A 62,187-nucleotide genomic window follows, 5' to 3' on the forward strand; every position below is an offset into this window, starting at 1 on the left:
GTAACCCCCCCCCCCCCCCCCCCCCCCCCCCATCCCCAACCAAATCATCAGAGTGAGTATTACAGTGAGAGCAGAGCGGCTCAGAAAAGATACTTCAATGGGTCCCCGCCTCATTGTCAGGGGCGTAATACAAGGAGACACTCTGGGCTGTCAGTGTTACCAAGTGAGTGGGGACCTGTCCAAATGTGACACAGGCCCGAGGGCTGCGGGTACACACAGTCTTCCATGGGCTGCTGCCTTCTGCCTCCTGCACCAGGTCCGCGTAGAGAAACGCACTGTTTACCTTCCTTTCACTTCCTAAACGCTTGTTTTATTGTTCTGTATTACGTCTTCATTTTTAGGCAGAGGGATAAGGAATTGGAACCGTACCTGTTTAGTCATGGAGTCGATGAGTCGCACATAAAAGTCCTGCTCTGTCCTGATACCTGACAGAGGGAGAGGGGGAGAGGACAAAAGACATGAGTGGAAATGGTTTTAATAGAATTAGGTACCTTGGCCTGAGACACACACAAACACTACAGAGATGCTGACAATGACTATTGTAAGTGGCAAATTATGCATTGAAGCAACATAAAAAAAACTTGACCTTATTGAAAATGTTACGGTTACTCTTTATGCTAACTACATTTATTGTGTAATGTTTGGTACTTACAATCTGTGTTCTTAATCTAAGCAATTAACTTTTGTCCCCAAAGGTGGATCAAAACAAAATAAATGACAGAACTTCAGTCTTCAAACTTTTCGCAAATATATTTTAGTCACAATTTAGTTTCAATAGTGGCAAATAAAATGTGTTTCCCATGGCAATTATCAATGTTAGTGAATATAGTTATTGTCTTTATACAATATTAGCAAAATTGTATTGGCACAATTGTTTTGATGGATTATGCAATAGTTGTTCCCAAACAAAAAACATTTGGCAAATAAAAATACAAAAATTACTCAAATATGCATATAGCCTATTTCCAAGCCAAGAGACAACTGAATAAGCATAAATAATGTCACAATATATTATATATTGTGCAATGGGTTATAGCCTATTCATCAATGAATCTAAAAGATTCAAGGTTTTGCTCGACAAACTGTTAAACCTCGCAATGTGAAGGCAACGATGAGAACGCGACCATTTCAAACTGATCAAGTAAACAAGCATAGCACATAACACCAATAACACATTGCATACATAGAAACACAATGGCTAGACGGGAACCTAAAAACGGTCCGTGTTTTTACAGTGAGACGAATAGCTGCTAACGGGGGGCCAAAATATAAACTAACCAAGCAGGGCCATTATGGACAACGTATTCTATGGCCTACAATACATGCTCGCAGGTATAAGAAATAACAAGCGCAAGACTGCTTATATCCGGAAATATTTAACTATGATAACTGTTAAGAAAAGACAATTCAGGACATGAAATTCAGAAAGGCATAGAGTTTAATTAGGCTACTCCTTCACCGGGCTAGTATTAGTATAGCAAATGTTTACTTTCTGTAACTGACAGTATAGGATACCTATTTCTTCAGGAGCAGTCAATATAGTAATGATTAAAAAATATAGATACAAAATTAAACTTTTGATTAGCCTGATAAAATGCATGACGTGATCTCAAATAAACGCAAATATGACCTCAGTGGAAAGGCGACACTAAATTGCACCTGGTGTTGTTGTTTCTGTAGAATTCCATGCAAATCGTGTTTGTGGTAGCCTATGTGTCCGCTTCCTGCGACTCAGAACATAAGCATTACATTGCCTATGGGAGTGTTGAGCAATGTTTTACACTTACCATTACTGTAGAGAAGTTGCAGTCTGTAGTGTATACCATTGTTGGTCTTTTCTCCAGTGGATTCCTGTAAATGAACAGATTTAAAGTGATTGAACTCACTTGATTCAGATCCGATAAGATGGACATTGGTGCGCTTCTGTTGAAATTAGACTGCGATATCAGAAATAGGCTAGTACATTGAATATGACTCGGTAAAATGTTGCATTGGCAAAATGTAGCATAATTATTCTACACATACATTTTTAATGCTTCAACAATTACTTAATTGAACGGTATATAGAAACGAACGGTGTATAGAAATTAGCCTCTGTTTTCATGGCTGAAAGGGAGCAAAATCTAATAAAGATATTGAAGTAATTACTTAATGTAGGCCTAGTGCTACTAGAGAAATACATGGTGGGTTTATTGGAAATTACATGGATAATTTGTCGAACAAGCGGTTTTATTTATTTGAGCTTTATTATTATTTACTGAAATATACAAAATCCACCATGTATGCCCCCCCCCCCAAAAAAAAAAAACATTAAGCAGTAGTACTTAATACTGAAATGTTGTAAGGAGAAAAACACATTGAGTTTAATTTCATTAAATAGGCTACTTTATATTATTTTAAACAAGTAAACCTCTAGATAAAACAGAAATTATAGGCTATAACTTATCAACTTCAAAATACAAATATTATTCTCAAAATATATTAGTATTATTATTATTAGTAGTATTAATATTATCGTAGCTAGTATTATTAGGTATGTTATTATTATTTGGATACCATTTTATTCAGCTACTATTTGCCTATTATAGCCTACAATTATATTAACACTGGAAAGGTTTATAAAGCTTCGCAAAATAAATACACAGGTTTATGGTTAGGTTGAATGGGGTTGTAATTTTAAATTAGAATAATCTGAAACATTCTACGTGGTAGACTAATTATAGGCCTATAATATTGTCAAAATGTGGATGTGGGACAATTCAGTGTGTTCGAGAAGCTGCTAAAATATTTAAAATATCACTCACCTTTTCCTTCTCGACAAAACCGAGGAAAGACGTCCTTTCGATTTCCACTGGTTGTCCTTGTCTGTCATATAGAGCCAAAACGAAGTGAAAGAAATTGGATTTCCGAAGATTTGACGGCGGTTGCTTCTCAAAGTGAGCCCGGGCAAGACCCACTCCACTGTGGATAGACATGCAAGGGGTAGTCATGTTAGGGAATCAGCCGACTTAAACGTATGGAAATAATAGTTGCCCTTTAAGAGTCAAACTTCTTAGCCTTAGAATTAAACGTGTGTATTGCTCGTTTACACACACAAGTCCTTTTCATAATCTGCGAAGCGAACCTTTTGATATTCTATTATATATTGTTCTACCGGGCTCATTTTAAACAAATAGCCTAATTTGGAAAAATTAATGTAGCCTATAGAAGTGGCCTTATCTTATGTGTAGTTGATATGCCTAGGCTTTTTACCTTCTAGCAATTAATTGATAGCCTACTCGAGAACAATACACATGTTTCTATGCATGGCCAATTTATTTACCATGTTTTTATTATCATAATATCATCGTTAGCCTATTATATTCTAAATATGATGTCTCTTAATTGAACTGTTCTGTAACTAAACTAAGCCATTACGGATTGTTGTAGACTATGTCCAATTAACAGTAGAGTATAGAAGTCATCCATTATGCTAAACTCTCAATTCTACGTCCATGGTGAGGGGATCGATTCTGCGGGGGAAGAAAACTTCAACATTTCTTCGATCACAAAGCGTGTAAGCTAAACTGCAAATGTAGAGACAAAAAAATAGGTCCCTTGAAAATATAGCTTTCCAAAACAGTGTGGACCATGGACTATCCGTGCGCTGGTAGAGTCCTCGCACCGGGAGGAAGATGCTGTCTCCGGCTTCTTACCTTTGAGCGGCGGTGTTCGCATCCAACACCCCGGCTCCCTGCATCCATGTCCGAACTGCGTTCATACCGGATCCGATGGGTTCCTCTTTCAAACTACTCCCACTCCTCTGGATGCTCTCCTGAATCCCAAACATGAAAAAATCGCGCTCCCTCTCTCCGTTTGAGTGTCCCAAAATGTGTTTTCTCTAATCACAGGTAACAGAGGGTAACAACGTGGGCGCGAGCTAGTACTGGGTCCGCGTTGATGCCAGTGACAGTCTGTCTGTTTACTTCAAACCAAGCGAAAAAGACGAAAAGAGTCCAAAGACGACTTATCGAAATCCAGGTGTGTCAGAGACGAAAAGCACTTCAAACAGTGATAAGAAGACAAACGAGCGAAACGCAAGACAGTGCAAATTAACAGAATCTCACTTGAGGTTTTGACGATATCCCCCCCGTTTTAAAGAGACTTGCTCTGTGTGCTCTGGTATCAACTAGAGAATGGGATCAACTAGAGCTTTCAGATTGTGCTAGATCAAATGGCATCAACCCCTGACAAGTTTTTTTTCTTCCCTTTCTCTCTCTTTGTTTTCCTTTTGCAGAGATATTCCCTGTCAAATGGAAATGAATAAGAAATTGGAAATCAAGAAGAGGAGGACCCTTGTGGCTGCCGATCCCGTGTTGTTCCTCTTGTTAAAATGGGAGTGATTTGTGTCCCTTCCCAAAGGAATCCTATTTGACTATCTCTGAGAACTAAACACAAGCACACCAACCCCAGAGGGAAGAGGGAGTGACTGTTAGAGGCGGGCCGCCCCAAACAAAGACGAGCCCAGTGTCAGATCCGCCCAACCACAGCTCCTATCGTCTCATTAAAGGCCGCCCCTTCCCTTACCTCCACGGCACCTTACCGTCGCACTCTCACAGCTAAGAGAGTACCCAAAAGGAGCTTTCGGAGACAGTTGGCTAAAGATGACTCCATGCTGAAAATTTGGTCACATGAAGTGAAGCGTATAGCGAGAAAATTCAAATTCGTTCCGATATGTATTGAGAACGTGTCTGACTGTGTAGCTACCAGTGGGACATTTCTACGCGGGTCTTGATACGTTTCTTATTATGGGAAAATACTACAATAAGTTTTTTCTACTTTGTTCAATATAGAATTATCGGACTTTTGGTGCCCTGGGTATCATGCGCTATTTTACGCATAGAGGCTCTCACTGTGACCACAGTGGAGAGTGGAGTTGAGACGCGTGTGAGCACACCGGAATCTTTGTCTCGATTAAACTATTAATGTCGGCTAGTGAAAAGTATTACACGTTAGATGTCAACCCCAGCGCCAATCTTAAAACATGTAACCTAGCCTCCTAACACTAACACAATTATAAGAGTTTGCAAACATGACATGAGTCCATATTTTTATGCATGCATACACACTAGCTTACACCATTTTGCACACTTGAATATATCCCACACCAATATAGGAATGCAGAACAACATATAACTGTTTTAATTTAATTTAGAAACTTCATTTATCATGATGTAGACATATGTCCTTGCGTCCAACTCATACAATACATATTTCCTTTAGACAAACTAACGCTGACTTTCTGAAGGTCCTTATAATGCAGGCAAAAGCGCTGTGTAACCGCGTTATAGACTGTATGTGGTAGGCCCATACACTATCAAGTTAACAGTCTTGAGATGAATTCAAAAATGCGATTAGTAGCAGTAATATCAAGACCCGGTGTTGAAGATATTTTTTGTCATGAGAACATTTGATTGCAATGTTGGTCTCAGGACTTCAGCAGAAAATGTACTGCGTCTTTACCACCATTTTATTTAGACAATTGTTGAGACTAATTTTTGAAACCCATATGTTATGAAACAAAACAGATGAACGGTTCCAGTTTAAATGTTCACTTTAAAAGAAGCGCTGAGGCACAAACACAAGTGACAATAACAATAATTAGCTCAAAATAACAATGAAGCATAATTGTTACCCGATTCCTCGGCTTTGCTGGCGATAAGTCAATGGGCTAAAATGGACTATGTGACTCCTTTGTAGAGAGATTGATTCATTATTTCGTGAATCATGGTTTAGGTCTTTAATAAAATAATTTTAAAAAATGAATACAGTGGACAATTGAAAGATACATTTTTTCCTGTTCAATTCTGCAAATGTTTTCCTGTCGCTATCCATTACACTTTTTGACCTTGTTGTGCTACTATATAGCCTAGGTATGATTTTGAGTCTCCGGGTTAAAGGGCTGAAATAAATTGTAAGGAAAACAAGTTTGAGGTGAGGCTGGTCACAGTGGGCAATGTAACGCGCAATGAAAAATATCAGTATGTATAAGAAGACTATCTCTCGACAGAGATGTGGGATATGTTGGAAAATTAAAAGTTGTCAATGCAAAGGTATATATTTCAGCACATCGACGTAGATTTGAGGAAATGATTTGAAGCGCGTGCGCGCGCACCCACAGAGTGTTGCTGATTGTAGCGCTGGGCTATTTTATAGTCTATAGAGAGAACACGTCAATTTAACGGTATCTCGTCTCGGTGGCTGTCTGACATACCTGAGCCTATAGAGAGAAAATGTAAATGTAACCGTTTCTCTTCTCTGTGACTGACACATACCTGAGCCACGAATATTTTTATTCCCCTTTCCCCACCAAGTTTTCCCATAAGAGATGGATCCTTTAAAAAAAAGATATGCCTAATCTAATTAATTCCCACCAAACCCACAATTAAACGTAAATGGCCCAGTGCATACGACAGATACAATAATAATCTGTTTCTTAGCCTTACTGTATCATAATATATTAGGTATATTAGTAAGATGAATACATATCATTTTAGTCTTTCGTCAGAATAAAATGCCTAAAACATTGGAGAAAAAAAATTGAATTCAATGAAACAGAATTGATTGTCGACTCAATGAGCACATATATTTCGATTTCTTGCTCAGATAGGCCTACGTTTCACAATAAGTTAGCCATCAAAACACATTAGGCTACTTTACTATACTAGAAAACTATACTAGAATGCAGCAAAATCCAATTCAATTAGCCTATACTGCCAATTTAAACAAGGTTGTTTTGTTGGTGCTGAAGATAGGCTACACAACCTACATGAGTCGATAATGCTTGTGTGGAGGTAGGCTATACTCAGCACTGTATTTCTTCTGTAAACTGCTGATTCCATCATACATTGGTGGCATCAGGAAGTTGAGATGCAACAGCGACTCCCTCCGGTGGTCAATAGGCCTAGTGTCTTGGATGGAAAATTGGCAATGGAGGAAAATAATAGGCCTATAGACCAGAGGCCTATGTGGCTGCGTTTACACAGGCAGCCCAATTCTGATCTTTTGCCAAATTATTGACCAAAGGGCTGATCTGATTTGTCAAAATACCAATTAGTGGAAAAATATCAGAATTGCTGCTGAGGGGAGAACGGCTCATAATAATGTCCCAAACGGAGCAAATGGAATGGCATCAAACACCTGGAAACCATGTGTTTGATACCATTCCACTGATTCTGCTCCAGTCATTAACACAAGTCCCTTCTCCCCAATTAAGGTGTCACCAACATCCAGTGCTGCATTGAGTTTCTGTGTGAGGAGTTGGACTAGTCTACTGGCTAAACATTAAAAAGGGACAATATACTGAATTCAGAGGAATACTTGTAGAACGTTTCAGGCCCAAAATTCTGAGGTGGCATAAAGTATGTGAGGATGGCTGGTGGGTTGTCCGGAGGGGGGCTAGGCCCCTTGTCCTGTAAATCTGATCATTTTTTCATTTTTCAAACAGCTTTTTCCTGCAAACTAGAGCCATAATCATTATGCTTAATTCTATGTCATAAAAATATGTGTATTTGTTTGCATATCTAAGCATAACTGTTGAGCTGTCTGTGTTCCCACGACTGGTGGTTCTTTTTTTTTAAAGAAGCTAAATACGCTTCTCTGCATCGCTGCCCAAATCTGGTTAAAAGACTGAAAGGAGTGTGAGTCTTATTCAGTACATTGAGTTATTGCTTGCTTTTCTGAAGTCGACCAACCTTGCCAGCAGGCATGCCAGCCAAGACAGTCAGACAACCTAGCTACTCTAACTTGATTGATAGCCTGAAACCTATCTGAGCTAGCTAAAGCCAACTTCATACATTTGCTAAGTGACCAGTCGTATTACAGAGAGAATATATATAGATATATAGATATATTTTTTAAACAGGAGGCCTCTGCATCATTTACCGTACGACTGGCTTTATGACAGGCTTATTACTATTGTACAGTCTGCAGACGATGGTCTTGGAGTGTGAGGATTTTAGGCCTTCAAAAGTGATGAAACGTCGCCACCGTGTGTCCAAGACGTCTACTCAGGAGGTACAATCTACTGCATCAACAGTCGATGCGTGTCCCCTGTAAAAGTTTTTGCCTGAGCACTTAAGAAGCAAACTAAGCATATAAGTGTCATAGTTCAGTGATCATTAGTTATTTTTATTTTTTTTAGGGGGGGGGGGGGGGGGGGGTGTTGTACAAAGAGGGCCTACCTTTGTCATTGATTGCTTCTGTGACAGCATAGGGCCATGGACAGCGTTATTTAGGCCAATCTCCATTTAATTAAAAGTAGTAGACATATGCTTCTTCTTGTTCTACATTTACGAGTTTATTGGCAGAAAATCTGAAAAGGTACTCACTGTCACCAAGAGTGCTGGAGGGTACTGTCTACAGACATAAAGCCAAAGTTTGTGATTTAGGCCTACTGCCACCTGCACTGCTGGAATATGTATTCTCAGGCTAGCCAAAGGTTTTTTTGTCATTAAAAATGAGAAAGGAAGACAAAAAACAGATTCACATATCTCAAAATATCAAATTGCTAAGTGTACTAACTACTTCCAGAATAACTATGAGATTTTGAGAGAAAAAGGACACTGGCTGGAGAACCTGCAATTCTAAAATTGATTGAAAAACTGGTTCTGACCCTGGATCACAAAAAAGATTACAGTGTAATAGCGCATAACAAAGTATTTTCCTTATAGGACTTTGGACTTATACTCCAAATCAGACAGTTTAGTAGTGGTTCTGTCGTAAAACCAAAGCCCAGGATAAAGGGGCTCATTGAATGTGGTCTGGACTCTGTGGATTAGGGTCAATGTGTCAGGGACGCTGTAGAAGAACAGAATTCCAGCCTTGTGGTCCAGGTACACCCCTACTCTGGATGACTACAGTCCTCACATTATTGTGCATGAACCAGTAACCCTGAATAGTGTAATCTAAAATCCAGGATGATCATTGTCTCCAAATCCAGAGCCTACACCCCATCTGTTGATGTCTTTACATGAGACTAACGGAAGAACACCCTTCCCACTCCACAACCTGCAAACAGAGCCTATCTACGCAGCACCTGCCAGCTTTATTGAAATCTCTCTAGATGCTCAGGATATGGCTGTTTTTCTGATGTAGCCTTTCTATGATCCTCAGACAAAGCTAGGTTAATTTGCGCTGTGTTTGGGTCCAAAGTGAGGCGACAGGAATCTGAAAGAAGAGTAGAGCCGATGTCTTTTGGGCTCCGGTGGCAGCAAAACATCCACTGCATTCACTACAGACACAAACAAACAAGCAACAGCAATATATTTTCTCAATGCACAGGTGCTTTTACTTATTGAAAAAATAAACCCTTTTGCTTTGTCAAAGCAAATATATTTTTAATCAGTCTAAAGGTACTTTTATAGAGAGACCACTGCTGGTAGAGCATTTTACTGACCTGTGGTGGAGATTTCGGACCATTCCAAGAAAGTCCCCTAAAGTCTCTGTCAGCTTAGAAGCAGCCTTATTCACATCTCTAAAGTAGAAAACAGCCAGGTATACGGTACATCGATGCTAGGTAAGTCTGAAGGTATGTTGAGACCGGATATTCCTGGAGGGAGAGAAATACAGAGAGACAGGGTGAACAAAGGATTGAGGTAATTCGTTGATTTGTTTATGCATTGGTTAGTGCAGTTTACTGGTGATACTCTTTATTCGTATTACAAATGCAGGTACAGTGTAGTTACCAGGAGAAAATGGGTGTGATCATCGACGCATGTGCGAGAGCTGCTTCAGCTCAGCATCTCTCCTCCTTTTAGCTCAGCAACCTTCTGCTCCAGTTGCTTCAGGAGTCCTTCAGCCCGACTCACTCCAGCCATTTCCTGTTCTCTGATCAGCTCCTTCACCTCAGAACACCTCTCGGTGGGAGTGGATCATCTCAGTAAAGATCCTCTCACGGTCTTTTATTGATTCTTGTGCAGAGTGCTGTTAGGACACAGAAATGAAGGCGAAGGCTCCAAAAAAGACAAGGGGACGACTGATGCCTCTAGTTGTAGCAGGCACACATTATCCTATGTTCTATTAAAAGGCTGCTAGACATAGCAAGAGTAGGTCAATGAGAGCTGCTGCAGCATGTTGGAGATCTTTCAGCTCCTTCTCTCTGTCTTGAATTCTCTGCTGGACTTCCTGTTCACTCATCCCCAGGAGGTTCTGTGGAGAAAAGTAGTGGGTGTTTTACACAGCCGGGGGAATTCAAGACTACTTAAATTGCGAAGGCGGAGCTCCGACATGTGAAGTTTTTGAAGCTTATCGAATTGGGTGTCCAATGAAAGCTAAGAGTCTATTAGTTTGGAAAATGAAGGCATGAATCAATTTTCCAACCTAAAATTAAGGAATAAGTAATTGCTTTGATTTCTGGTGTAACAGATGGAAAAGTGGTCTTAGAAAACATATACCAGAAAAAGTCTTAATTAAAGAATTAATTAGAAATACATCAAAACAAAATAATGTTGGTGAAGAACCCTGCCAACTAATATCAAAACGTATATTTTGTTTTGGAGAAATGATTGGCCTTTTGTAAGTTTAAGAAACATTGCTTTGTGCCTTGTAATTCCATGACCAAAACCCCACATATCTTGAAAACCCCCTAGTGTCAATGTCCGTGCCCCTGTGAAAATAACAATTTGCATAATAACAAAAATCCCAATGAAAATCCGTCTATTCAAGCTAGAGATATCTGTTCTTTTTGCATGGGCAGAGTCTCAATCCATCACATCCTCCAATGGCAGCCTTCCGCATCTGCGGTGGAAGTTGGCCTGAGCTACAGCCCTGTTTGTCAGACCATGAGACAGCTAGAAAAATCTATCTTCTCACGAAAACGTCTTCACGACCCCCACAAGCGTTACGAGAACCGTCTGAAGTCGCTACTGCCAATCTGGCAACTTCTACCTGTAGAGTCTAAACAGTTTGGGCTACACACTAATATGACCCCTCTATGGAAAGGTGAGACTCTCACGAACACGTACATGTCGTCTTTTCTCTAGGATGCCCACAAGCCTCAAATAGTTTTTATAATAATCCTGATCTTTCATATATCACTATATAGATATCGGACAGGACACTTTAAAACAAACTTCCTTTTGATGTGTAATTCAATGTGTTTCTATGGGCTAATAGCAGTAAGGCCAAATTCAATGTTTCATCAAATACATTTTTTATATATATATTTTTGATACCTAAAGGGGTCCTACAATTCTAAATCCAATAGCTAATTGATCCTTGGTATGCTGTTATGTTAGAGTACAGAGTAGAGTAGCAGGAAACTGACTCTTCAACACCGGCACCGTTGTCGGGCATGGCTGAGATCAGTGGTGATTTTAACATGTAAACATTGGTGGGGCAAAGACATTTTTTTTTTTAATGCATGACAGCAACGCACCTGCCCAACACAACACTAAACAAAACATGAATTAGACTATAATGGTAACAAACGGTGCCCACAAACTGTTAGTGCCAACATAAAGCTGTCCCAACACCTTACCACTGCTACACTTGGCTATCAGCTGAGTCTTGTCTGGCAGCAAAACAGGTCATTCAGCCTCATTTACTGCCTTTTAAAAAAACATAGCTGATATGGCTGACTTGCTTAAACAAATGTGGTTTCTACTGACAATTTAGATGTACAAACATTGGCATAAGGGGACAACGAGCTGATAAGAGGCAATCTGTAATTTCGATTAAGACATTAATGAGCGAGCTAGGACGGATGTAGTCAATATAACTATTTGTTCAGCACTTTCGAAATGTACAGCGACCGAATTCAGAACTTTGGCCGTTCTTACAGTATCCTCCCTGTACACCAAGTCTGAACCGTAGGGTTAAATTAAGGGGGCATATAAGCAGGCAATGAAAGCTCTTACATTATTCAATGATGACATTTATCAAAAAAAATAAGTGCTATAGGCAATATGTGCACCACTAAGTCACAACAGTAGGCTAAATTATGAGGGAAAAGGGGACCAAATTATTAGGGTGAGGCACATGGGCTACTAACAGCTAACTTCACAACATACACTTGGCATTACTTTCTTAGCTACAGTATACATATCTCCCTGGCATATTCCATAATTTATGTAGCAGAATATTTTTACTCACAATGTTATGCTGTGCTCACTTGAACAGGAAGGTGGCGCGGCTGTCCTTTGTGGGCAATTTTTGTCATCAAACTTTATAATCAAAGTCTGTCATTCTCTGGATTCATGGTGCTTTCAAGGCAACTGGAGACTCTGAAAAAAACAAGGTTGAATTAGTGATCCTCAGGTCGGAGCTCTAGAAAGAGACCAGAGTTTCTGACTTGGAATTCTGGGTTGGATGAAAGTTCAAAAGCATATTCTACCAGTCGGAGCTATTTGTTTCCCCGAGTTCCCAGTTGACTTGAACTCACTGAAGTCTAAGAATTCCCAGTTCCGAGTTTCCAGTTGTTTTGAAAGTGGCGGAAGTCATGCTGGATTGACAGCATGGCCAATGTTGAATGTTTATCCTTTGAAGCTTGGAAAAGAGATCCTTTGATAGCAATGCTAAAAAAGAAAGGAAGATGTATTCAAAATGAAAGGCTACAAGGACACAACAATTGATGCTGCAATGATGAAAATATCTCAAAAACTAAGAGAGAGGAATTACTAAAAAACTCAAAGAAGAAAAACAGCGCAACAGTTTTTTGCACCAAGTACACAAAGTGTTCGAAGAAAATGAAAGCAATCCTGAAAAAGCACGGGCATATTCTGCAATCAGACAACAAAAATTCACCCCTCTTCAAGGAATCCCCACTGGTGGTCTATAAGCGTGGTCGCAATATTGGAGATAGCTTGGTGAGATCTGATCTGTCGCCTGAGCCCACTCAGACACTCTTGGAGATATCTTGGTGAGATCTGGCATGCCCCCTGAGCCCACTCAGACACTCTTGACACCCATTCCAAATGGGAACTACAAATGTGGCTCATGCGCACAGTGCAATAGCACTATAAATACATCTTCAGGCACCCACATACAGATTGAAAAATCCCTGTTAGGGGTTTATCTCATGCAAGACCAAGGGAGTATCTATCTCATCACCTTCTCGTGTGGAAAAGCCTACGTAGAACAAAACAAATAAAATTAAAACAACGCATAGCTGAACGCCGCAGCTCAATCAGATGTAAGAACATTGACTATCCAGTAGCAGCTCACTTTGTTGAAGCTAACCATCCAATCTCCTCCCTCAAATACACAAGGCATTGAGCATGTTGCTCTACCAAGGAGAGGAGGTAACATCGAGATCCTACTACTACAAAGGGAGGCTTACTGGATAAAACATTGACCCCTAGTGGTCTGAATATTGACTTTGATCTCAGTCCCCTTTGGAACAATTCTCTTTTTTATGAACAAGTCTTATAAATTGAGATATCCTTTCTACAGCCTATTTGCATACACCTACTATGTTACCCCTCTTATTGATGCTTATTATGCATTAAGATTGAACCAAAAGATTACACGTAACAAATATAAATGAAATGGGAAACAATTAGGTATGTGAAATTGAATTAAACAATGTCTGTTGATGCTAATTTTATGTACAATATTAAATTGTGTTTGCATGTGATAACAATAGCCTAGTGTATTTAATATGCCATAAACTATTGTTTTTGAACAGTTTCACTCAATTCATTCTAATTAACTTAATCATTATGACACACTGTCTTGGTGTGTTTGGACCATGATAATTCGTTGGTGATGTGGACACCAAGTTACTTGAAACTCTCAACCCACTCCACTACAGCCCCATTGATGTTAATGTGGGCCTGTTCGGCCTGCCTTTTCCTGTAGTCCAAGATTAGCTCCTTTGTCTTGCTCACATTTAGGCATGTTACCTTCACTTCCTTGGGCACAGGGACTATGGTGGGGACTACATTTTCAACCGGCCCCTGGCCGAGTCTGTAAAACCTACATGTTTCAAGCAGACCACCATAGTCCCTGTGCCCAAAAACACCAAGGTAACCTCCCTAAATGACTACCAACCCGTAGCACTCACATCTGTAGCTATGAAGTGCTTTGAAAGGCTGGTCATGGCTCACATCAACACCATCATCCAAGAAACCCTAGACGTACTCCAATTTGCATACAGATCCACAGATGATGCAGTCTCTATTGCATTCCACACTTCCCTTTCCCACCTGGACAAAAGGAACATCTACAGGAGAATACTGTTCGTTGACTACAGCTCAGCGTTCAACACCATGGGGCCCTCAAAGCTTATCACTAAGCTAAGGACCCTGGGACTAAACACCTCCCTCTGCAACTGGATCCTGTACTTCCTGATGGTCCACCCCCAGGTGGTAAGGGTAGGTAACAACACATCTGCCACGCTGATTATCTATACAGGGGTGCATGCTTAGTACCCTCCTGAACTCCCTGTTCATCCACGACTGCGTGGCCAAGCACCACTCCAACACCATCCTTAAGTTTGCCAACGACACAGCAGTGGTAGGCCTGATCACCGACAATGATGAGACAGCCTATAGGGAGGAGGTCAGAGACCTGGCAGTGTCAGGACAACAACCTCACCCTCAAGTGATCAAGGCAAAGGAGATGATCGTGGACTACAGGAAAATAAGGGCTGAGCACGCCCCTATTCTCATTGACAGGGCTGTAGCAGAGCAGGTTGAAAGATTCAAGATCCTTGGCGTCCAGATCACTGACAAACTATCATGGTCCAAACACACCAAGACAGTCGCGAAGAGGGCATGACAAAACCTATTCCCCCTCAGGAGACTGAAAAGATTTGGCATGGGTCTAAAGATTCTCAAGGTTCTACAGTTGCACCATCGAGAGCATCCTGACTGGTTGCATCACCGCCTGGTATGGCAACTGCTCGGGCAAGCACTAAAGAAGGTAGTGAGTACAGCCCAGTACATCATTGGGGCCAAGCTTCCTGCCATCCAGGACCTCTATACCAGGCGGTGTCAGAGGAAGGCCCTAAAAATGCCAACGACTCCAGCCACCCTAGTAGTAGACTGTTCTCTCTGCTACTGCACGGCAAGCGGTACCGGAGCGCCAAGTCTAGGTCCAAAAGGCTTCATAACAGCTTCTACCCCCAAGCCATAAGACTGCTGAACAACTAATAAAATTCAACACAAATGCTATTCTCTGTATATTATCTATACATGGTCACTTTACCCATAACTACATTTACATATTACCTCTAGTAATGTAATGAACACGAGGGGAGAGAGCTGGTTTCAAGCACAGGGCGCAGGTGTTTATTGAAAAGGACCACAGGAGGAGGCAGGTAGCTGGGTCCAGGCAGAAGGTCATACACAGGGGGTCCAAAAGGGCAACAGTACAGGCAGGGAAAAGGCTAGTAACCATGTCCAGGAGATCAGGCAACAGGTAGATAACAGGAAATGTGATAGGCTAAAGTACATGCTGGGAACAGCCAAAAGGTAATCATTAAAAAGGCAGGCAAAAACTATCATATCCACAGGAGGAGTAACTCACAGGAAACCCAGCATTCCAAAAGATGTGTGTTACAAAACAAACAGTAACTCACAGTGATGCGGTGCAAATAACTGTTCTAAATAGTGTGTGATAATGACATACAGGTGTGTGAACCGGTGATTAGAATTCAGGTGATTGGGATCTGGAGAGTGAGCTGCATTCAGGGGATCCAGGTGTTTGAGAGTGTGAGCTGGAAAGTGGGCTGGAAAGTGAGCTGCGTCCAGGGGATCGATGTGTTTGAGGGTGTGAGTTGGAAGCAGATGTTACCACTAACCTGTAGCCCCGCACATTGACTCGTTACCGCTGTATATAGAGCCTCGTTACAGTTATTTTATAGTTGCTCTTTTATTTTTTTACTTTAGTTGATTTAGTAAAAATGTTCTTAACTCTTATTTTTCTTGAAACTGCATTGTTGGTTAAGGGCTTGTAAGTAATTCAGTCACAGTAAGGTCTACACCTATTGTATTCGGTGCATGTGACAAATGAAATTGTATTTGATTTTGAGGATTTGAGTCAAATAGTGAAGTGGTGATTAAAGAGCTCAGCCATACGCTCCTTGTCTTTAACAAACAAAACATCAACATTAAGGGACATGGGCAGCTGTGAGTAGGAGTCTTTTTTCTCCAGGTCTTTCACTGTTTTCCAGAACATCTTGGGGTTAGACCCACAGAGAGAGAACTGTTCCTTAAAGTAACTAACTTTGGCCTTCTTGAGTAACTCAAGTGCCAGATCACGGTCGAACCAGCGACTGAACCTGTTATTAATTCTCATTTTCTTTATGGCGCGTGCTTGTTAACAATACCACTGAAAAGATACGAAAATAAGGTTCAACAGAGGGGTTCAAGCTCATTTTAAACCAATTTGTGACCCGTTTCAGGAAACTAGGCGTATGTCGCAAGTCACGACATAACAGGAGAGCCATTTGAACGTCTTTTTTAAAAAAATTTATCAAAATGCGTTTTTGGAGAGAAATGCCTTCTGGAACATTATAACTTTCATGTGTCTTTATAACAAGCTTGTAAACAATCTGTAAATACGAACAAACTTAGTTGGTTTAGCCACAGAAAAAGTCAGGAACCTTCCCGCTAGCCATGATTGGCTGAGATAATGAGTGGGCTGGACATTCCGAGAGGTGAGTTTCAGATTGGTCTGCGGTGTAGCATCGTGTATCTATAACATGAGCTGCTCGTTATGCATAGATAATCATTTCTAAAGATATCACTTTTTTTCTAAAGATATAACGTTAGCCATGGAGAACTGCAAGTATGTTGCTACTGCTCTCAATAACATTGATGCGCTGAATTTATCAGGCACCATCAATATAAATATACAGTACCAATCAAACGTTTGGACACACCTACTCATTCAAGGGTTTTTCTTTACATTGTAGAATAATAGTGAAGACATCAAAACTATGAAATAACACATATGGAATCATGTAGTAACCCAAAAAGTGTTAAACAAAACTAAATATATTTTATATTTTACATTCTTCAAAGTAGCCACCCTTTGTATTGATGACAGCGTTGCACACTCTTGGCATTCTTTCAACCAGCTTCACCTGGAATGGTTTTCCAACAGTCTTGAAGGAGTTCCCACATATGCTGAACACTTGTTGGCTGCATTTCCTTCAGTCTGCGGTCCAACTCATCCCAAACCATCTCAATTGGGTTGAGGTCAGGTGATTATGGAGGCCTGGTCATCTGATGCAGCATTCCATTACTCTCCTACTTGGTCAAAAAACCCTTACACAGCCTGGAGTTTTAGGTAATTGTCCTGTTGAAAAACAAATGACAGTGCCACTAAGCACAAACCAGATGAGATGGCATATCGCTACAGAATGCTGTGGTAGCCACACTGGTTGTGTGCCTTGTATTTTAAATAAATCACAGACAGTGTCAGCAGCAAAGCACCCCCACACCTCCTCCTCCATGCTTCACAGTGGGAACTAGACATGCAGAGATCATCCGTTCACCTACTCTTCTTCTCACAAAGACACGGCAGTTAGAACCAAAAATCTCAAATTTGTACTCATCAGATCAAAGGACAGATTTCCACCGGTCTGATGTCTATCGCTCATGTTTCTTGGCCCAAGCAAGTCTCTTCTTATTATTGGTGTCCTTTAGTAATGGTTTCTTTGCATTAATTCGACCATGAAGGCCTGATTCACGCAGTCTCCTCTGAACAGTTGATGTTGAGATGTGTCTGTTACTTGAACTCTGTGAAGCATTTTTAATGATTACAATTTGTGAGACTGGTAACTCTAATGAACTTATCCTCTGTAGCAGATGTAACTCTGGTTATTCCTTTCCTGTGGTGGTCCTCGTGAGAGCCAGTTTCATCATAGCGCTTGATGGTTTTTGCGACTGAAGTTCTTGAAAAGGTTCAGATTGACTGACCTTCATGTCTTAAAGTAATGATGGACTGTCATTTCTCTTTGCTTATTTGAGCTGTTCTTGCCATAATATGAACTTGGTCTTTTACCAAATAGGGTTTTCGTCTGTATACCACCCCAACCTTGTCACAACAAAACTGATTTACTCAAACGTATTAAGGTAACAAATTCCACAAATAACATTTTAAGAAGGCACACGTGTTAATTGAAATGCGTTCCAGGTGACTACCTCATGAAGCTGGTTGAGAGAATGCCAAGGGTGTGCAAAGCTGTCAAGGCAAAGGTTGGCGAATTTTAAGAATATAACATATATTATTGATTTGTTAAAAACTTTGATTACTCAATGATTCCATTTGTGTTATTTCATAGTTTTGATGTCTTCACTATTATTCTACAATGTAGAAAATAGTATACATTTTTTTTTTTTTTAACTTGAACGAGTAGGTGTGTCCAAACGTTTATATACAGTTGAAGTCGGAAGTTTACATACACCTTAGCCTTAGCTTATTTAATCCTAGCAAAAATTCCCTGTTTTAGGTCAATTACCACTTTATCTGATGTCTATCGCTCGTGTTTCTTGTCCCAAGCAAGTCTCTTCTTATTATTGGTGTCCTTTAGCAGTGGTTTCTTGTGTGAAATGTCATAATAATAGTAGAAAGAATGATTTATTTCAGACTTTATTTCTTTATTTCTTTCATCCCACATTCCCAGTGGGTCAGATGTTTACATACACTCAATTAGTATTTGGTAGCATTGCCTTTAAATTGTTTAACTTGGGTCAAATGTTTTGGGTAGCCTTCCACAAGCCTTCCACAAGTTGGAGACCCTGGGCTGGGGACCGTCGCTGGAGACCCTGGGCTGGGGACCGTCGTTGGAGGCTCCGGACTGTGACCCGTCGTTGGATGCTCCGGACTGTGACCCGTCGTTGGATGCTCCGGACTGTGGCCCGTCGTTGGAGGTTCCGGACTGGGCACCGTCGCCGGACTCTCCGGACTGGGCACCGTCGCCGGACTCTCCGGACTGGGCAACGTCGCCGGACGCTCCGGACTGGGCACCGTCGCCGGACGCTCCGGACTGGGCACCGTCGCCGGACTCTCCGGACTGGGCACCGTCGCCGGACGCTCCGGACTGGGCACCGTCGCCGGACGCTCCGGCACCGTCGCCGGACGCTCCGGACTGGGCACCGTCGCCGGACGCTCCGGACTGGGCATCGTCGCCGGACGCTCCGGACTGGGCACCGTCGCCGGACGCTACGGACTGGGAACTGTCGCCGGACGCTCCGGACTGGGAAGTGTCGCCGGACGCTCTGGACTGGGAAGTGTCGCCGTTCGCTCCGGACTGGGCACCGTCGCCGGACTCTCCGGACTGGGCACCGTCGCCGGACGCTCCGGACTGGGCACCGTCGCCGGACGCTCCGGACTGGGCACCGTCGCCGGACGCTCCGGACTGGGCACCGTCGCCGGACGCTCCGGACTGGGCATCGTCGCCGGACGCTCCGGACTGGGCACCGTCGCCGGACGCTACGGACTGGGAACTGTCGCCGGACGCTCCGGACTGGGAAGTGTCGCCGGACGCTCTGGACTGGGAAGTGTCGCCGTTCGCTCCGGACTGGGCACCGTCGCCGGACTCTCCGGACTGGGCACCGTCGCCGGACGCTCCGGACTGGGCACCGTCGCCGGACTCTCCGGACTGGGCACCGTCGCCGGACGCTCCGGACTGGGCACCGTTGCCGGACGCTCCGGACTGGGCACCGTCGCCGGACTCTCCGGACTGGGCATCGTCGCCGGACGATACGGACTGGGAACTGTCGCCGGACGCTCCGGACTGGGCACCGTCGCCGGACGCTCCGGACTGGGCACCGTCGCCGGACTCTCCGGACTGGGCATCGTCGCCGGACGCTCCGGACTGGGCATCGTCGCTGGACGCTACGGACTGGGAACTGTCGCCGGACGCTCCGGACTGGGAACTGTCGCCGGACGCTCCGGACTGGGCATCGTCGCCGGACGCTCCGGACTGGGCATCGTCGCCGGACGCTACGGACTGGGAACTGTCGCCGGACGCTCCGGACTGGGCACTGTCGCCGGACGCTCCGGACTGGGAACTGTCGCCGGATACTCTATACTGCCGCGGCGCACTGTAGGCCTGGTGCGTGGTGCCGGAACTGGTGGTACCGGGCTGAGGACACGCACCTCAGGGCGAGTGCGGGGAGCAGGCTCAGGACGTACTGGACTGTGGAGGCGTACTGGAGGTCTGGAGTGTAGAGCTGACACAACCCGTCCTGGCTGGATGTTTATTTTCGCCCTGCAAATGCAGGGCGCTGGCACATGACGCACTGGGCTGTGCAGACTCACCGGAGATGCAGTATGCAAAGCCGGAGCAGAATATCCTGGTCCAAGGAGGTACACTGGAGACCAGGAGTGCTGAGCCGGCACCCTCCTTCCTGGCTGGATACCCATTCTAACCCGGCCAATGCGAGGAGCTGGAATAGAGCGCACCGGGCTAGAATAGCACACTGGAGACACCGTGCGCTCCACCGCATAACAAGATGCCTGACCAGTAACACGCACACCACGGTAAGCACGAGGAGTTGGCTCAGGTCTCCTACCTGACTCAGCCAATCTCCTCCTACCTGACTCAGACAATCTCAGAGAGGGGCTGCCTCTCGGGCTTCCGTGCTAGCCATGTACCCTCATATCGTCGCCGTTCCTCCTGTGCTTTCTCTACCTGCTTCCATTGCAGGGTCTTGTCCTCTGCCATTACCTCCTCCCAGGTCCAGGATGTCCTCCACCCCTCTTTCTCCCGGGTCCAAGATGTCCACTCCTTTTTGGCACGCTGCTTGGCCCTTTTTTGGTGGGTCATTCTGTCACGTTCATCGTAATGATGAGACCAAGGCGCAGCGTGATAAGAATACATTCTTCTTTAATTAACGAAGAACACTTAAACAAACTAACAAAACAACAAAACGAACGTGCCGTTATGATAAACCGAGTGCTGACATGCAACTACACATAGTCAATAACCCACAAAATACCCAATGAATATGGCTACCTAAATATGGTCCCCAATCAGAGACAACGATAAACAGCTGCCTCTGATTGAGAACCAATCTACGCAACCATAGACACATAAACCCCTAGACTAGAAAACCCCCATAAACATACAAAATCCCTAGACAGAACAAAAACACATATACCCACCCTCGTCACACCCTGACCTGACCAAAATAATACAGAAAACATAGATAACTAAAGTCAGGGCGTGACACCCAGACCATCACATTGCCTCCACCATGCTTGACAGGTGGCGTCAAGCACTCCTCCAGCATCTTTTCATTTTTTCTGCGTCTCACGAATGTTCTTCTTTGTGATCCGAACACTTAGTTTCGTCTGTCCATAACACTTTTTTCCAATCTTCAACTGACCAGTGTCTGGGTTCTTTGACCATATTCATATTTTATTTTTATTGGCCAAATATGTCTTTTCTTTGCAACTCTGCCTAGAAGGCCGGCATCCCGGAGTCACCTCTTCACTGTTGACGTTGAGACTGGTGTTTTGCAGGTACTATTTAATGAAGCTGCCAGTTGAGGACTTGTGAAGCATCTGTTTCTCAAACTAGATACTCTAATGTACTTGTCCTCTTGCTCAGTTGTGCACCGGGGCTTCCCACTCCTCCCAGTCAACACCACCCCATAAGATGAGGAAGTACACTACCGTTCAAAAGTTTGGGGTCACTTAGAAATGTCCTTGTTTTTGAAAGAAAAGCAAATTGTTGATGTTGTAAATGACTATCGTAGCTGGAAACGTTTTCTATGGAATATTTACATAGGCGTACAGAGGCCCATTATCAGCAACCATCCCTCCTGTGTTCCCAATGGCACATTGTGTTAACTAATCCAAGTTTATAATTTTAAAAGGCTAATTGATCATTAGAAAACCATTTTGCAATTATGTTAGCAAAGCTGAAAACTGTTGTTCTGATTAAAGAAGCAATAAAACTGGCCTTCTTTAGACTGGTTGAGTATCTGGAGCATCAGCATTTGTGGGTTCGATTACATGCTCGAAATGGCCAGAAACAAAGCACTTTCTTCTGAGACTCATCAGTCTATTCTTGTTTTGAGAAATGAAGGCTATTCCATGTGAGAAATTGGCAAGAAACTGAAGATCTCGTACAACGCTGTGTACTATTCCCTTCACAGAACAGCGCTAACTGGCTCTAACCAGAATAGGGCCTGTAACAGGGTGATACAATAGACAGCCAAGTGGTAAATTGCATTTTGTTATAAAGAAAGGACAAAGCTTTTGATAATGCACTTCACAACTGAAATGACTCTACTACTTGTATCTGCTTAGATGGTAAAATAACCTACTAGTTTATCAAACCGGGTATTTTTTTAATACAACTTTTCACATACTGTAACACACATTGCCGTTGTTGATGAAGCCATCTGTGTCATCAGGGCAGTAACTTGGGTCAAGCTAATGCTAGGTCGTCACTGGTTACCACAGCCACAAAGCCATGCAGACCACCTTTTCTACTATTTACATTCTTAACACATAACAGTCTAAGCTGGGGGGGGTTACTAAGCTCTATATACAGTATATACTGTATATATATATATTTTTTTACATGTATTGAACCCCTTATTTTGGCACTAAACAGTCCCCATATACACTGAGTATAACAAACATTAGGAACACTTTCCTACTATTGAGTCCCCCCCACTTTTGCCCTCAGAACAGACTAAATTGGTTGGGGCATGGACGCAACAAGGTGTCCAAAGAGTTCCACAGTTTTGCTGGCACATGGTGACTCCAATGCTTCGCACAGTTGTGTCAAGTTGACTGGATGTCCTTTGGGTGGTTTACCATTCTTGATACACTCGAAAAACCTAGCAGCATTGCAGTTCTTGACACAAACCGGTGTACCTGGCACCTACTGCCAAACCCTTAAATATTTTGTCTTGCCCATTCACCCTCTGAATGGCACACATGCACAATCCATGTCTCAATTGTCTCAAGGCTTAAAAATCCTTCTTTTACCTGTCTCCTCCCCTTCATCTATACTGATTGAAATTGATTTAACAAGTGACATCAATAAGGTTATAGCTTTCACCTGGAGTTACCTGATCAGTCTACAGTGTGACATAGAAAGAGTAGGTGTTTCTAAATGTTTTGTATACTCACTGTATACTTCCGTATATTTTTTCAACGGGTACCTGGGGACCTTCAGACGAGTCTTGTCAGGCCTGTGGGCATCCTAGAGCAAAGCAACTGACATGTACCTGTACGTGTTCTGACCTCATATTAGTGTGTAGCCAAACTTTGTGGACGCTACAGACAGAAGTTGGTAGATCGGCTGTACTGACTCCAGATGAGCACCAAGACCATTGTGGGGGTCGTAGAGTAAAACGGATGCTTCAGGCGATTTGTCTCATTGCCTGATGAACACCACTCTAGCTATGTCAGCTTTAACCTCAGATGCGGAACATTGGTGGATTGAGTTGCATCAAATGCAAAAAAAAAAAAGACATCTTTAGCTTAAACTGAATGGATTTTTATAGGGATTTTTGTATAATGCCAATTAGATTTCCACTGGCACGCGGACATCGACTCTAGGGGGTTAAAATATGATTTTAAACTGAACTCTAAACTCAACCACACTGCTAACCTAATGCCTAACCCAAACCTTAAATTAAAACCAAAAAGTAAATTTCTGTTTCCATAAATGTTTTACGATATAGTCATTCTTGACTTTGTGGCTGTGGTAACTAGTGGAAACACGAATTATGTGCTTTACAGATGTAGACTGACTGTAGCTCCAGATTGGATTAGATTCAGGCTGGTGAAGCCATTATAGTTTGTTGCTCCTAGTTCACTGTAATAGTCAGACTCAGAGTAGTTACCACGATGCTGCAGACATTACTTAGTTTAGCCCTCGACAACACAGAATACACTCGTATGAGCACTAAACTAACTTTCAAATCTGACGTGTACACTAGACAATACACAAGAAATGTGTTTGAATTATGACCTAACTAAGTTGTAATGAGGTAGCTAGCTATCTATCTATCTAGCTACGCTAACGTTTCTTAAAACTTTAGCTAGCCTGCCTCACTTTATCAAAAGATAGCTACCTACACAACCAGCAATAACAGATTCTAACGTCATTAGCTAAGTTCCACCAAGGAGGTCAATATATTCCAGTATCTCTGGTTTATTGGCTTATTCGGATCCCCATGAGTTTTTGCCCGAAGCAGCACCTATTCTACCTGGGGTCCACAAAAACACAAAACACTGATACACTGATAGACATGGACATTTCAAATACAATGCTACACAAACAATACAACAACAAATTCAATAATAACTCTACCAACAATGCAACAACAAAAAATTATGTGTGTGTTAGTGTGTTTGTGTGTGTCCTCTCACAGTCACTGCCGTTCCATGAAATGTTGTTTTTTAAAGGTAATGTCTTTTGTTAAAGGTAATTTTTCAGTTCGATGTCATGGCTCTGTATAATGTGTGATAACGTGGATTTGTTTTGGACTTGGGTACTGTGAAGAGACCCCTGATGACATGTCTTGTGGGTTATGTATGGGTGTCTGAGTTGAGTGTGATTTGATTATGCAGACAATCTGAAATTTTCATTACAGTAATACTTCTGATAAAAATGAGAAGAGAAGCAGTTCATCTATTGTCAACTCTCAACCAGGAGAGACTAGCATCCATGTTGTTAATGTTAGCTCTGTATGTGAAGTTAAGGGCCGGGCGTGCTGCTCTGTTTTGGTTCCAGGAGAGACTAGCATCCATGTTGTTGATGTTAGCTCTGTATGTGACGTTAAGGGCCAGGCGTGCTGCTCTGTTTTGGTTCCAGGAGAGACTAGCATCCATGTTGTTGATGTTAGCTCTGTATGTGACGTTAAGGGCCAGGCGTGCTGCTCTGTTTTGGTTCCAGGAGAGACTAGCATCCATGTTGTTGATGTTAGCTCTGTATGTGACGTTAAAGGCCAGGCGTGCTGCTCTGTTTTGGTTCCAGGAGAGACTAGCATCCATGTTGTTGATGTTAGCTCTGTATGTGACGTTAAGGGCCAGGCGTGCTGCTCTGTTTTGGTTCCAGGAGAGACTAGCATCCATGTTGTTGATGTTAGCTCTGTATGTGACGTTAAGGGCCAGGCGTGCTGCTCTATTTTGGTTCCAGCTGCAGCTTTGTTAGGTCTTTCTTTGCTGCACCTGACCATATTACCGGACAGTAATCAAGATGGGACAAGGTTTCCGTTTCAAAAATGCAGAATTTTTTTTTTATAACATACCCCTCCCCATCTCACAAGAGCTTTGTCAATATGACTTGACCATGATAATTGACCGTTCAATGTAACACAGTCGGAAGTTTACATACACTTAGGTTGGAGTCATTAAAACTAGTTTTTCTTGTTAACAAACTATCGTTTTGGCAAGTCGGTTAGGACATCTACTTTGTGCATGACACAAGTCATTTTCCCAACAATTGTTTACATTCAGATTATTTCACTGTATCACAATTCCAGTGGGTCGGAAGTTTACATACACTAAGTTGACTGTGCCTTTAAACAGCTTGGAAAATTCCAGAAAAGTATGTCATGGCTTTAGAAGCTTCTGATAAGCTAGTTGACATCAGTTGAGTCAATTGGAGGTGTACCTCTGGATGTATTTCCAGACCTACCCTCAAACTCAGTGCCTCTTTGCTTGACATCATGGGAAAATCAAAAGAAAGCAGCCAAGACTTCAGGATAAAAATGGTAGACCACCACCAGCCTGGTACATCCTTGGGAGCAATTTCCAAACGCCTGAAGGTACCACGTTCATTTGTACAAACAATAGTATGCGAGTATAAACACCATGGGACCACGCAGCCGTCATAACGCTCAGGAAGGAGACGCGTTCTGTCTCCTAGAGATTAACGTACTTTGTGGTGAAAAGTGCAAATCAATCCCAGAACAACAGCAAAGGACCTTGTGGAGATGCTGGAGGAAACAGGTACAAAAGTATCTATATCCACAGTAAAACGAGTCCTATATCGACATAACCTGAAAGGCAGCTTAGCAAGGAAGAAGCCACTGCTCCAAAACCAACATAAAAAAAAGCCAGACTACGGTTTGCAACTGCACATGGGGACAAAGATCATACTTTTTGGAGAAATGTCCTTTGGTCTGATGAAACAAAAATAGAACTGTTTGGCCATAATGACCATCATTATGTTTGGAGGAAAAAGGGGAGGCTTGCAGGCCATAGAACACCATCCCAACCGTGAAGCACGAGGGTGGCAGCATCATGTTGTGGGAGTACTTTGCTGCAGGAGGGACTGGTGCTCTTCACAAAATAGATGGCATCATGAGGTAGGAAAATTATGTGGATATATTGGAGCAACATCTCAAGACATCAGTCAGGAAGTTAAAGCTTGGTCGCAAATGGGTCTTCCAAATGGACAATGACCCCAAGCATACTTCCAAAGTTGTGGCAAAATGGCTTAAGGACAACAATTTCAAGGTATTGGAGTGGCCATCACAAAGCCCTGACCTCAATCCCATAGAACATTTGTGGGCAGAACTGAAAAAGCATGTGCAAGCAAGGAGGCCCACAAACCTGACTCAGTTACACCAGCTTTGTCAGGAGGAATGGGCCAAAATTCACCCAACCTATTGTGGGAAGCTTGTGGAAGGCTACCCAAACGTTTGACCCAAGTTAAACAATTTAAAGGCAATGCTACCAAATACTAATTGAGTGTATGTAAACTTCTGACCCACTGTGAATGTGATGAAAGAAATAAAAGCTGAATAAATAATTCTCTCTACTATTATTCTGACATTTCACATTCTTAATATTAAGTGGTGATCCTACCTGACCTAAGACTGGGAATTTTTAATAGGATTAAATGTCAGGGATTGTGAAAATGTATTTGGCTATGTAAACTTCCGACTTCAACTGTAGCTAGGAGTTTAACTTCCTCAACATCCTCAATGGTCTCACCCTTTATACACAACTCCAGCTGAGGTGTACTTCTTAGAGTAGATGTACTTCTTAGGTGTACTTCTTACAGTGTTTAAGACTAGTTTATTATTAATCACCCATTCTGATACTGACTGTAACTCCTTATTTGGAATTTCAGTGAGTTCACATTCACTGGCTTTGGGTTCTTGTGGCAGATTTGGGGTGAACTGTTCTGAACACTCTTCTCAAGTGTTATGCTCTGAACTGTGATGTTAGACTACTGTTATGTCTGCACCCCAACACAATGCCATTGTATCTGTCATCTGGAACTGTTGCTTGTATAAAATAATTGTTGTGTGAACAATATGATTGTATTATCCCCTCCTACTATAAGATATATGTAACCATTTACTCTTTGAGCTCCTTCCCTGACTGTGATCAGAGAGGGATCTACCGTGCAGCTACTCGTATGTTTTAAAGATTTCATATTGTCATTATAAATGAGTCTCTGCCTTTGGATCGAGTTTTCCACAATAGGGCGCTGACATGTAGAGTGTGGAATAATCTAGCTTTGTGTAAGACCAGTGGCAAATCATTTGTAAAAATAGAGAAGCTTAATGACCCAAGGCTCTGAGGGACATCTCATTGTACATATTTGTTGTTAGAGAAGCTTCCATTGAAGAAAAATCTCTGGGTTCTATTGGATAAGTAACTCTGCAACCATGTGATGGCAGGTGAAGTAAAGCCATCGCAAGTCAGTTTCTTCAATAACAATTCATGATCAATAACATCAAAGGCTGCACTGAAATCTAACAAGAAGGCTCCAACTATCATCTTATTATCCATTTCTTTTAACAAATCATCTGTCATCTGAGTCAGAGCAGTACAAGTTGAGTGCCCTTCTCTATACGCATGCTGGAAGTTGCTGTTCTCTGAAAAATAGCATTGTATTTGGTCAAACACAATTCTCTCCATCATCTTACTCAGAACAGGCAGCAAACTGATTGGGTGACTGTTAGAGCCAGCAAAGGGTGCTTTACAATGTCTAGGCAGTGGAATTACTTTAGCTTCCTTCCACGCCTGTGGACACACAATCCTTTAGGCTTTGGTTAAAGATATAGCAGATAAGGGTGTTAATACAGTCTGCTACGACTCTCAATAGTTTCCCATCTAGGTTGTACCTGTATATACCTGATGGCTTATCATTTTTTATGGATAACAGTTTTTCCACCTCTTCCACACACATGACCAAATTCAAAACAGCAATCTTTCATTATTACTTTTATACAAAAATATGATGGTTCACTGTTCAATGTAATTTCACTTCTGAGTTTTTCCACTTTACCATTGAAATAGTCATTGATATTATTTGCAATATCAAACGTTTTTGTTATAAATGACCCATTAACTTCACGAAACAATGGAGACTAATTGGGTTTTCTTCCCAATATATCATTTAGGGTACTCCAAATTATTTTCCCGTTGTGTTTTGTCATTTCTCTTGATTTGGTAATGTCGTTTATTTACATTTTGGTTAAGTCACATTTCTCGGTTTACAGTACTGTGTGTCAACCAAAGAGCTGAGCAGCCTGACTTGTTTGCCAACTCATCTGCATCAATCCATCATCAATCCAGAGGGCTCTAACAGTTATCACAGTTCATTTCTTAACAGGTGCATGACTGTCAACAATTGGCATGAATAATTTTACAAATACTTCCAATGCTGAATCTGGTTTCACTTTCTCAGACACATAAGACCAACATAATTATTTGGCATCTTTAACCATCTGCACTTTGTGACAACTGCTGATGTAAAACAGGCTTCATAGATACATTTGATTGATTGACCAGATGCCACTGTGTTCTTGGGGACCTTCAATGTTGCAGATATTTTTTGGTACCTTTCCCCAGATCTGTGCCTCGACACAATCCTGTCTCGAAGGTCTACGGTCAATTCATTAGACCTCATGGCTTGGTTTTTTGCTCTGACATGAACTGTCAGCTGTGTGACATTATACAGTGAGGGAAAAAAGTACTTGATCCCCTGCTGATTTTGTACGTTTGCCCACTGACAAAGAAATGATCCGTCTATAATTTTAATGGTAGGTTTATTTGAACAGTGAGAGACAGAATAACAACAACAAAAATCCAGAAAAACACATGTCAAAAATGTTAGAAATGGATTTGCAGCGTTGTACGAGATCTTCAGTTTCTTGGCAATTTCTCACATGGAATAGCCTTCATTTCTCAGAACAAGAATAGACTGACAAGTTTCAGAATTAAGTTCTTTGTTTCTGGCCATTTTGAACCTGTAATCGAACCCACAAATGCTGATGCTCCAGATACTCAACTAGTCTAAAGAAGGCCAGTTTTATTGCTTCTTTAATCAGAACAACAGTGTTCAGCTGTGCTAACATAATTGCAAAAGTGTTTTCTAATGATCAATTTGCCATTTAAAATTATAAACTTGGATTAGCTAACACAACGTGCCATTGGAATACAGGAGTGACGGTTGCTGATAATGGGCCTCTGTACGCCTATGTAAATATTCCATAAATATTCCATCCAGCTACGATAGTCATTAACAACATTAACAATGTCTACACTGTATTACTGATCAATTTGATGTTATTTTAATAGGCCCAAAATGTCTAAGTGACCCCAAACTTTTGAACGGAAGTGTGTATGTATATATATATATATATACAGTGGGGAGAACAAGTATTTGATACACTCCCGATTTTGCAGGTTTTCCAACTTACAAAGCATGTAGAGGTCTGTACTTTTTATCATAGGTACACTTCAACTTTGAGAGACGGAATCTAAAACAAAAATCCATTTAAGTAATTAATTTGCATTCGGTATAACGCTCAATCCTTCGACAATATATGTGAATCCGACCATCACCCTTGGTGAGACAAAATTGCGACTGGTCAGTGAAGAGCACTTTTTTCAAGTACTGGTCGGGTCCAGCGACGGTGGGTTTGTGCCCATAGCCGACATTGTTGCCAGTGATGGTGAGGACCTGCCTTACAACAGGCCGACAAGCCCTCAGTCCAGCCTCTCTCAGCCTATTGCGGACAGTCTGAGCACTGATGGAGGGATTGTGTTCCTGGTGTAACTCGGGCAGTTGTTGCCATCCTGTACCTGTCCCGCAGATGTGATGCTCCGATGTACCGATCCTGTGCAGGTGTTGTTACACGTGGTCTGCCACTGCGAGAACGATCAGCTGTCCATCCTGTCTCCTTGTAGCGCCGTCTTAGGCGCCTCGCAGTACGGACATTGCAATTTATTGCCCTGGCCACATCTGCAGTTCTCATGCTTCCTTTACAGTATGCCTAAGGCACGTTCACACAGATGAGCAGGGACCCTGAGCATCTTTCTTTTTGTGATTTTCAGTCAGTAGAAAGGCCTCTTTAGTGTCCTAAATTTTCATAACTGATACCTTAATTGCCTACCGTCTGTAAGCTGTTAAGTGTCTTAACGACCGTTCCACAGGTGCATGTTCATTAATTGTTTATGGTCCATTGAACAAGCATGGGAAACAGTGTTTAAACCCTTTACAATGAAGATCTGTGAAGTTATTTGGATTATTACGAATCATCTTTGAAAGACAGGGTCCTGAAAAAGAGTTGTTTCTTTTTTTGCTGAGTTTTTATATATATATATATATATAACATATATGATGGAGGCGCAGCGGCTTTAACATAGCACCCCCTATCAGTCATCTAGTGTATATATAAATTATTGGTTCCAGCTAGTCTCGAGGCAGACTGCTTACTTCCGCAATCATTGAGGTCTAGCTATGCAAGATTAGGTTCCAGCCACGATAGTGCTTGCCTGGTGATGCTTAAGGTTGTGGCTTATTCATCCCCATGTTGAATAATCAAATGAACAACATTAAGAGCTAGTTCAGACTGCAGGTTAAAATTGGATGGTGGAATTTATTTGACATTCAATTTTGTACAATAAAGGCGACACCAGGCAAATTTCTCACCAAACAATACAGAAACTTGACTGGAATTCAGCATTCACAGAGCATGTCGTTCTTTTTGTATAAAAACAAAACAAAACAAAAATCGAAACAGAATTAAATTGTAGGTCTTCAACACAAAGAAACAAAATCCCAAACAGGAAAGCATTTCAAATGCTAAAAGAAGTCCTCTTCAAATGCCAATATCATGATGTATGTAAAATACTATTCACACTCTTAGCCGCTTCTCACAATTTACCTTCAAGAAAATGTGCTAAAGCCACCAACTCGCTACAACTTAATTTAAATGGAGCATTTGCAAGTTTGATCATACATAACATGTATTCATTCTCAAAGCTGTAACAAATGCCCAACAAAATACTGTTGAAGGTAAATTCAGTGCTGACAACCTCTCTCAATCTGTGACCTTCAACCCTTCACACTTACACCTATAGAGGACACTGAAGTGTTCACACAAGCCTCAGATCACTTCATATTTGGGCGGTGCAGCTTTAACACTTTATGGCAGGCATATCAAAAGTCCTTTTCATATAATATATGAACGGTTATATACACACACACATTTATAGGTCTTTCCTCGTACAAACCAAACATATTTAGTACCTGACAAAAAAAAAACTTTGGGACGTCGCTATAAATGACATTAGTGCAAATGTCATAACAGGTGGGCTACATATCATGAAAATAAAGGTTCCTACAGCTACCAGACGGTGACAGCGTGCAAGCCTAAGCGTGCGTATAAAGCTTCTACGTCAAGTGCTATGTCTGTTCTCTTCAGTATTTGAATGTCAACCACACATCCGGTGTGTGTTTGTGTCTCCGACCTGCACAGCGCCTTTCCCACCCTGTGCCCTTACTCGGTAAGGTTGTTGGGCAACAGATCATCAAGGTGAGGGAGGGTGGGCCACAAGGCCAGGAGAGGGTCGGCGAGGCCCAACCTGGTTCGGAAGGAGGGAAAACACTTGGGAGTGGCAAAATAGTGAGCTAACGTTAAGTGACCTAAAGAGGGGAAAAGGTGTGTGAAATATGTTGAACGAGAGTTAATGGAATCTCAAATGTTATATTTTGACTGTTTGTCTTACACTAGATAGATGTACAGTATAATGACTGTCAACTGTCAAATAGCTGCATTTTGTTGTTCATCTAAACTCAGTGGCCGTGTTGTTATTGCCCGCCCTGAGAGTGGAAGGTTGTGAGTTTGATCCCCGGCCGAGTCATACGATAAAGATTAAAAAATGGGAACACCAATTAGTCTCTGCTTGGCACTCAAGAGTTTAAGAGATCGATTGAGGGTAAAGCCCTGCGATAGACTAGCGTCCTGTCCAGGGGGTGTACTTGTACATCGACCTGCCTCACGCTTCAGAAACAGGAGATAGGCTCCTGCTCCTATGAGCCGTTCCGACTAGCACAAGCCAAGGCTCATGCACGGCTACTGACTTATTTTGATGCTAAGTGAGAGAAATCGTTGCAGATTTCTCAGTGAAATTATATGGAGGTTCAGTATGGCATCACTCAAGTCTGCGTCAGATTTCATACATGAAATCCTATAGGATTAATAACCATGAAATGTACTTGAATGAAATGAATTAACCATGAAATGAAGTAGCCATGAAATGTTAATGAATGACATTTAAGACCATACTTTAAGTAACAGGCAACAAATAGATAAGGGTTTGTTAAGGGGAAGGTGTTGGATAGTGGCAATAGGGAAAGTCCAACAGTTAACCTGTCATGGCGAAGTCGTACGTATTAGCCACTTGAGGATGAATAGTCTTTAGCTGTGTGTGAGGAGGCGTGCATGAGCGAGGCTCAGAGGCAGCAGGGGCTGGCAGACCGTTGTAGTTCTAACTGCAGGTCAGCTGCACATGCTGTGGATGATGCTGCTTCAGGGCAGGTGGCAGACTGCTGGGGCTGGCGATGCCTGAGACATGACTCTCCTGAGCCCTGTGACGGACCTGCCTCCTCTGCCTGGCCCTCAAGCTCTGGGTCAGGGTTAGCATGGGAGGAAGAGGATCTGGCTTGGCTCTCTTCAACCGGAACACCGTTCTGAGTCACTGTTTTGTTCTCTTCGGCCACTGGCTCTCCTTGCCCAGCCTCTGCTGGGTTGGGATTGGCTGGAAGAATGTCCTGGGCAGGGGCAGCGGTGGCATTGGCGGGCTGTGATTGGCTCTTCAGCTGTTTGTGGCAGAGGGGGCAGGTCTCCTGTACGTAGAGCCACTTCTTGAGGCAGCCAGCGTGGAAGAAGTGACTGCAGGGGGTGATGACGGCAGACTTCATGTCCTGGAAAGGGAGACAGAATACTGGTTAACTACTGAAGGGCTACGGACAACCACAGAAGAGTCCACTACAATGCCTGGTGATGCTTTGTGGAAATATATCACAGTACACATCCTCATTAAAACTAACCTATCATTTTTTTATTTTTTATGTTTAGGTAACTTTCTTAAAATTCCAGTTGGAGGATTGCCAGAATCAGCAGGGAATAAGAAAAACATCTGGAATACCTCCACCAGGATTTCTGGAAAACCTGGGAATTTTGAGGAAGTTACCAGAATTTCACATCCCCTTAGGTCGCATTGAACCCCTTCATACCAGAAGAGGGCTATAAAACACATTTATCAGAACAATATTGGTGACCTACCAAACAGCATGCACACACACACCGGATACACACACACACTCTGTCACCTGATAGCAGATAGCACAGATGTCATTGTACTGCTCCAGCTGCAGGTCGGAAGCGGTGGGCAGGCTCTTGATCTTGTTGACGGCGTCTCGGCGCATCAGGAAGCTCTGCCAGCCCAGCTGGGCGCGCAGCCACACGTTGTAGTAGGAGTGGATGAAGATGATGGTGGAGCCCATCACCGTCCACTCCCCGAACACCGTCTCAGACACGCCGTAGGCCACCACCACGAGCGCCACCAGGAACTCCAGCAGCCGGTAGGTCCCGTTCACGTAGTAAATGACGTCATCCATGTTCTGTACGGGCTCCTTACGGACCTCCTCCACCATGAACAGGATGTAGATTAGCAGGGTGCCCAGCACCTAAGGGAGAAGGACATTGAGTGTGGGTGCTTCGTTTCACTTGTTTCGACACTAAAGGTCACTCTCACGTTGGGGCAAGCAGTTGGGGGTCAAGGGTTAGAATCACAGGTAATATATAGAACAAAAGTAGTAAGGTCTGCGGCCTTCCTTTTTTCTATTACAGATAGTCAACGCACCGGAATCTTCTAAAGGTCAACGCACCAGAACCCCATTTTAACAAAACAAAGTTGCTGGAATGCTGATCTTATCGGTTTCTACTACAGAAACCATTTCAGAACAATCTGAGATGTTGGGTTGCTGAAAACCCACAGGGTTTTTCTATATTTCACAGGGAATATATACTCACAGGTGGCCAGGGAATAGCAGGCACAGATACGGGAGCTTACAGTCCTTACCGTGCCCGTCACATCCCCATCACGGACCTGTGCAATATATCTCAGCACTAACGGAAAAGCCATCGTACCTTACATATGAAACATTGTTGACGTGTTCTTATGTCATTACTGCAAACAAACGGGCAAAGGATCCAGTGCACCAGCGGCTAAAAGGAACTCTTGAATTGGACAGACTACAGCGTGTATGTGTGTGTGTGTGTGTATGGGTGTGTCCATGGCGACAGAGCTTGAGGTGTGTGTGTGTGTGTGTGTGTGTGTACCTGCAGTGAGGTGAGGATGCTGGAGGAGATGATGATGAGGAGCCAGAAGTCCATGTGGAAGAACTGGCAGATCATGTAGGCCATGTAGGCTGGGAAGACCAGCAGGAAGAGGCACAGGCTCACGGCCCGGAAGTGCTTCCACAGGCTCCTGAACAGAGCGACAACCGACAGAGCTTTTACTAGGACAACGCCTCTGAGTGGCGTAATAAAGTTGTGTTGCACTGAATCATGTAGTTGTGGCATTTTGGACGGACTTCCATGTGAAAGTGAGGCCTTTTTATATTATGCTAGTGATCTTTTCATTCTCGCTGTGGATGACAAGCCCTGGTAGGCTTGGGCGATATACCGTATATCATTTTCAATACCGTGTGATTTTCAAAGCCTCGCGGGGGTTGCATGCTGCGCCACCGCTTATAAGTTAGAAGAAATCTATTTATATCCAGCGCAGGTCTTCAGCTATGCATTTGGTTTGCTAACTTGCTAGTTGAGTGGCTAGATGTCAAGATCAAGCTTCTTGGTTACAGCAGAGACATTCAATCCCCTCCTGGATCAAGATCCCCGTTGCCTAAATTGTTTTGTTCTTATTTTTTGTCAAATATACATATATTTTAAAAAAAATGCATATTTGGTAATACCGTATACCCCGGTATGGTAGAGAAACTAAAGGACCTTATGAATCTGGATACCGCACAACCCTAGGCCCTGGTCAAAGTAGTGAGACATTTCCAACTCAGCCTCGAGTATCTTACTTGTCCCGTGAGGCCCCCAGAGCCAGTACGATAGGGTCAGCTATCTCCAGCATGGACTGCAGGATGGAGGCCACCACGATGAAGAGGATGATACTGAGGAGGAAGGCTCGGTGGATGACCTGCAGCTCAATCAGACCCGTCTGCACAGCCAGGATCAGTAGCGTGATGCCCTCCGTCATTCCCCTGAGATGGTGAGAGACAGAGCAGGGGAGAAAAAAGAGAGAGAGAGAGAAAGAGAGATTCCTAAATAATGTGGTTCTTTCAGTCAGTCAGTCAGTCAAAAAAAAGAAAGAAGATTCCTCATTGTTCAAGCTATGGGTCAAATAACACACTTAACAGGCATAAACACACAACATAAAATGGGCTGAATGAGAATGCGGCTGACTGACCGATGCATGGTGTTGTCATTCATGAAGGCCCGGTAGCCCTGCAGGTAGAACTTGCAGAGGGTGAGGACGCCCAGCGCCACAAAGGACACGGTGAAGACCAGGCCCAGCAGGGAGTAGGGGGTGCTGCAGCACTCTGCAATACTGAAGGGACAGAAGGGGACCGTAAGAAAACTCACTAAACCAATTCAGAGATCATGTATGTATTTGTAATAGATGGCACGTCACATTCTCTTCGATTACGACAGACAGACATAATAAAGGACTGAAATTGTAGAACTTCAGATTAAATAATGTCGTGCAAAAGTTCCGTCAAAAACAGGTCGACTTGGGTATCCAACTTCTTGGATTCCACGAGAGAAGGGAAAAGGGTTTCTAGTGTTCTAGGAAGAGGTGCCCTGTCCCACCTGGTGAGGAAGAGGAAGAGCAACCTCTCTCTGGAGGTGGGCTTGTCGCGGCTACTGAAGTAGGTGTAGATCTGCAGGGCAAACAGCACCAGCCAGAAGCACATGAAGAGGACGGGCAGAACCAGCTGGTTCCACAGGGACATCCCCAGAGCCAGCAGCCCATACACCTCCACCACCTGGGCACAGGAGGACATGGAACAGAGGATGCCACAGACATTGTTAGCTATGAGAAATAAAAACACAGAGACAGCAGCAAACTGATAGATTTACAGTCTTGTGTGTGAAAGAAAAGTGACCATCGGGTGATCGAGTAGTCATTGAATCTCCTCCAGTCTAGAGCCAGCAGACACTTAGCTGGCGTGGAAATAATTCAGTGCCACGCAGACTATTTTACCTGCACCAGCTCCCTGTAGGCTGTCTTGGCCAGGTTGTAGGGCACCAGCAGGTTGGAGGCCAGGAAGTAGATGACCTCGAGGCCCGTGAAGATCATGGCGAAGCGGTTGATGAACACGATGGTCTCCAGGGGGACCAGGCAGAGGCGCGCCACCAGGGGGAGCAGGTGAGCAGAGAACAACCAGATCCTCTTGGTCTGCATGACGCAGGAGCACAGGGTGCACACCACCAGCTGAGCTGGAGAGAGAGGCGGGGGGGACAGGAGGGACGGTGTTAACACACTGCAGGTGAACGCCCAGTCTATAGGAACACACACCGTATCGGAACTGTGTAGTAACATGGAACAGCTGAATCTTAAAAGGGCGAGTGTTCCAAGATCTGACTTGCGGAGTCAAAATGTGCGACGCCCTCGAGGACAAATGAGGGCAAAAAAAAAAAAGGCACCTCAAAGAGTTCATTGAGGCCCGGAGCACGTGCATCTTGACCGCTACGTGCCCCAAGTTAACTCTGATGACACAGTGCTAAAGCATGTGACGGCACTAGAAAGCTAAGAGACTCGTCATCACGCGCTAGAGAAATGAGAGACGGAATGAGACACAGTGAAGTCATAACGTCAGATCCAGTCTGTCTCCAGGAGCTGGAGTGTGACGTCCCTGAGGCTGGTGATGACGGCACAGAGAGGCAGCACGTTCCCTAACGCTCTAGGGACTAGGCCAAGAGGTTTGTGCGTGCTCAGATTGAAGGTTTGTCTATTTGAGTGTCAGGCTTTTACATTTTGTTTTTATCAGAGTTGTATTTACTGTTTGTAAGAGCCTACTGCTCTCCTGTGTTAATGGGAAAACATGAACCCTCATTGCGACCCGCCTGCAGAACATGCGTGAAGATTTGAGTGTCCCTAGAAAGCAACTGTGCAGTACAGCAGTCAGGACTTATGGCTGAATGTGCATTGAGAGTAGCCTTACAGAAACACTTGGCTATCAGAGAAAAGTAACAAGTACTTATGTGATTGAACCTAAAAAGGCCAAAGTTCAACAATTGTCCCAAGCCAAGTCAGCACACCGTGCCAAAGGGAATCATCGATCAGTCCCTCCCTATGTAAAATGTTAGGGAAAGTGTTACTTAAAGTGGCACACCAGTCTAATTTTCACCCCATTTAACACCTGATTTACTTAACAAAACACACATCCCACCCCCAGGTGGTGAAGGTAACAGGAAACATCATAGGAAACATCATCTCCACTTCGCTGACCCTCAATACTGGGGCCCCACATGGGGTGTGTGCTCAGCGCCCTCCTGTACTCCCTGTTCACCCACGCACACCTCCAACTCAATAATCAAGTTTGCAGACGGCAACAGTAGTGGGCTTGATTATCAACAAAGACTAGACAGCTTACAAAGAGGTGAGGGCACTCGGAGTGTGGTGTCAGGAAAACAACCTCTCACTCAACGTCAACAAAACAGAGGAGATGATCGTGGACTTCAGGAAACAGCAGGGGAGCACCCCCCTATCCACATTGGAGGGCCAGCAGTGGAGAAGGTGGAACGTTTTAAGTTCCTTGGCGTACACATCACAGACAAACTGAAATGATCCACTCACACAGATAGTGTGGTGAAGGCATAATAGCGCTTCTTCAACCTATGGAGGCTGAAGAAATTTGGCTTGTCACCCAAAACCCTGACAAACTTTTACAGATGCACAATCGAGAGCATCCTGTCGGGCTGTATCACCGCCTGGTACGGCAACTGCACCGCCCTCAACCGCAAGGCTCTCCAGAGGGTGGTGCGGTCTGCACAACGCATCACTGGGGGTAAACTACCTGCCCTCCATGACATCTACAGCACCCGATGTCACAGGAAGGCCAAAAAGATCATCAAGGACATTAACCACCTGAGCCACTGCCTGTTCACAACGCTACCATCCAGAAGGCGAGGACAGTACAGGTGCATCAAAGCTGGGACCAAGAGACTGAAAAACAGCTTCCATCTCAAGGACATCAGACTGCTAAACAGCAATCACCAACTCAGAGAGGCTGCTGCCTGCATTGAGACCCAATCACTGGCCACTTATAAATAAATGGATCACTAGTCACTTTATACAATACACTCGATATAATGCCACTTTAATAACGTTTACATATCTTACATTACTCATATCATATGTATATACTGTATTTTATACCATCTATAGCACCTTGCCTATGCCGCTCGGCCATCGCTCATCCATATACTTACATGTACATTCACCCCTTTAGACTTGAGTGCATTTGGTAGGTGTTGGGGAACTGTTAGATTACTTGTTAGATATTGCTGCACTGTCAGAACTAGAAGCACAAGCATTTTACTGTACTTTACTGTATTTATACTTGGGATATTACTTTTCAACAGTAAAAGTACATTTTTAAAAATCACTGGAAGACATCTAAGGGTGCTCCTGTTTTCAAATGGTCAAAGTAGCAGTGTTTAGTAACAGAGAAGGATGAATCTTCTCAGCATCAGAAACAGATCATTGCGTAACTGCCAGTCATTTCACAGGAAGGCTTCCTATTCATGATGACACTCACTTCTCGCTTCTTCCCCTTATGGGCTTTCAGGGTTTCACTGAGCTCTCAAGCTAACACTATTGTGGGTCGGCTGTATTTTCAGAATAGGCAGAACCCACACCTCGGTAACATAAAACCTGACAGACACTAGTCGCACTACAGAACACCTGACACTCTTACGACAAGCAGCACAACAAGAAATACGTCAATGAGTGAGCAAGAAAGAGCCAGCAAGAGCGCGGGGAAAGACAGAGGCCTGTCTGAGTTGTGTGCGCTCCTATTGTACGGGAGACTGTGGTCACTCCCTCTCTCACTCTGTAGAAGCACCTTTGGCAACGAGAGAGAGCGAGGAGCTCTGCGGCAAACGGCACCTCAGATCGTCAGATTATACAGCACCCACTGCCAACCTCCTGAACTCTCCTCCCCTCGCTCCTCAGCCGCCTACCTTCTGCCTGACAGGATGAAGCAAAGGAACACGGCCTTTTCCTTTGTCTGAAAAGGTTCTAGGGCGAATAAAACTAGCTCGAGCACTCAGAAGACCGTTAGAATTGAACAATGGCCAGACAGGGAGAAGAAAAACAGAGCAGACTCGGAGACAAAGATAGGCGTTGGATTGATAAAAGGATGTAGAAGAAAATAGGATGTGGAAGAAAATATATATAAAATACTGTGAGTGATGAAGTGTACAATCACCATGTTATCGAGTAAAAGCAGACTTCAGGGCGACTACAAAGTGACTCATAGATTCTCAGAAAGTGGGGTAAGAGAAGTGTGGGGGTGTAAAGAGGCTGGTATGGGACCTGTGAGACTGTGGCCCAGTGGGACTGTTTAGTGAGTTAACTATGAGGTTGGTAGTGAAGGTGGGACTGTTTAATTACAGTGCCTTCATAAAGTACTCATACCCATTGAAGTATTCCACATTTTGTTGTCTTACAGCTTGAATTCAAAATTGATAAAATGTATTATTTTCTCACCTATCTACACACAATACCCCATAATGACAAAGTGAAAAACATGTTTTTAGTAATTGTAGCTAATTTATTGAATATGAAATACAGAAATCTCATTTACAGAAGTATTCACACCCCTGAGTTAATACTAAGTAGAAGCACCTGTGGCAGCAATTACAGCTGATTACTTCTGGGTAATTGTATAAGAGCTTTCCACACCTGGATTGTGCAACATTTGCCCATTATTTTTCACAATTCTTCAAGCGCTGTCAAATTGGTGTTTGATCATTGCTAGACATCTATTTTCAGGGCTTGTCATATATTTTCAAGTAGATTTAAGTCAAAACTGTAACTCAGCCCCTCAGGTACATTCACTGTCTTCTTGGTAAGCAACTTCAGTTTAGATTTGGCATTGTGTTTTAAATTGTTGTCCTGCTGAAATCTGAATTAATCTCCCAGTGTCTAGTTAAAAGCAGAACCAGATTCTCCTCTAGGATTTTGCCTGTGCTTCGCTCTAATTCCATTTATTTTTTATCCTGAAAAACTCCCCAGTCCTTAATGATTACAAGCATACCCATAACATAATGCAGCCACCACTATGCTTGAAAATATGGAGAGTGGTACTCAGTAATGTCTTGTATTGGATTTACCACAAACATAATACTTTGTATTCAGGACAAAAAGTGAATTGCTTTGCCACATTTTTTTGCAGTATTAAATCAAATCAAATCAAATTTTATTTGTCACATACACATGGTTAGCAGATGTTAATGCGAGTGTAGCGAAATGCTTGTGCTTCTAGTTCCGACAATGCAGTAATAACAAGTAATCTAACTAACAATTCCAAAACTACTGTCTTGTACACAGTGTAAGGGGATAAAGAATATGTACATAAGGATATATGAATGAGTGATGGTACAGAGCAGCATAGGCAAGATACAGTAGATGGTATCGAGTACAGTATGTACAAATGAGATGAGTATGTAAACAAAGTGGCATAGTTTAAAGTGGCTAGTGATACATGTATTACATAAGGATACAGTCGATGATATAGAGTACAGTATATACGTATGCATATGAGATGAATAATGTAGGGTAAGTAACATTATATAAGGTAGCATTGTTTAAAGTGGCTAGTGATATATTTACATCATTTCCCATCAATTCCCATTATTAAAGTGGCTGGAGTTGAGTCAGTGTCAGTGTGTTGGCAGCAGCCACTCAGTGTTAGTGGTGGCTGTTTAACAGTCTGATGGCCTTGAGATAGAAGCTGTTTTTCAGTCTCTCGGTCCCAGCTTTGATGCACCTGTACTGACCTCGCCTTCTGGATGATAGCGGGGTGAACAGGCAGTGGCTCGGGTGGTTGATGTCCTTGATGATCTTTATGGCCTTCCTGTGACATCGGGTGGTGTAGGTGTCCTGGAGGGCAGGTAGTTTGCCCCCGGTGATGCGTTGTGCAGACCTCACTACCCTCTGGAGAGCCTTACGGTTGAGGGCGGTGCAGTTGCCATACCAGGCGGTGATACAGCCCGCCAGGATGCTCTCGATTGTGCATCTGTAGAAGTTTGTGAGTGCTTTTGGTGACAAGCCGAATTTCTTCAGCCTCCTGAGGTTGAAGAGGCGCTGCTGCGCCTTCTTCACGATGCTGTCTGTGTGAGTGGACCAATTCAGTTTGTCTGTGATGTGTATGCCGAGGAACTTAAAACTTGCTACCCTCTCCACTACTGTTCCATCGATGTGGATAGGGGGGTGTTCCCTCTGCTGTTTCCTGAAGTCCACAATCATCTCCTTAGTTTTGTTGACGTTGTGTGTGAGGTTATTTTCCTGACACCACACTCCGAGGGCCCTCACCTCCTCCCTGTAGGCCGTCTCGTCGTTGTTGGTAATCAAGCCTACCACTGTTGTGTCGTCCGCAAACTTGATGATTGAGTTGGAGGCGTGCGTGGCCACGCAGTCGTGGGTGAACAGGGAGTACAGGAGAGGGCTCAGAACGCACCCTTGTGGGGCCCCAGTGTTGAGGATCAGCGGGGAGGAGATGTTGTTGCCTACCCTCACCACCTGGGGGCGGCCCGTCAGGAAGTCCAGTACCCAGTTGCACAGGGCGGGGTCGAGACCCAGGGTCTCGAGCTTGATGACGAGCTTGGAGGGTACTATGGTGTTGAATGCCGAGCTGTAGTCGATGAACAGCATTCTCACATAGGTATTCCTCTTGTCCAGATGGGTTAGGGCAGTGTGCAGTGTGGTTGAGATTGCATCGTCTGTGGACCTATTTGGGCGGTAAGCAAATTGGAGTGGGTCTAGGGTGTCAGGTAGGGTGGAGGTGATATGGTCCTTGACTAGTCTCTCAAAGCACTTCATGATGACGGATGTGAGTGCTACGGGGCGGTAGTCGTTTAGCTCAGTTACCTTAGCTTTCTTGGGAACAGGAACAATGGTGGCCCTCTTGAAGCATGTGGGAACAGCAGACTGGTATAGGGATTGATTGAATATGTCCGTAAACACAACGGCCAGCTGGTCTGCGCATGCTCTGAGGGCGCGGCTGGGGATGCCGTCTGGGCCTGCAGCCTTGCGAGGGTTAACACGTTTAAATGTCTTACTCACCTCGGCTGCAGTGAAGGAGAGACCGCATGTTTTCGTTGCAGGCCGTGTCAGTGGCACTGTATTGTCCTCAAAGCGGGCAAAAAAGTTATTTAGTCTGCCTGGGAGCAAGACATCCTGGTCCGTGACTGGGCTGGATTTCTTCCTGTAGTCCGTGATTGACTGTAGACCCTGCCACATGCCTCTTGTGTCTGAGCCGTTGAATTGAGATTCTACTTTGTCTCTGTACTGGCGCTTAGCTTGTTTGATAGCCTTGCGGAGGGAATAGCTGCACTGTTTGTATTCGGTCATGTTACCAGACACCTTGCCCTGATTAAAAGCAGTGGTTCGCGCTTTCAGTTTCACACGAATGCTGCCATCAATCCACGGTTTCTGGTTAGGGAATGTTTAAATTGTTGCTATGGGAACGACATCTTCAACGCACGTTCTAATGAACTCGCACACCGAATCAGCGTATTCGTCAATGTTGTTATCTGACGCAATACGAAACATCTCCCAGTCCACGTGATGGAAGCAGTCTTGGAGTGTGGAGTCAGCTTGGTCGGACCAGCGTTGGACAGACCTCAGCGTGGGAGCCTCTTGTTTTAGTTTCTGTCTGTAGGCAGGGATCAACAAAATGGAGTCGTGGTCAGCTTTTCAGAAAGGGGGGCGGGGCAGGGCCTTATATGCGTCGCGGAAGTTAGAGTAACAATGATCCAAGGTCTTTCCACCCCTGGTTGCGCAATCGATATGCTGATAAAATTTAGGGAGTCTTGTTTTCAGATTAGCCTTGTTAAAATCCCCAGCTACAATGAATGCAGCCTCCGGATAAATCGTTTCCAGTTTGCAGAGAGTTAAATAAAGTTCGTTCAGAGCCATCGATGTGTCTGCTTGGGGGGGGATATATACGGCTGTGATTATAATCAAAGAGAATTCTCTTGGTAGATAATGCGGTCTACATTTGATTGTGAGGAATTCTAAATCAGGTGAACAGAAGGATTTGAGTTCCTGTATGTTTCTTTCATCACACCATGTCACGTTGGCCATGAGGCATACGCCCCCGCCCCTCTTCTTACCAGAAAGATGTTTGTTTCTGTCAGCGCGATGCGTGGAGAAACCCGTTGGCTGCACCGCTTCGGATAGAGTCTCTCCAGTGAGCCATGTTTCAGTGAAGCAAAGGACGTTACAGTCTCTGATGTCCCTCTGGAATGCTACTTTAATGCCTTGCTGCTAACAGGATGCATGTTTTGGAATATTTCTATTCTATACAGCCTTCCTTCCTTTTCACTGTCAATTTGTTGTTTAGAATTCCCTGAGCGGTTTCCTCCTTCTACGGCAACTGAGTTAGGAAGGACGCCTGTATCTTTGTAATAAGGGTTCTTACAGATAATTGTATGTGTGGGGTAGAGATGAGGTAGTCATTCAAAAATCATGTTAAACACTATTATTGCACACGAGTGACTCTATGCAACTTACTATGTGACTTGTTAAGGAAATATTTACTTCTGAACTACTTCTGAACTTGGCTTCTGAACTCCTTGCCATAAAGGAGTTGATTACTCATACTCAAGACATTTCAGCTTTTCATATGCATTTGTAAACATTTCTAAAAACATAATTCCACTTTGACATTATGGGATATAGTGTGTCTAGGCCAGTGACAAAAAACAAACAATCTCAATTTAATCCATTTTAAATCCATTCTGTAACACAACAAAATCTGGAACAAGTGAACGGGTGTGAATACTTTCTGAAGGCACTGTATCTGCCTGTGAGGGTGGTGGTGAAGGTGGGACTGTGTTTAGTTAGTTACCTATGAGGGCGGTGGAGAAACGGTTCATGGACAGCGCCTCCAGGTAGAGCGGTCCCTCGTACCCGGAGTCCAGCTCACTGCGGACATAATCCCTGAAACACGAAGACAACACAGTCAGAGCTCAGCTCTTGCAGTCCCACCTGCTGTCTTCTGTCCTCACTGGTTAAAACACAGAACCACGCCTCAGAGAATTCAATAAGAGTTAAAGCACAATCAAGGCCAGTAGAAGCCACCAATAGTCCGGAGCCAGAATCATAATATGGTCAGAAAGTCACTACTGTAATACCGGTAACTGTTTTATGTAGAAGTCGACCGTTTATGATTTTTCAACACCGATACCGATTATTGGAGGACCAAAGAAAACGATACCAATTAATCGGACGATTTTTTTTTTTAATGTATTTGTAATCATGACAATTACAACAGTACTGAATGAACACTTATTTTAACTTAATATAATACATCAATAAAATCAATTTACCCTCAAGTAAATAATGAAACATGTTAAATTTGGTTTAAATAATGCAAAAACAAAAGTGTTGGAGAAGAAAGTAAAAGTGCAATATGTGCTATGTAAGAAAGCTAACGTTTCAGTTCCTTGCTCAGAACATGAGAACATATGAAAGCTGGTAGTTCCTTTTAACATGAGTCTTCAATATTCCCAGGTAAGAAGTTTTAGGTTGTAGTTATTATAGCAATTTCAGGACTATTTCCCTCTATACCATTTGTATTTCATTAACCTTTACCTATTAGATGTTCTTATAGGCACTTTAGTATTGCCAGTGTAACAGTATAGCTTCCGTCCCTCTCCTCGCTCCTCCCTGGGCTCGAACCAGGAACACTACGACAACAGCCACCCTCGAAGCAGCGTTACCCATGCAGAGCAAGGGGAACAACTACTAGAAGGCTCAGAGTGAGTGACGTTTGAAACGCTATTAGCGCGCGCTAACTAGCTAGCCATTTCACTTCGGTTACACCAGCCTCATCTCGGGAGTTGATAGGCTTGAAGTCATAAACAGTGCAATGCTTGACGCATAATGAAGAGCTGCTGGCGAAACACACGAAAGTGCTGTTTGAATGAATGTTTACGCACCTGCTTCTGCCTACCACCGCTCAGTCAGATACTTAGATACTTGTATGCTCAGTCAGATTATATGCAACGCAGGACACGCTAGATAATATCTAGTAATATCATCAACCATGTGTAGTTAACTAGTGATTGTGATTGATTGTTTTTTATAAGATAAGTTTAATGCTAGCTAGCAACTTACCTTGGCTTACTGCATTCGCGTAACAGGCGGTCTCCTTGTGGAGTGCAACGAGAAAGAGGCAGGTCGTTATTGCGTTGGAACGTTAACTATAAGGTTGCAAGATTGGGTCCCCCGGGCTGACAAGGTGAAAATCTGTCGTTCTGCCCCTGAACGAGGCAGTTAACCCACCGTTCCTAGGCAGTCATTGAAAATAAGAATGTGTTCTAACTGACTTGCCTAGTTAAATAAAGGTATAAAAAAATATATATATATTATATCTTTGTTTTTTTTCGGCGCCCAAAAATACAGATTTCCGATTGTTATGAAAACTTGAAATCGTCCCTAATTAATCGGCCATTCCGATTAATCGGTCGACCTCTAGTTTTATGGAACAACTACAAAACAGAACTTCCAATCGCAACACTTAACGGCTTTTAAATGATCTTTCTGAATACACGTAGCTCCTAGCTAACAAGTTGACGTGTCAAGGATTATTTTAGCTATAGTTCCTGTAGTGTGTCTCTCTCTCTCACCTGGAGACTTGGTGTCCGGCGAAGAGCAGCAGGGCAGTGAGCACGTACAGGTAGAGCTTCACCAGGTGCTGACGAGGCAGAGTCAGGAGCACCAGGCTGAGGATGTAACCTGACACACAGCAGAGCAGAGACAGTCAGGACAGTGAATCACAGAAGGAAGGAGGGGTCTGTACAGTACAGCCATGAAGTGGAACAATGCACAAACACAGCTTTTTTTAAAGGGACAAAAATATATGTGCCTGCTTCAGCTGCTGTTGGTCTCACACATATTAAGGAATAGTTTATTAACACGGACGTCCACTACTGTCTAACTGGCATTCACTTGTTGAATAATCCTTAACTGTTATTCCAACCATCTCAGATGAGTTCTATTATCACGAGGACAGTGAAACCAATAACCCCGCCTGCCCTCCGCCATCTTGGTTGAGCGTGGCTTGCCTGGTTTATTGGAGTCAGCAGAAAACGGTCCTAGGGAAAATCTCAATTGCATACTCCTTGCGTCCTCGCTCTCTTCACCTACTTCTCAAAATCCATTAGATGGGGGAAAAAAAGTCAGAGGTCCCTCCTTTTGAGGCGGCAGCGAGGGGAGAGGATACGAGGAGTATGTCATTGAGATTCTCCTCCAGACAAATCAACAGGCACCAAAACGCCAGGGACTCGATTGGCCGACCTGGACCCAGCGTGCAACAGATCCACCCAGCCAATCCATCCTGGGGATTCCATTAGCAGACAGCTAACATGCCCACTCCTCTAAAGCTCTCTCCACCATCCTGCGCACAGACAGTGTGTGTGTGTGTGTGCATGTCAAACATGCAACTTAACCTGGTCAAACAATCAATAAAGAGCAGGGAGCATGACAACAACAGTGGGAGATAGGAGGCTAGTTAGCCATTGAGGCTTGAAAGTGTGGTCAGTGGACTGAATCATTCTGGCATGACAACAACTACACAGACAGATACTGATATGATTCTACCTCCCATGAAAACCAAAACTATTATGATCCTCTCAGTCTAAGTGCCACGGGCCCTGACTGGAGTCAGTGTTCCGAGCCAGTGGTGTGTGTGTGGCCAAGTCAGGGTGAGCCAGCCTCACTGTGACAGGCAGCCAGGGTGACGGGGACGGGAGATTAGAGCTTTGTGTGGGCAGTTTTACCCTCCCTCTCTCCCTCCTCGGCCTGTGGCCACCACCGGATGCTGCTTACGTAATCTGAGAGGAGGAGATGGAGCTATATTCTGCAAGCCGGCCAGGCCGTCACGTCACTGCTGTCAATAGGCTTATCTATGAGCCTCTGTTCTGGTCTGGATGCTCAGTCACAACCATCACAAAGCAGAAAACAGAGAAGTGTGGCGGTACGACGGGAGAGGAAGCTCTGCTGACGACATGCCTTGAACACAATCAGAACCAGATAAAACCTTGACTGAAAGAAGAAGTCCATACTGTAATCTTAAGAGTGCAAGCTCTTACTTTACCGAGCCTGGTGTTTGGTTAGTAGCCTAGCACCTTCCTTCAGTGGTGAATATGAGTCTGTGTGTTTAACAATGTGTGGGTGCTTTGGTTGGAGAGGCTCCTGCTCGCAGTTGCACTCTCAGAACCCACGCCCCCGAGGGGGGGAGGCTACGGCCAGTCAGGAACACAGCCTTAGACCACTCAGTCATTGTCACCTTACGTGTGCTGCGTTGGTACAGGCCAAAAATCTTAACAGGGCCTGAATAGAAAAAGTAGAGGCCCAGTTTCCCAACAGACCCAACTCACAGGTTCCTATGCCCACCTGACAAACTCAAGTCACGTGCTCCCCAGCCACTCCTCCAGACATGCTCACTGCTGATGGAACATTAAGCCTTGTGTGCAGATAGTGAAAATAATGAAGTCTGACTATAAAAAGGTACATTAAAATAAATAAAGTAAAAAATGTATCCTGTGCCTGGGGCAAACTATTTCACAAAACGAATATAGCCGTCCTGGTGATATTGGCCTAGCTAGGCTTACTGACTCATGAGTCCATAGGGGAGGGATGGGCCTGACAGTATCTGTATAGTGCTCATAGAAAAGCCTTCCAGCCATGGTCAGGTGCAGCAATGTGTATTAACAAGAGCACATCCTGTTCCTTGGCCTGCATTAGGTAAGCCAACACAACACAGATGAGAAGGACTTGTTTAACAGCAGAGACAGCAATAAAACAGAGCCGTTAATCCACAGCCATGGATCCAGAGCCATTTGCTACGCAAAGTCATGCAGACAGGACAAAGAGTGGACCGATGTGAAAGAATCGTCAGTGCTGGCAGTATAAATACACTGCCCCTAATCGTCCATAAGCAACACAGTTAGAGAAAGACTACAGCAAGTCTACAGCAATAGGCTACAGCAAGAGCCAAAATGATGAAAAATGCTAATACAATGAGATAGGGCCTCATGAGATATGAAATATTTGCTGAAACCTAGAAATACAGTTAAAAGATTTGAGAATATCCTGCTCTCCCTCTATCTCTTTCCAAGAGAGACATCAGCAGCACACACACACACACACACACACACACACACACACACACACACACACACACACACACACACACACACACACACACACACACACACACACACACACACACACACACACACACACTGAGGTTCAGTCCAGTCCACTGTTCTCTGCAGCCCAGTGTGTTCATCAGCAAATACCAGCCTCATTGTCATACCCACAAACTTCAGCCAAGTATGCAAAGCCACTAAAAAGACCACTGGTGAGGTCAAGGAAAGTTTGTACACACACAGTATACATACAAAATCATAAAAAATTACAGTAAAAAAATATATATATTTAAAAAACATGTAATTCCTTCCCATTGATAATTAGCATATCTAGTGACTGCATTATAGTCGAGGCCTGTGAGCTGGTTATCATGGCCTTTGCCTCGTCCACTCCTTTCCCCTGGAAAGAGAACGGCTTCTTTGAGGGAGGAGGGGATGACTTCGTTCTTCTACTCCCTGCACGGGCCAGCGCCCCAGCCCCCCGTGCAAAACAGTATACAATTCGTGCATGGTATTGGTTAAAGGAAAGATTCACCCATTTTGAATGTTATATCGTATTTGTGCATCTCGGAGTGATGGGTGAATGCATTCAAAATGGGTGAATCTTTCCTTTACCTCTTCTGTGCACATTTCAAGGTTAATTATACCACCTTGAGCATCACGGAAAAGCCATTAAAATACTTGGGTCTCGGATGGTGGAAAAAAGCAGAGGTAAATTACAAAGGAGAGGAAAATGTGTCTGAGCCAAAGCTTCACCATGACAACGTTTAAAAAAAAAAAAAAAGTGTCCGACTGCAGGCAGACAGTTGCAGCAGCAGATGTCTAAGGTCAGGCCATGCCATGCTTTAATTAGGAAACAAGCATTCAGCCAACACCCTGCCTTCACTGAGCTCTTAGTGGGCCAGGCCCACTCTCAAGCCGAGCATAGACATACTGAATCAGAAGTACTGTCTGTGCCCATGTTGACGTGCCATTAGAAATACAAAACATAGCAGAAGCATGTTCACCCTTACAGTCAACGCTGACTACAAACTGTCAGACTTTATCCTCGTGTCACTGCTTTTATCCTGTCTGAGCTAAATCTACGACAAACCTAAAAGCATTTCAAATGCAACGCCATTCAAGACAGTCGTAGGTTTAAAAATGCTTAGCTGAACTTAAACGATATGCATTTATACCATGGCATTGTTGAATACTCGTTTTTAATTGGCTTGAATGGGCATTCAAACGCGTTAATTATTTCCCTATAAAGCACTGTAAAATTCAATGGCTGTAGTTCATTCTCACGTGTTCTATGTTCGAGCTGCTCTTGAAATTAAATGTTTAATTGTTTCATTTGATTTTCATAGTAAGCGAGGACTGATGGTTTGGTTAGCTAAGCTAGCAAGTCTGTCTGGTTACCAGCTGTAGCTATCTATTTCAGTGGATGGCAAAAATGAACACATTTCAAATTATAGCTATGGTATAAGCGGGATAATGAACTCGGGGGCTCAACGTGTTCTCTGGAAAACAATACAACATCTTTCCACAACGTGTTATATTATTTTCCATAGAATGCATAGTCCCCTCGATTATCACTTAAATAGTCCATAAATTACATTCATATGCATGAGACCCAACCATGAAAAACTGGGTCCCAGTTTTACAGACTGCGACTGCAGTGTTTTTCCTGGTCAGGACACACGAGTGATACTGCAGCACTACAGCCCAAACAACCTATTGGCTGACAACATTTCTAGCTTTTCTTGGCCACTCCAAAACGGAAAGTGCAAACAGAACTAATCTGACGATTACAACATCATTAAAGATGGACTATATGGGCTATTTATTGCAAATAGCATGGCTGAGTGATTTTAAAAATCGATTAATAATATAATAATACTCTTAGCAAAAATATTTCTTTAAGTTACAATATGTACAAAAGTTTCGAACTTTTGTGAAACATCACAGCACAGTTGAAAAATATATGGCAAATAGATGGTGTTCAGAGATGGGAGTGGTTGAGTGGAGCTGATGGATGGGACTAAAAACAAACAAACAGATAACTATTGTAAAATGTACATAGTACGGATAAACTGGAAGCAGAAGACTAAGGGATGTTGTAAATTAGTTTACTCCGATTACAGGAAAGATGGAAGGGTAAAACAAAATATCTCCCCACACACACACACACACACACACACACACACACACACACACACACACACACACACACACACACACACACACACACACACACACACACACACACACACACACACACACACACACACACACACACACACACACACACACACACACACACACACACACACACACACACACACACATAGTCTGTGCGCAGGATGGTGGAGAGAGCTTTAGAGGAGTGGGCGTGTTAGCCCTTGTCCTTGTTTTTGTCCTTTAAAATAACATCAAATTGATCAGAAATACAGTGTAGACATTGTTAATGTTGTCAATGACTATTGTATGTGGAAACCTTTTTTTATGGAATATCTACATAGGCGTACAGAGGCCCATTACAATCCACCATCACTCCTGTGCTCCAATGGCAAATTGTTAGCTAATCAATTTAAAAGGCAAATTGATCATTAAAAAACCCTTTTGCAATTATATTAGCACAGCTGAAAACAGTTGTTCTGATTAAAGAAGCAATAAAACTGGCCTTCAAGAAACTGAAGATCACGTACAGCGCTGTGAACTACTCTCTTCACAGAACAGCGCAATCTGGCTCTAACCAGAACAGAAAGAGGAGTGGGAGGCCCCGGTGCACAACTGAGCAAGAAGACAAGTACATTAGTGTGTATAGTTTGAGAAACAAGTCCTCAACTGGCAGCTTCATTAAATAGTACCCGCAAAACACCAGTCTCAACGTCAACAATGAAGAGGCGACTTTAAATGTTATATGGGCTAATATAGAAAGAAACGCCAGCTTTTAAAAATTAATTTTCACATTTTTCAGAAGTGGATGGGTGCTTTTGTCAAAATATACTGTTGAAAAGTACAAATGCTATAAATGACCACTCAAAGGGCAGCACTGGAGCGGGGTGGTACTGACCAACATAGTGCAGGTAGAGAGCCAGGTACTTGTACTGAAAGAGGGGGTTGTTGTTGAGACTGCTTCTCTGGATCTTCTGGAAGAAGGAGCTGACATCCCAGCGGTAAAGTACCTCCAGCAGCATGATGCTGGGAACACGCAGCCCCACGTTCAGCACCGCCTCCAGCTTGTCTTTCACCAACATGGCTCCGACGCGGCAAGATACACACTAATATGACTGGACAAGGGGACGGAAAGATAGGGAGAAGAGAGGGAGCAAAAAGTGAGCCTGAGGTGCTATAAAATGATAGCACGCAGACAAAGAAAACTGGCAAAATATACATTTTTTTTATGCAACTAGCTGTTTTTTCAGAGCTTCATAGGTTAAATCAAATCAGTCATAAAATAAATACACGAGAAATAAAAAAGTACATGACAATAAAATAAATACACAAGAATATACACTAGATTATATACAATAATGATGGGAAGGGGGAATCGATACACTAAGTGATATTATTTTTGGACTATATTATATAGATACTTTGACATTTTTTGTTGTTGCTACATAGCGTTAGCTAGTGCCAAATGGGCTGTACCTGCGACAAAACGCTGGTATTTTTCATCCTATAGCTTGTTCTCCTTTTTAAGTAGTGAGTCAACATGTTTTCAGTGCTTTTAATTTCCATGACTGATCATAACTAGTTTTCTCATGCTCTCTCATCTCACTGCAGCAGACATAGTGAGCAAAATGTAATTGTAATATCAAATTGCAATACATAAAGAAGTGAGAATCGGAATACATATCGTATCGGCGCATCGTGATAATATTGTACCGTGAGGTCCCTGGCAATTCCCAGCCCTAATATAAAGGTCAATATCCATACCAATCAATGAAAGTGATACTGGTTACAGTTGTGTAATTGGAACGCGGTGGCTGTACAGTAATATGCTAAAAACGGATAGCCGTGCTGAACATGAGCACCGCACGCGACAAGAAGTTGCCCCCATCGTTCCTGCTAATGGGGCAACTTCGTCACTTTTTGTTGTCCCGAGTTAGGGAAATGCTGTAAATTAAGAGGACTACGTATTTTGATTATAATAAATATCGCTTTGATGTCATACAAGCAGCCAAACACCCGAGAGTCCAAATGTGTACTTCACATTTTCATATCATAAAACGCATGTCATATAGTGTCAATGTTTTTGATGTACATTTACAAGATGACATGGCGTCATACCCTGGGTTGTTTTGAACAAAATGAGCCCGGTTTGTCTAGTGTGATGAAAATTCACAACAGAACACACACCTGAATGCACAAATTACAATCCCGTTTCTCTGAATAGACTTGTGAAAGTCTAACTCCGTAAGATCGCATTTTATAACTTAGCTAGTCATGTTGAAAATAGAACAAGCTTTCAAATGATGCATAAGTGACTCAGAAAGCGATTTAAAATGGCCACATTTTTTGATTGTGTAAACAACAGTAATTGTTTGATGGCGGGGATGCAGGGCTGCGTTCCAAACAAAACAACTAAAAGTGTGATTACTCTAGTTCCTTAACGGCACAGCTAAGGAGAGCTAAAAAAAAAAGCACTGTATAGTTGAAGACTCGTCTTGAAGTGAAATGTGCATTGAAATTACGTAGGAACTGTGCACACTTGGAGACACCAGTTAGTCCTCTCACTCAACCCATTTATTTGTCTCACATTTTAAGGAATATTTCTTATCATGTTGTTGAATGTATCAAATGCAGTGAATAGTACAGTATATGTAAAATGCACACAAACATGATATGAAGAAAATGTAGCCTGTTTCAGAAGAACATAATAGCATATTCTGGGTCTTCATTGTTAGGCCCTGATCTGGCTATGCCATACAGCTGTGGGCTACACTAGTTCATTTAGCAGACAAGATTTCTAGTAAGAAAACAATTGATATTTTCCCCCAAACGATTTAGTGTTATTTATGCAACTTTGGTTGTGATACAAACCTTAGAATCTATTATAAATCAATACATTTAGGCTAAGGCTGCATGAACAAGAAATGAGGATTTGAAAAAAAGTTGCATGAAATCCATGCGATCTGCTGTTTCTTTGCGCAGGCTGCACACACTTCTTCAATCTCTGATTTAGAATTTGACAAGCACTTGATAATATTCTCACCCATCAGACTATTCTCAATTTAATGTGGCCTTTACATATAGCCTGCTAATATACGGTGTCTTCAGAAAGTACTCACACTTGACTTCTCCCACATTTTGTTGTGTTACAGCCTGAATTTAAAATTGATTAAATGTAGAGTCACTGGCCAACACACAATTTAACTAGGCAAGTCAGCTAAGAACATATACTAAAATAAAATATTATTTTCAATGACGGCCTAGGAACAGTGGGTTTACTGCCTTGTTCAGGGGTGGAATGACAGATTTTTACCTTGTCAGCTCAGGGATTTGATCTTGCAACCTTTCGGTTACTAGTCCAACGCTCTAACCACTAGGCTACCTGCCATCCCGGCATAATGTCAAAGTGGAAGGATGCTTTGATTTGCTTTTACAAATTAATAAAACAATGAAAAGCTGAAATGTCTTGAGTCAATAAGTATTCAACCCCTTTGTTATGGCAAGCATAAAATAAGTTCAGGAGTAAAACTTTGCCAAGTCACATGGGCTCCCAAGTGGCACAGCAGTCTAAGGCACAGAGGTGTCACTACAGACCCTAGTTCGATTTCAGGCTGTATCACAACCGGCTTTGATTGGGAGTCCCATAGAGCGGCTTATAATTGGCCCAGCATTGTCCGGGGTAGGCCGTCATTGTAAATAAGAATGTGTTTGTAACTGGCTTAACTAGTTAAATAAAGGTTAAATAAAATAAATATCTGCATGGACTCACTGTGTGCAATAAGTGTTTAACATAATTTTTGAATGACTACATCTCCACATAAAAATATCTGTAAGGTTCCTCAGTTGAGCAGTGAATTTCAAACACAGATTTAACCACAAAGACCAGGGAGGTTTTCCAATGCCTCACAATCCAAGCAGACATTGAATATCCCTTTGTGTATGGTGAAGTTATTCATTACACTTTGGATGGTGTATCAATACACCCAGTCGTCACTAAAGATACAGGCTTCCTTTCTAACTCAGTTGACGGAGAGGAAGGAAAGTGCTCAGGGATTTCCCCATGAGGTCATTGGTGACTTTAAAACAGTTACAGAGTTTAATGGCTGTGATAGGAGAAAACTGAGGATGCAGCAACAGCATTGTAGTTAGTCCACAATACTAACCTTAATAACAGAGTGAAAAGAAGAACACTTAAACAGAATAAAAATATTCCAAACATGCATTCTGTTTGCAACAAGGAACTAAAGTAAAAATGCTAAAAATGTGGCAAAGCAATTCACTTTTTGTACTGAAAAAAAGTGATGTTGTATTGGATTAGCTCCGAACACATTACAGAGTACCACGCTCCATAATTTTCAAGCTAGTGGTGGCTGTACCATGTTATGGGTATCCTTGCAATCATTCAGGACTGTGGATTTTTTCAGGATAAAAAAAAAGATACAGAATAGAGCTAACCACTGGCAAAATCCTAGAGGAGAACCTGGTTCAGTCTGCTTTCCACCAGACACTGGGAAATTAATTTACCTTTCAGCAGGACAATAACCTAAAACACAAGGACAAATCTACACTGGAGTTGCTTACCAAGAAGACAGTGAATGTTCCTGAGAGGCCAAGTTACAGTTTTGACTTAAATCTACTGGAAAATCTATGGCAAGACTGATAACTATTTAAAATTGTGGCCATAAAAACAGTTAACACAACGTTGCATTTAGAATTGTTATTTGTTGCGCAATAGATTAGGCAAAGAGGTCAATGGAACTCAACCAAAACAATGGAAATACCATGGAAACACATGGGAAAAAGATTCCGTGGGGGAAAGATCACGAGTGTCCTCGCTGCCCTCCTGACAAAATTTGCCTAATTTTGGCTATTGTTTGTGTATTTCAAACTATACTGAACAAAAATATAAAATGCAACATGTAAAGTATTGCTCCCATGAGCTGAAATAAAAGATCCCAGAAATGTTCGATATGCACAAAAAGCTTATTTCTCTCAAATTTGGAGCACAATTTTGTTTATATCCCTGTTAGTGAGCATTTCTCCTTTGCCAAGATAATCCATACACATGACAGGCGTGGCATATCAAGAAGCAGATTAAACAGCATGATTACCCAGGTGCACCTTCTGATGGGGACAAAAGGCCACTAAAATGTGCAGTCACCACAGATGTCTCAAGTTGAGGGAGTGTGCAATTGGCATGCTGACTGTAGGAATGTCCACCAGAGCTGTTGCCAGAGAATTTTATGTTAATCTCTCTACCATAAACCACCGTCATTTTAGAGAATTTGGCAGTACAGCCAACCGGCCTCACAACCGCAGATCACGTGTTACCACGCCATCCCAGGACCTTCACATCTGGCTTCTTCATCTGCGGCATCGTCTGAGGGGGTGCTGATGAGTATTTCTGTTTGTAATAAAGCCCTTTTGTGGGGAAAAACTTATTCCGATTGGCTGGGCCTTGCTCTCCAGTGGGTGGACCTATTCCCTCCCAGACCCACACATGGCTACACCCCTTGCCCAGTCATGTGAAATCCATAGATTAGGGCCTAACAAATTCATTTCAATTGACTGACTTCCTTATATGAACTGTAACTCAGTAAAATTTTTGAAATTGTTGTGTTTATATTTTTGTTCAGTATATGTTGAGGTAAAAAATAGGATTATAACCTGGGTGGTTCGAGCCCTGAATTCTGATTGATATACCACAGCTTTCAGCCAGACTGTATACCACAGGTATGATGAAACATTTGCTTTTACTGTTTTAATAAACGTAACCGGTTTATAATAGCTATAAGGCACGTCATGGGTTTGTAGTTTATGGCCAATATACCACACCCACTCGTGCTTTAAGTATAATGCTTGTATGAATGTCAACCACAATAAAAGTTGATGTTATCGTCATCAATCAACTGCATTACAGTTAAAAATGACTGACTACCACACCACCGATTTCTGTATGCTAACTCTACTACCAGCTTATACGAACGGCATTTAGCAGTCACTTCTTCTAAACCTGAAAATGGACAACTTCTAAACGTTATGCATTGAAAACAGCCAAATATATTTCGAAATCGAACTTTATTAACCACACTGTGGGCCTATTACAATACATCAATCATGACGGATTTGACAAATATTCACTTTGTTAGATCAAATTGGTTGAATGTGAGCCAATCTGTCATTGTAAATAAGAATTTGTTCTTAACTGACTTGCCTAGTTAAATAAAAATAAAATACCGCATCCATCTATTCCCTACTGTTTGCGCTCCACTGACCTCTTTATTGCATCCATGCGCAACGACTGGGCTTATAAAAGCACGTTTCACTCCAGTAGCAGCTTTCGGAGGTGCTCTTGCGCTGTCTGACAGGTGATAGGCTATTCCGCTTAACTTAATTCCACTACATTATGCAAATTAACCTATAGAACGACAGCATGACTGGTCAAATGTATTTTCGGCAGCTAACCGATTAATGGATACCCATTAACATCCCTATATCATTTGATGCAATATTTCATAATGGAAATAGAGATAATGGAAACAGACGTCCAGTAACAGTTACATGGTAAAAGAGTTAGACATGCAAAATAGCAATAAAATGATCTCTGGATCGGTATTTCTAGGGCAAAAACGTATTCCGATCGAAGACGTAGTAAAAGTAATTAGCTGCCAGTAAAAAAAACAACACATTGCTAGTTTAAGAGTGGAATTGTATCTATTTGCCACACAGCGAAGCATCCCAACTTGTACATGCATCGACCTGAAATACTGTAAGCGTTCATGTCATATTGATGAGTTAGTTAAGTGGTGTATGGTCATGATGCTTGCCTTTGCCCTTTCACATGATCTGTAAGACAGGTTGGTTATATGTAACCTACCACATGAAAAACATGCTAATAACTAGCGCCCAATCAAAAATGCAGCTTTTGACCAATGGGTAAAATGTTAATTGTGTAGATAATCCTATAAAGAAAACCAAAGGTTCTAACCTCATGTCTCTATCATAATCCGTTCAAAAATGATTGGTGATTTTACCCTTGTAGGATAGACGGAATTAGGGTGACTAAATCAAGAGGCCAGAGAAAAAGTGGAAAATATTAAATAAATCACACCAGCTAGGCTGGATTCTGCGCAATAATTAATAAAAATGTCATTTTTAAAGATTTCTCACAAAAACAAGCATATCTCTGAAATGTCAACAGAGCACATAAAACAGGTTAGTAGCACCTTAATTTGAGAAGACGGGCACTTGGTAATGGATGAAAAGGAATAAGTGGAATGGTCTCAACATCAAACACATGGTTTTATGGATTTGATGCCATTCCATTCGCTACGTTCCAGCCGTCCTCCCATCAGCAGCCTCCACTGGCGTATACCAAGCTTTTTCTTTTCCAAAACCTTTTACATTTAATACAGCTCGTCATGGTAATTTTGCTTTGAAGACGATGACCACAAAATGTAAAATACTCAAAAGTTGTTAGGAGAAACCTGCACTGCTACGTCGGAGCTTGTCGGATGGATTTGGTTATGAAATCCAACTTCTTGGAAGGAATGTTAACGAAATGTTAGAGACCCCACTGAACGATTCAGAACACGAATAATCATGTCTTGGTAAAATGTATTTTATAACATAAGGTGAAATGTTATCACCAATGTGTGTTTTCACCCACTCTTGGCAGAGTAGGTGGACACCCTATAAGAGGGATGGGACACTTTGATGAGGGTGGGACACACGAAATCTGAACTCAAGCAGGCCCCAGTGGTTTATGAAGTAAGAGCCAGTCTTAGTCTTTTGCAAGCCCAAAGTTAAAAATGTGTTTTCTCCCCTCTTGACAGCGAGGATACTTTTGATTTAGAGTAATTTCCTGCTATGGGTCTGAGAGAGGCTGTGCAGTCCTCCATTTGCAGGCAGACACTGACGGAGTGGATATCCCATCCATTGAATTACATATAGAACTGATTCATACGAGCTCTGAGATCCCATCCCCCTGGCCCTCATTTTCAGATGGCCCTTTGAACATGCAATTATGAAACATACAGGTCCACTGTACAACACTTTGTAATTCACATCCATCTGCAATGCCCATGATGACTGGAAACGTAACGTTAGCTAACAAGACCAATTCGCATTATGATTACATAACCGAAATGGTGTGAACTATGGTTATACAGGCACCGGATTACGTTATGTTGAGGGTTAAGTTAGCACAGCTATTCAAGTCTAGCCCGACATCGAGCTAGTTACACTATATTAACGGTTCGTTGGGCTCCAAGCGTTCATGACATGAACTTTAATAACCTCGCCAAACCAACGTTGGCAGCGGCTAGCTAACCGTAATTAGTTGTGCCCTGCAAGAAGGGTGATGAATTGTCACATACTCTCAATCTCATATTCCAAAATGTACCAAACTACAACTACGTACATTTAGAGGGTCGTAAAACGAGACAATATGCTAAAAGTCAGTGGTTTAGCTAACTAGCTATGCATCACGAATGTTAGCAAACGCAGATGAGCAGAGTAGGGACGGGTGAAAAACTGCATTGATGACCCGCCTATATCAATGTAACGTTAGCAATAACGTTACCTGATGTTTTTAATAATGGAAACGACCACCATGCATAGTTTAGCTAGCTAAAAAAAATAAAGCACGAGATCAACAGCTGCTCACGATTTAAATTAATCTAGCAACAGCTGGATAGATACATTGCTAGCTAACTACGCCTTATCGCAGAACTGCATGTATTGTGTCGCTAACCAGCCAGCTAAATAGGTAATGCTAGGTGCTAGCTAGCTAGCCCCTCGAGAGTCAAAACAATCCAGGTTAGCTAGCAAGCTAGCTGAGTAGCCAAGTTCGCGTTATCAACATTGCCCCACGGAAAAACAAAGAACCTACATTGCAAGAGCGACGTTGACGACGTTAAAGTGAGTTTGAGGATGCTTCTCCGGTCGAATATCAACCATTTTAACTCGGCTTCTCCCGAGTTAACGGTTGAAACGATGGGATTTCCACCATGGATCGAGTCTTCTGCTGCCGCCGCTTCTTTTCCTTATTCTATGGTATATTGGCGTTCGCACAATTTTAGTGTGCATGCCGCCACCTACTGTGAGGGATGAAAACAGGATGAAAACGGAGCCTGTGTGTGTGTGTGTGTAAATAAATAAACTAAATCAAACTACTTTTCTGTTTAAAAAAAAGTTAAACAGATCTGGAGAGCCTGGGAGGGCGAGCATTCTTATGGTGCCGTACCCTTTGCAAGTCTTCCGATGTAAACTCCTGGAGTCCCAAAAGCATTTCTGCCGCAACCACAATAATGTAGTTTACTTTACACTTGAACCATACCATTTATATCTGTGGCAATGAAAACCCCCAAATCCACCTTTTAACACACCGTTGACTGGCTGCAAAGCCCTTGAGTGAGTAGGTGTGTCCAAACTTTTGACTGGTGATGAAATTGATCAAGTGGTTTGTGCACACCGACTGACCCGCATGGTCGACGGAGTGAAGAATCCCCCTCCTTCCATTCTATAGTTTTTTAAAGAAGAGTCTCTCCCTTCTCAAATGTATTTGGGATTTGTGAAATACCCTGTAAGTGCCTTTGTGCCCAAACATTATGCCTTCCAATTGTAGTAGCTGTACTCATAATATACAGGAAAACGATCGCCTTATGGTGAGGATAACCTTGCTGCAAGCCCAGCTTCAGACGCAATCGTTAGGCAAGGGTCATTTAAGTGTTGGAAAGGATGAAACTGCGTCTGTGTCACCAATAAGTACAGATAGTATTATAAATCCCTTAGCACAGTACCCTCAGCTGGACAATTTTCTCATGGCTTCTGGAAGGAAATGCTGTAGGAATGCTCAACCGGTGTCGCTCATTCAGCCGACATAAACTTCCAACCGGTTCTCCCCATGAAGTAATGAGTCTGAGGCCGAGCCTTCTCAGGTTTCTCCACCCGTTACGGGGTCTGAGACACCCGAAGCCTCCCACCATTAGCTCTGACAAATTGAAAACCCTAGTCACTGGCGATTCCATTACCAGCAGTATTAGACTTAAAAAGAATCATCCAATCATCCAATCATCACTGTTTACCAGTTTTAGCTCAGGCTAAGGCTAAAACTGTTGACTGTAGCGAGTATAGGGATATTGTTATCCACGTGGGCACCAATGATGTTAGATGAAACAGTCAGAGGTCACCAAACGAAACACATCTTCAGCTGTAAATCGGCTAGAAAGATGTGTCAGCATCTAGTAATTGTCTCTGGCCCCCTCCCAGTTAGGGGGAGTGATGAGCTCTACAGCAGAGTCTCACAACTCAATCGCTGGTTGAAAACTGTTTTCTGCCCCTCCCAAAATATTGAATTTGTAGATAATTGGCCATCCTTCTGGGACTCACCCACAAACAGGACCAAGCCTGACCTGCTGAGGAGTGACGGACTCCATCCTAGCTGGAGGGGTGCTCTCATTTTATCTTTGAACATAGACAGGGCTCTAAATCCTCTAGCTCCACAATGAGAGAGGGTGCAGGCCAGGCAGCAGGCTGTTAGCCAGCCTGCCAGCTTAGTGGGGTCTGCCACTAGCACAGTCAGTGTAGTCAGCTCAGCTGTCTCCATTGAGACCGTGTTTGTGCCTCGATCTAGGTTGGGCAAAACTAAACATGGCAGTGTTTGCTTTAGCAATCTCACTGGAATAAAGACCTTCTCCATTCCTGTCATTATTGAAAGAGATTGTGATATCTCACATCTCAAAATAGGGCTACATAATGTTAGATCCCTCACTTCCAGGCAGTTATAGTTAATGAACTAATCACTGATCATAATCTTGATGTGATTGGCCTGACTGAAACATGGCTTAAACCAGATTAATTTACTGTGTTCAATGAGGCCTCTCCTCCTGGTTACACTAGTGACCATATACCGTGAGCATCACATAAATGCGGAGGTGTTGCTAACATTTACCATCACTGAGTTCCCTGAATTCCTATCGGACCTTGTAGTCATGCCAGATAATATTCCAATTTTTGGTGATTTTAATATTCACATGGAAAAGTCCACAGACCCACTCCAAAAGGCTTTCAAAGCCATCATCGACATCATCGACTCTGGACCTAGTTTTGTCCCATGGAATAAATGCTGTGGATCTTACTGTTTTTCCTCATAATCCTGGACTATCGGACCACCATTTTATTACGTTTGCAATCGCAAAAAATTATCTGCTCAGACCCTAACCAACGATCATCAAAAGCCGTGCTATAAATTCTCAGACAACCCAAAGATTCTAGATGCCCTTCCAGACTTCCTCCACCTACCAAAGGACTACCAGAGTACAACAATCGGTTAACC

At 42.9% G+C, this 62,187-nt stretch overlaps 3 protein-coding genes across 19 annotated transcripts in view; all 3 read right to left on the reverse strand.

The window, feature by feature from the left end:
- The window catches only part of LOC139420827 (transcription factor COE1-A), a 147,636-nt gene extending 143,024 nt beyond the window's left edge, over nt 1–4,612 (reverse strand). For 3 of the 17 annotated variants that reach the window (XM_071171158.1, XM_071171157.1, XM_071171159.1), the window contains exons 1-4: nt 3,696–4,421; nt 2,805–2,961; nt 1,788–1,851; nt 370–425 (exon numbers count right to left, since the gene is read on the reverse strand). In XM_071171158.1, the coding sequence (XP_071027259.1) occupies nt 370–425; nt 1,788–1,851; nt 2,805–2,961; nt 3,696–3,829 (411 nt within the window). In that variant the 5' untranslated portion in view covers nt 3,830–4,421. Of the gene's footprint in view, nt 1–369; nt 426–1,787; nt 1,852–2,804; nt 2,962–3,695 lie in introns of all 17 variants that reach the window. The other 14 variants (XM_071171160.1, XM_071171166.1, XM_071171152.1 and 11 more) reach the window with 13 other exon arrangements.
- Nucleotides 4,613–18,673: 14,061 nt separating this feature from the next.
- LOC139422485 (dentin sialophosphoprotein-like) lies at nt 18,674–20,764 on the reverse strand. The gene is made up of 5 exons (XM_071173650.1): nt 20,593–20,764; nt 20,257–20,384; nt 19,430–20,080; nt 19,160–19,324; nt 18,674–19,081 (listed from the first exon to the last, which is right to left on the reverse strand). Exons 1-5 carry the CDS (start codon nt 20,762–20,764, stop codon nt 18,674–18,676), a joined length of 1,524 nt encoding a protein of 507 aa, XP_071029751.1.
- Nucleotides 20,765–30,785: 10,021 nt separating this feature from the next.
- On the reverse strand, nt 30,786–59,919 carry LOC139420830 (RING finger protein 145-like). Its single transcript, XM_071171169.1, has 11 exons — nt 59,743–59,919; nt 51,748–51,964; nt 46,164–46,272; nt 44,381–44,472; nt 36,502–36,737; nt 36,108–36,283; nt 35,704–35,844; nt 35,315–35,497; nt 34,566–34,713; nt 33,554–33,910; nt 30,786–33,145 (listed from the first exon to the last, which is right to left on the reverse strand). Exons 2-11 carry the CDS (start codon nt 51,929–51,931, stop codon nt 32,675–32,677), a joined length of 2,097 nt encoding a protein of 698 aa, XP_071027270.1. The 5' UTR covers nt 51,932–51,964; nt 59,743–59,919; the 3' UTR covers nt 30,786–32,674.
- Nucleotides 59,920–62,187: the final 2,268 nt, after the last annotated feature.

Source organism: Oncorhynchus clarkii, chromosome 12 (genome assembly GCF_045791955.1).
Source record: "Oncorhynchus clarkii lewisi isolate Uvic-CL-2024 chromosome 12, UVic_Ocla_1.0, whole genome shotgun sequence".
Taxonomy (NCBI): Eukaryota; Metazoa; Chordata; class Actinopteri; order Salmoniformes; family Salmonidae; genus Oncorhynchus; species Oncorhynchus clarkii.

Excerpts from the sequence above, each read along its gene's own strand:
- LOC139422485 (XM_071173650.1), bottom strand. The coding sequence starts at position 20,764 with ATGACCCACCAAAAAAGGGCCAAGCAGCGTGCCAAAAAGGAGTGGACA. Across the intron at positions 19,325-19,429 it reads CCGGCGACAGTTCCCAGTCC|TCCGGAGCGTCCGGCGACGG; the intron begins GTAGCGTCCGGC and ends GACGGTGCCCAG. Across the intron at positions 19,082-19,159 it reads CCGGCGACAGTTCCCAGTCC|TCCGGAGCGTCCGGCGACGG; the intron begins GTAGCGTCCGGC and ends GACGGTGCCCAG.
- LOC139420830 (XM_071171169.1), bottom strand. The coding sequence starts at position 51,931 with ATGTTGGTGAAAGACAAGCTGGAGGCGGTGCTGAACGTGGGGCTGCGT. Across the intron at positions 44,473-46,163 it reads GCCGGACACCAAGTCTCCAG|GGATTATGTCCGCAGTGAGC; the intron begins GTGAGAGAGAGA and ends TTCGTGTTTCAG. Across the intron at positions 33,911-34,565 it reads GCATCCTCACCTCACTGCAG|GTGCTGGGCACCCTGCTAAT; the intron begins GTACACACACAC and ends CTTCTCCCTTAG.